The sequence below is a fragment of the Dreissena polymorpha genome, chromosome 4 (assembly GCF_020536995.1).
Source record: "Dreissena polymorpha isolate Duluth1 chromosome 4, UMN_Dpol_1.0, whole genome shotgun sequence".
Lineage (NCBI taxonomy): Eukaryota > Metazoa > Mollusca > Bivalvia > Myida > Dreissenidae > Dreissena > Dreissena polymorpha.
In genome coordinates, this window is record NC_068358.1 from 89,035,895 (window position 1) to 89,107,983 (window position 72,089).

The 72,089-nt window shown below is 33.7% G+C and overlaps 3 protein-coding genes and 1 long non-coding RNA gene across 7 annotated transcripts in view; 3 read left to right on the forward strand and 1 right to left on the reverse strand.

Annotated features, from left to right (window-relative positions):
- The first annotated feature begins 32,324 nt into the window (after window positions 1–32,324).
- On the forward strand, window positions 32,325–41,186 carry LOC127878579 (zwei Ig domain protein zig-8-like). Its single transcript, XM_052425106.1, has 7 exons — window positions 32,325–32,406; window positions 35,535–35,665; window positions 37,374–37,608; window positions 37,962–37,982; window positions 38,885–39,175; window positions 39,442–39,471; window positions 39,647–41,186. Exons 1-7 carry the CDS (start codon window positions 32,325–32,327, stop codon window positions 39,802–39,804), a joined length of 948 nt encoding a protein of 315 aa, XP_052281066.1. The 3' UTR covers window positions 39,805–41,186.
- Window positions 41,187–41,465: 279 nt separating this feature from the next.
- LOC127876855 (uncharacterized) lies at window positions 41,466–52,315 on the forward strand. Of its 3 annotated transcripts, XR_008048113.1 has the most exons (5): window positions 41,466–41,605; window positions 49,037–50,337; window positions 50,680–50,799; window positions 51,027–51,173; window positions 51,484–52,315. XR_008048113.1 is itself a non-coding variant. In XM_052422353.1 (2 exons), the coding sequence occupies exons 1-2, from the start codon at window positions 51,004–51,006 to the stop codon at window positions 51,734–51,736; spliced, it is 423 nt and encodes a 140-aa protein (XP_052278313.1). In that variant the 5' UTR covers window positions 50,378–51,003; the 3' UTR covers window positions 51,737–52,315. The 3 variants fall into 3 exon arrangements, 1 of the variants encoding a protein (XP_052278313.1); XR_008048112.1 differs by having other exon boundaries at window positions 50,680–51,173; XM_052422353.1 differs by lacking the exons at window positions 41,466–41,605; window positions 49,037–50,337 and having other exon boundaries at window positions 50,378–51,173.
- On the reverse strand, window positions 41,617–48,398 carry LOC127876857 (uncharacterized). The gene is made up of 2 exons (XR_008048116.1): window positions 48,254–48,398; window positions 41,617–41,761 (listed from the first exon to the last, which is right to left on the reverse strand). It is a non-coding gene; the product is annotated as an uncharacterized LOC127876857 (long non-coding RNA).
- Window positions 52,316–62,002: 9,687 nt separating the features above from the next.
- The window catches only part of LOC127876852 (neural cell adhesion molecule 1-like), a 207,117-nt gene continuing 197,030 nt past the window's right edge, over window positions 62,003–72,089 (forward strand). The window contains exons 1-2 of one of the 2 annotated variants that reach the window (XM_052422348.1): window positions 62,003–62,181; window positions 64,764–65,010. In XM_052422348.1, coding sequence (XP_052278308.1) covers window positions 64,926–65,010 — 85 coding nt within the window. In that variant the 5' untranslated portion in view covers window positions 62,003–62,181; window positions 64,764–64,925. Of the gene's footprint in view, window positions 62,182–64,117; window positions 64,540–64,763; window positions 65,011–72,089 lie in introns of those variants that run through there. The other variant, XM_052422345.1, reaches the window with a different exon arrangement.

Genomic DNA, 72,089 nt, shown 5'->3' on the forward strand with positions numbered 1-72,089 from the left:
CTACGGGATTATTTCAACAATTGATACAATCTGTATTTTATTAAAAGCATTAAACAGGTATAGAATAAATAATGTTACTACAACTGTAGTAAAAGATTTTGTATAAGAGGCACATCACTTTTTCACATAAACACTCATCATTCTTTTCGAGTTTATTACTGAGCTTATTTTAATCATTATATTAATAAATACTCATTTATTAATTTTAGTGAGATCGAACTTCTTATTTTAAAAATATTTATTTGGAAAATTTCTATTAAGACGAAAACGTCTATGTGCTGTATTGTCGGATTATCAACTAATGCAAAACGTGTTATATATAACTACCTACCGATGCGTTCAGACCGTTCACCATCGCTGGTTAAACGAGGTATTTAAGAGACACTGAATTAGATTATTTATTGCTGTGATTGGAGTACGTGGTGGTATTAATAATGCGTTTAGTAAGAGTGTCGACGGTAAGTAGGCTTGTCGCTATACAAATTTATAATAGACGTTATTGTGGTGAAACAAAGAGGATAGGTTAATATGAACTGGGTTTTAGTGCAGAAAACCGGTTCACATTTACATATGTGTTGAGTTTGTAGTGTTCGAACGCTTTAGAACTAATATGTAGAATCGCGCTTTTATGTTTATTGGAATGTACTCAATAATGTGTGATAAAACACGATTAAATAGATAAACTACAGTGATTACACTGAGATTGTTTGATTTGCTAACGTGAAATCCGTCTGTGTTTGTTTTATATAGTTTATGGTTTTAGAAGAGATTTACGAAATATGAACATTTTCAATATCTCTGAACAGAAAATATACTGGATTTCTTGTGTTGAAAAGCAGGTATAAATTCCTTTAATACAATAAGTTACTAATGTATACCTTTACAGAAGATGTGTACGACAATAACGGTTGCTTACAGAAAATCATATTACTTTCCGAAACCCATACAGTTTCGTAAACTGTATTATGTCAGCGGAAATGTCATAAACATAATTCAGTTTGAAGTTGTATCGAAAATGCATTGATCAACATTTGTAAACTTACTTGTGTTACTTATAATTATATTATTTACTTCCAGATGCTGACTTATTGCAACGATCTGGATTTATGTGAATTCAACATGAGGTTATATCCGTAATCCAGCTTAATGAAACGTTTATACCTTTAGTACGAGAAGTAGTTTTCGAAAGTGCCTTAATACTATTCAAGTCATTGCATCATTCAAGAGATACTAACAATAATGGAAATCAAACGTATGCTCGTCAAACTCCAACACTTTGGAAGGACATGGATGTTTTTTCTGCTAATATTTATGCGACATTCAGGTACGTTTTTACTTCAATTTAATTTAGTTAAAACCTATTTATTTTAGCTAAATGGCATAGAAAGCTCAAGGCTTATTTTAAACGTTATCGAATCCATATACTTTAATTATGGTACTGCTTTGATATTTGAATGAATTATTAACAACCTGACAAATGACAGTTTTGTTTAGATTGATTATTGCTTAATCTCTTTTAAATGACATTCACCATTAAAGATGTCTTATAGTTAATGAACCCTCTACCTAATAAAATATTATTGATTATTTTTTCCTTTAATTGATATTTAATTCGTTGAAATGCATAGCTATAAACATCAAATGATATTGATGGAAATGGTTTACATTTGTCGTAAAAGCACAATTGACTTATCGCATGACAAAAATATAATATCACAATCGTAAATTATGGTTGGACAAAAACCATATGGTTCGTTGTCATTTCATTATATACCGTAGGAAAACCGGTTTGAGATTTGGCAATTTATGAAAAAAGAATCGACACTGCACGTTATAATATTCTTCGAACTAAGTGTGGGGTGCAATGCTCATAAGACGGACAATGGTCAATAAGACAAAATCGAACTGGCACATATTAATGTTACGAAAAGAACACCGGTTGTAGTTTAACTATTTTGGACATGCGTCTTTAGATCTGATACTATTTGTTTGCAGAATTATTCACGGTAACCAACGATATCTTTTAAAAATTATTAGTGAATTACACATTCTGCGAGCATAATTTACTTTGGTCAATTGAAAATCATAGCATTGCCCCTTTTTACATGACATCACATACAAAGGAGTGTCAAGAAAATCCCATGATCCTAAAATAATGTCATTACGAGAACAATGCTTTTGTAATATCGCCACTATCTTCGGTGTGCCTAAAGGCTTAACACACTGTTTTAGTCAATACTATATTTCATACGTCCTACATGTATTTGAATATCAACATTCTGGAGTGTCGATCGTATATGCATACATTATGATAACCTTTGATGTGAATATGAATTAACAAATGTAGATTCGTATGTAAATTAATGCTGATTATTAACAAATGCGCCAATCACCCCTAATTTGGTTGCCAATAAAACAATAAGGCTAATTAACACTTTTCGGGGATAAATGCCAATGTGCAACTTTAAACTGAACTCTTATGAAAGGGTGTGCAACGCGAATATGTGCGGACCGCATGTTTTGTTCGATTAGACATTTATTTCAATTCATAATTCGAGATTAACATGAACAAAGAGTGAACACTTGGGGCCATGTAAAGGGTTAAAATTAATGCGATTTATTTGAATTTACGTTATATAAAAAGCGACTATCTTTAAATGAAAGAAAATTTACATATATGTTTAAAAATGTCGCGAATTTAGCGTAGACATGATTTTGCATTGTCTGTATATAATCTGAATTACATTTAAATAAAGATATTATTGATGCGGAGTTTGGATGATATTTGCCCAATTACAAGTGTTCCTGGTCGCGTAATGGGTTTTTGTTACATGAGCAATTAACCTGATGATTTACTGAATGTATGATGAAGACAATCCACTGAATGTCTACTGTAAACTTTACCATCTGTGTATGTTACATTTCATTCAACAGCATGGTATTTTCAGACGATTGTGGAGTATATATATAAGAAAATGGTGCTTTTGTAATTGGGGTCATCACAATCGTTGTTTATTATAGTCCCAGATAAATGGGTATCACGTGATCTTAGTCTTGCTAAAATTCCTATAGCAAGCTTTATTATATTATCATTTTACCGAAATGCTACTATTTGTTATCATGACAGTTTGCATTTTGATACATTAACCATTGACATAACGTATACTGGAATACAATAACTGTATTTTGTACTGAACTATCAAATGACTTTACATATATTTCTGAAACAAGTTTTTCGAAATTACTTCTGACTTGTAACGTAACACAATTCGACAAGAAAAACCAAACAATGGAACATAAATTAATGTAAGTACATATTAACTTATATAATATTGAAAAACATAACAATTAACAAAAATTAAATAAAATAAAAGAAAGTGTACATAATTGATTATTAATTATTATACTCTCAGCTTGTATGTTTTTCGCTTCATAATATGGAATAGTGTTTATAATTAAACGAACACGCCATCACTTTGACAAATGACACTGACACGCAGATGACTTTTAATTGCTATTTTGAAAATGACGGATTGATGCCGGCATAATTGTATTTACAGATGGTTTCCAAACATCCGTAACACAGGCAGCATTCTTTTGATAAAACATTTCCGTTTTAAATTATTACCACACTAGAAACGAAATACCCTACATTTCAGTTGACTGGTCTCAGCTTTTATTCATCGTGATAATAACTTAAATATTTTATAGCAAAATACTATTTATTTTTTTTTATTCAGAGTAGGTGCCCAATCTAAGTACACGGTGTTTATACCATTCACATCGAGTGCATTGCAATCGGTTTGTCATCTGGGAGCTGTTTTAGAATGGATATTTGTATATGTTGGGCTATACGGCTTGCTCAGTTTGCTTATGTCTTTGCGAAGCATGCTTTTGGTTTCATTTCATGAGGCAATTCACCAACCATGCTTAAAGTTGTATCATCTAATTATCATAATTGTGATTGTGCAAATTGGACTTAATTACAAACGTTGCAAAATTGCATATGTCGATTACTACGGCAAATATAAGTTTTATTCAGTTGTATATCTATAAACACATACTGTACTTCAATAATTATAGTACTATAATACATGTACAAAATTACTCCGCGAGATGCTCCATATCACAACATTCTTTCAATATGAGGAATACACATAGGTATGATGTTTTCAATAAATGAGTGTCAGGCGCTGTCGGGACGGACATGTTGATGAAAGTATGACTCGATGTTTAAGCGATACTGAACGTTTATGCTTTTACTATAATTGATCCTCTATGTGTTCGAGATTGTATCTGCTTAAAAAAATAGTTAAATTTATGATTCGGCAAATGTTTAATTACACACATAACTGTTAACATTTTTACCAGTCAGGATAATCGAAATGTAATTAAGACCTAATAATTAAGATAACGTTTGCGCTAACGCGTATTCATTTTATTTAACACAACGATGTTATTGCTCAGTAAACTATAATTACTTTATAAAGATATATGGAGACAGAACAGCTGAATATGTTGCATTTAAGTTGTCGACCATCGTGCTACAAATCGTTCAGCTTTTTTATGGGATAATTGAGATGCAGCAGACCACATTAATCGAAATTGAAGTGAAGTATGTCGCAGTATAAGCTATTTGTAATGTGAACGAAGGTTACAAGTTTTGGAGAAGATATTTGTTTGTTGATAGCGCAATAGCGACTTGCATTATTTTTGTGAATGTTGAAACAGTCATTCGATTCGATGAATAAAAACGTGCAAGTCATTGTGGTGACACAAAGTAGAGTGGGCTATAAAAGTGTCATGTGGATATATGTGTAGAAAATAATGACATAAGAGTGATCATTTGTTTAAGTTTTAGTTCATTCTGTGTATGAATGCTATATACTTAAATGCATGATTTGCGTACATTATTTCATTGAGTATATGCCCTCGTATTAATACTATTTAGGCATGTAGAAGATTATAAGTCAGAATAATCGAAATGTAATTAAATGTAATTCTCATAATACGCGTGTATTGCGTACATTATTTCATAGAGTATATGCCCTCTTATTTATACTATTTAGGCATTTAGAAGATTATGTCACAACAATTATCGATATATACATAAAGTAACTGCGAGTTCATAATTAATAAAGTATGTGTGGTACACACAGTGTGAACGATAAATAGAATGTTTATACATTAAATATGTGCTATCTAGTAACTTATCAAACGTTAGTATTGTTGAATGGAAATTTTAGGCATCTAAACAAAACACATGCATACATTAACATTTGTTACAGATGCCGTTGATTAAACAAACCTTGTTTGAATCAGAAATGCGAAGAACGAAATGTACAGAGTTCACCAGTTACATAATATCGCACATTTGGAAAGTCAATGGAAGTTATTTAGATATTGATTGCATTAATGTTGATTCAATGTGATGATACTATATCCGGGGTAATTAATAAAACAAAACTAGAAATGTTAGAGATCAATATGTTGTAGATCGTTGTTTTACGAACTGTGCTAACAGTCATCTCAGTTTACGATTGGGTTATTTAATTAAGTGTATCTGCTTTAACAAAGAGTTAGAAAGAAGATAGAACGAAACAATACGAAAGTGCCCCCAATTACAAAAACACCATATAATTAAAATGAAATAATAGGGGCTGTAAGGTGACATTGACTACTAGAGGTAATTATGTACATAATAGAACTAAACAGAAAAATAATAATTTAAACACAGCATGCATTAACTTTAAATAACACAGATACAAAGACCAAGAAGCAAACACGTGGAGACATGTATAGTCTGAAAATTGATTAAAATAATTTCTTTTTCTAAATTGACCATTACAAATACGGTTACATCTATGTTTGGATAGCATTACAAATTAAATGCTCAATTTGATATATATAACTTTTTATTTAATTATGTAAACACATTTATACATTTTAGATTTGTTTCCGAACGAAAAGGTTTTATATCAATACATGCAGATATGTGTACGTGGTATAAATCAAAATGACTCATTCGAAGGCAAAAATAGCCATATGACCAATTTGATAACGACATACAAAGTTGATCTCCAACTTTTACCCAAGTCTTGACCCATCCAATCAATCGACACAAGCATATCGTTTTCATCATAACACGTTTTGACTTACGATTTCCCATCAATAATGATACTTCGTTTTTAATATGTGATTGAGGACGTTGAAATTGTATTGTTTGAAATAAAATAATATGCTTGTTACACTACCTTCTTTCTAAACCCAAAATTCTTTGAAACTGAAACCCAACTTTCGGAATGACAAACGAACTGTATTACACGCCGATTTAATTTCACATACCGTAAATTATTAATCAGTTACAGTTGTATTTTGTGCAAAATTGTTTGATACACATCATAAAAAGTACTAGAGACTGATGAATAATGACATGAATATATGATCATTTTATAATCAATGTTTCAAAAGGTACCGAGTTTTCTCTCTATAAATCAATATAATGTCGTAGGCTCAAACGCTTACATATCAATGTGTGTAGTAGCATCATTTCATCAACAACTACGTATTTAGTCTGAATGACAGCAATCGCTATGATGCAAATATGTTTTCCCTAAAATTACTGTCGGCACGTTGGCTGCATACACTATGTAAATGATTTGAGTATTATAACGATCGTCTATTCATCAGAAACTGGATTGAAACGGGTTTACAATAACAACTAATCATGGGGCATACAAATCATTCAATTGGATTCATGCTTGATGAAATCGACATGACAACAGCATAAAACCTCCAACAATGAATTGATCCTCACCTACTCGTGCCAAAACCACTTCAAGAACAATGATAGTATATACAAACCCAGTAATGTATTGTATTAGATGTGTTGGAATCACTGTAGTATTCGTCCATTACTGTTAGTTGAGACCACATAATGTTCTCATTTAGAAAAACGCTGGATTTGTGGTATGCTAACAATTCTTGAAATATGCAAGTCGTGTCTGATCATTCTCTGTTGTTTGTCTGGAGATAAATTAAACTGCCACGCCCAGTTGTTTATTCAATATTTTTAGATTGAATAAGACATTTTCAAATGCATCAGTTGGATGTATTGCTGAAAGGCGGTACATAGTTGTGCAGCTATATTGTTTTCATTTTGCTGTATTCGCTTCGCGATTTATTTCTAAAAATATTGTTTAATATTCCATAAGAGTAGATAGTGACTTTATTCCAAGATGAAAATTCAAATACATCAACTTGCAACTTAACTTAAATACAAACAATGTATATATGGAATCGGTAAGGATATAGAAAATATAGAAACACAATATTGGGTGCGTGTTTTTATATCGAACAGTGTTGATGTTGAATGTATGAAATACAATTCACGGTACTCTTTTTTAATATTTATACTCATTTTTAATCATTATCAATTATATTTCGAAGCCGTCGTATACTCATGTACTGGCTTCTTATATTTGTATGGGTTTTGCATGGCCAAATTTCAATATATAAATTAAAATACGCGTATCATGACGTTTGTAATTGAACTCTATCAAACTCTTTAACAATTATATAGCATTTGTCTGCATTGCATCGGTGTACGATTGTTTGGAAAATCAATCAAATACACTTTCGTGGAATATATATTCCGAATGGAAACTATATATATATATATATATATATATATATATATATATATATATATATATATATATATATATATATATATATATATATATATATATATATATATATATATATATTCTGAAACAAATACAGTGAATATGTGTCACTAATCGTTTTGTGACGTGTAAGGGTAAACAATAAAAGTAAAACTAGAGTATCATCAACAGGATATCTTAAATTAAGGGTCCTTTAATTGACGCGATTGATTAATGAAACCGATTTGTTTGTTATTTATTTGAGCCTTGTGTACGTTATATAGACATTAGAGTTCTTGATATGTGACACTATTAAATGAAACTTTCGATTAACATAATTGTTTTCTATATTGATTAAATTTATTAAATATGATCTATGAACTACGTACATGTCAAATACATTCATACACACAACAGTTATTCGATTTGCATTACAGCAAACACATGTATTGAAATGGCATTATATAAGATATCAAAACACTTTAATTTAACCATCGTTAAGATTTGTAATCTATCTACCACTCACGATCATGTCAGTGTTTGGAATGTTATAAGCCTTGAATATTGATCTGCCTTTGATATTTTTGATTACAGGCTATATAAAATGCATATGACTTTCAATGAAATTTCGGTCAAGCAAATTATCAACGGAATGTTAGTTGTATTTATTTAGCACTGGTCTTTTAAATAATATTAAAAGCGACACAGTAGTGTTCGAGTCATATAAGTGACAGCTTTAATCTATTAATGCTAAAATATTCGTATAGCATGTGGTTATGTTTACATCAATCAATATATTTTAATCCGCGACATGTGTGATGATTTTTCTCATAAGGCTTCATTTGGCACTTAAAAGTGACGGGCATAACGTTTTTGTAAATGTGCTATGAAGTGAAATTTTTATTAAAGTCTTTTGAAAACATTAGGTTTAGTAAGTGTGAGTTGTATACTTTATAGAGGTTGCTTTCCGATAAAATTTTATTATGAAGCGCGTTATGAAAGTGGTTCAATTTCTCCTCTAATATAATAACGAAAAATATATTTAAAGTCTTTAAAGATTCCTTAACAATTCCTTAAAAATATGACGTTTGGATATATTTTGAAAATTCTGTGTTTTTAATATTAAGAATATAGACTTATGTTATAAAGTTTGGTAGTCCACTTAATTATGGAACACCAATGGAACGCAAACATAACTAAATTGATATGTTTAGACCATCATCTTGGCTATATACGTTTCATCGATAAAGGCATTCGGCATTCATGTCAAATGCTTGCCAATGAATGGGCATTAAGAAATTAACTGTGCAATTGCATTATATGTATAATGTCAGTTCTTCATCATACGTGCTACACATATATTGATCATGTATTGCACGAATTAGAAGCAAATTAAGCAATTATTGAGAAAAGGTGAGGCTTTTCTTGGAACAATAACTAAGATCGTTGAGTCATCGGCAAACATATGCAATTCGTAAATTCTTACATGCCAAATACTAGATACGACGAATAATGCATAATTCTCAATTTGAACTGTGTGTGCGTTTAACTGTAATATAAACATGAATTCAGCATTGCTTGTTGATATTTTGAATTTTGTTTAACTTAAATCATCCCATGATCACCTTTTGTCCGTCGTGCGTCCTCCGTCGTGCGCCGTCAACATTTGCCTTTTTAACTCTCTAGAGGCCACATTTATTGTCCAATCTTCATGAAATTTGGTCAGAATATCGGTCTCAATAATATCTTGGATGAGTGAATGGTAAAGTTTGCTTGAAAAACATGGCTGCCAAAGGGTGGGGCATTTTACAGCAATTCCAAAAATTTAAAATGCACTATTTAGTTTGTGATTGCATCAGTGCATTTAATATAAAGAACTGCGACTTCGAAAATTTTATAGATTATGTGGTGCGTATCTGTGCATCGGCACTTCATTGCCAACCATTTATATTGTTGTTTGCTGAAACCATTGCTAGTTATGCAATAAGAACGTTATCAAACGAATGGCAAAGTATGCATCAACATGTATATTTTTGGTGTATAATTATATTATATTCAAATAATATGCATACACACTTAAATGCACTTAAAGTTCAAGATTACCAAACGGTTCATAAGTAATGCATTCTAATTTACTATGTAATCGTCTGTTCCGATACTGTTTACTCAAGATTTCTGTATATGGTATGGGCTTTATAATCGAAATTGCACGGTAGTAATTTTGGTTTTGTCTGCAACGAAACCTATCACAGCATAATTATCAAAATAACAAATGCTGTGTTCTGTATCATATAAAAGCGGTGCGTAATGTTTACAGTCTGACCAACGAATATAATACAAGCTTTTAAATAGTTCTCATAATCCACATCATTTGTAAACGATTAACCTAAATGCCAAATACATTACCGACCAACTGATAAACGTTATACACCCAATGTGAGTGAATAATAGATCGGCTAATGTTAAAAATATAATCGCGCACATTGTTTTTAGATTTTTTGTGTGCTCGTAGGCTAAATTATTATATTATATCGGATAGCTTAACGGGTTTTGGACATAAACTGTTGATTATTTGAATTCATGCATGTGGGAATTATTTTTTCAACTTATTGATGAAAGGCCCGTGCATAATTCAACATGTACATATACATACATCTGACAGATATAAATAAATTGTACATTTACCGCAATCATTTGTTACGCATGTGTACCATGATTCAGCACTAAATTTTCGCATTGAATTACGACCATTTTATTTAAAAGTCATCAATCTTTAGTAAAATACTTCAGTTATAAACGAACTTAGATGTTACTTTAAGACATTACCATACTCGCGTGTAAAGCATTTTATTTAAGTAATACATTCTCCACTTTCAAATAAAGTATTAAAAAGATGTTACTCGTTCTTGTTAACACCATAATTAGAGATAAGCCATAACGCACAACTTAACAGCAAATATATAATGAGCATCCAAAATGGGACTGGGTTTACCCATTGAACATGTGTATATCGTCATGTCACCTATTTTCGCGACGTTCGCGCATATATTGTTCCATGCAACATTTCCTGGGAATCGTGTACAAGTAAAAAAATAACTCCATGAAATAACTCAAATACCGTTAAGTGTTGTATTAACATTTGCGCAGTGGTCTGAAATGTATGCGCAAGATTAATGAAGAGTACCGAAACAAATGAATGGAATAGGCATACATGTTAATTTTTTCAGTTGAAGTAATATTTTGAAATGCAATATACTATTTTTCCTTATTTTAGTCGTGTCTGTATTTAGTTTCAAGCGTTGTGATGTTAATAAACAAAATAATCGGAGCGCATACATCTGAGGTCATCACGAGAACCGCGTTCGTAATGAAATCAAAGTGATCGAAATTAGGCTATGCTCGAAATCATGGAATCCTACGATAACCCATCCTTCCACAAAGCAGAAGATACTATCATTTGATCTTGACCGCATGTCAGTGCGTCGTCCAAAAAGATGCTATAAACGTATCAAGCCGTTAGTGGAAATATATTTTTTAACAACACTTAAATTATCGACTACTTGCATTTTCATCGCTTTGTAGCATATCTATAACGATAGCCCTGAAATGCATTCGTAGTTAGTTCATATGAGGTGTTTGAGACGTAGAAACTGATAAAACTTATAATGGATGAAACCATTGGGTTTAATTGCAACGGCAAAATAAGAATAGAATTTCTTCAAAAAATAAAGAATACATATAATTGATTGATAAGTTTGATTGATGTTCTGAAGAAACATTAATTGTGTTTTGGAAAAATATTGTTTCCGTTATTTGTTTATACATGTATATCACGACGAAAAACCTTAACTTGATTACTTAGTTGGTAGCTATTAGATGCAACTTAAACATTAAAGTGTGTATGTAAGCAAACATAATACTTTTAAAGCAAGTCGTTTGCAATTCATTACAAAGAAGGATTGCATACCCTATTTGTATTATCTCAGGATACACTGTACTTAGTCGTGAGTTCCTCAACATACGCATGCGAACACCGCGACGATGCTGTAAAGATTGTGTTGACATTTTTCATAACTGCCATGTGTTTATCTTAATACGAATGATAAATTAAAGTTAGTGTTAACAACCTGATGACAAATTCCACGTCCACATTGATGTTATCTATAGAGAATAGCCTTGCTAATCCGTTTAACGTAAATATAAAACAGCGCGTATATCGGTTTACATACCGGGTTACGTTTGAAATAAGATTTCAATAATCTGATTACGATGAATCACGATATATGGGCTATATATTTCCAATAGCTACTATAAATATTTTTTTAAGGGATGTTTGTTATAAATCACAGATTTCAGTTCCACTTTTGGTATCAATATGTTTGCTACATATTTTGTCATTCTGGTAACGTTTTGGCGATGGCGAAAACAAACTAAAAACACACTGATGTACACATTTGTAAAAGTTCACTGTCGTTATTTAGCGCAATTATTAGTGTGATAACGGATGAATGGGGCTATTAACACTTTATGATGTAACATGCCTAATGTTAACACTTTTCCCCTCGATGCTCATGTTTAACAGTTGTTACTAGATTTGGGATTTACTGGACAAATCTTATAAAGGATCTAACTATGTCTCATTGCAAGTTCCAATCCAATGTGCATTCTGTGGAAAAGCGTTATTTAAAAGTACAGTGGAAAATTAAAGTTATTTGCTTAAGACGTCGATATAAGTCATGCGACCGCTAGGGTGTGTCCAGTTTTGAACAAATATGCATGCTTTGAACAATTCGTGTAGATAAAATCATTACCATGGTACAATCCAAGATTCGTTTCCATAGAACGTTATGAAGTCAAACTGGAACAACCCATATTGTGCACACAGACAAGGCAATATTCCGATATAACAACGACCTATAAATACTACCTGTATTTGTGAAGTTTCATGATGAGTAAATGAACTTTTAACGTATTGTTATACGACTTTAATCAGTGGTAAAGTAAATTTGAATTAAAAAAACGGCGTGGGGTGCATGCTAAATTTTGTCGTAATATGTATTTTATTTACATTGCATATATTATTTTTTCAAGATTTTTGCTTCATCTTGTCTGCTAATTTGTAACTTGTCGTACGTAGAGAACCTTGTAGTAATCGTAAGATCAAGTGAGTTTAGCATCGATCAGTTATTAGAACTGTATTATGCAACTTATGTACCACTTACTCAAAACAAAACATGTAACTTCTCAAATGGTACATTATACGCCCAAATGTGTGCCGCCATTGATAGTGGTACGATAAACCAAGGATCTTTACACCCTGGGTGTACTATCATAAGAAAGCACGTTATTAAGTCGCTAGATCTTCAACGAAAGCATTTAAATAGGTTGCCCTTTAACATAGTATCATCATTTATTGACTTTCTACTTATAGGTATTTCGTTAAAGCAAATTAGAGTGGTTAATAATATTTAATGGTTAATAACTGGGGGTCAAATTCCTTTACAGCCTTGGTGATATCGGTTTGACTTTGGCTTGGATTATCCCTTATGCCATATCTATTTTAATATTTTTATAAATAACATGTTTCATTGGTGTTCTTTAAGAAATAATATATTGTTGTCGAATAACCCACAGTAAGGAGTATTGATGCGTAGGAATTAAATCACGAGTGCGAAGCACGAGTGATTTGATAACACGCATCTATACAACTTACTGTGGGTTATTCGACAACAAACCATCATAGAAAAATATTATTTCGATTCTAACACGATTCTAATTGATTTGGTGCAAGTTTTAGGACGTGAACTATAATTTTCAATACCCCGCCCTTCTTAGTACAAAGTTCACTATTTAGTGACGTCATTGAATTGTACAAACATATGACGTCGTTTTCATTTACAAATATTTTGCAAATGACGTCACTTTCATTGAAAACAACAATCGCATTGTGTACACACCGGTCTTACTGACCTGTGTACTAACGCGCAAGGAATTGTGGGTAGGACTTCTTTTACAAGGGAAAAGTAAAAGCGAAAGTAAGTCAAGTAATTGTGCTTCTGAAAATCGCTATCAGTCTTAATAAAGATTTAAAATCGCATTTAAACATATTAAATAACATTTCTTCAAACAACATTCCATTTTAAACACATATTTAACACCGTTTTTCTCATTATAAAAAAATATTCATTCCTATGTGGAACTATTTTGGTGGAAGCACAAATCCCCAAATCAGGGGAATGTGATGCGTCCTAGCATAGAGGTGACAATAACGTAGTGACGTCATCATCTATGTATAGAATGCAACAATCGTAGAAACTTAATGACGTCACGTTTATTGATGCTACTGAAAGCTGACAGGCTATAAATGTTTTCTGAATTACGTTTCCTAACAAATAACATTCTTTGTAGGCGTGGTTATGCCAATAATCACCAAATATACAATTAGTTGTTTCATTACACTTACATACATGCTACATTTATTACATTTCTTTTAGAGCGGGTTTTAGCACGTGCATTTTACTGCAATACTTTCTTTATTTATTCGGAACTATTTTCGAAACATTAAGCTCCGCCCATAAGTAATTGCAGAATAACCCACGCTTGATTTCCTTCTTTGTCTATAGAAAGAATATTTAATACTGTTATGGTGTTGTTGACTGTTCTGACTTACAAAAATACAAAACATGAACACACTGATGATTGCATTAGGTATGTAAATGTGTTGTCATGTACAACATCAACAATGATGAGTATAGATCTTGAAATAAACATATATTTATATGCCCCATGTAAAGATTATCAGCAAAACAGTATTGCATAGAGTTATTCATACATTTAATTCAATGCCAAGCATTTTGTTTTGTTTTTAAATAATTCGTTATATCTCTATTTAAGTAATTGTTTATTATTTATAATATATCATATATTTATGTTCACTTAGTAAATGCATTATTTAGAAGCCGTAGTTATCCATTTAAGTACTACGTAAACAATGCAGATAATTGTTGAGTGCATTCCACGCAATGCCGATCAATCCTCATCCGCCGTCCCCGATTGTACACTGCACTTTTATGCCGTATCCGATGAGGACCCTTAACTAACAGGCCTGACTCGATAAATATTTATCAGTTATCATGTGTGTGATGCCAAAAAACATTCAGTGCACTTTTGTTCTGAAACTCTTTCTAGAATTTTTGCAAAGGTTTCCTTTATATTTTGAAGACATCTCTTCTGTTAGCTTTCGTTTTGATTATATGAAGGCAACATGATGATCGATGTGTTCCCTCTGAACTCCATTCAGGGCATGTTTTGTAATGTTTGCTTTAAAGGGGCCTTTTCACAGATTTTGGCGTTTTTTAACTTATTCATTAAATGCTTTATATCGATAAATGTAAACATTGGATCGTAAAAGCTCCAGTAAAAAATCAAGAATAAAATTAAAAAAAGGAAAAAAACATTGCCCGGACCAGTGACCCCTGGAGTCCTGCCACAGTCCTGAAGTAAAAACGCTTTAACCTACTGAGCTATTCCGCCGAGTATATATATGTGAAGTATTTTATACCTTATATAAGCAATCTTCGTAGTTTCACAAAATTTAACGACAAAAACAGAACTCTCCAAATTATTTAATCGTTTCGCGTTGCAACGCTTTATAATTTTTAGGTTTTAAAATCGTCAAAAGATGCATATAATGGCTATATTAGACCATGGTAAATGTTCAGTATTACTGTTTCCTCACAAATATCATAAATAAAACGAAAATTTGCGAATCTGAAACAACTTTTTTCAATTTTGTCAATTTACCAAAGCGTGAAAAGATCCCTTTAATCATTGTTATGTCAAATAGAACTGCATGTCGCCGTTGACAGTTCAGTTTAAGATTCTATAATGTAACAACAATACATTATATTGCTTTATCTGATGTGATGTAAAATACACATGCACAATACACAATGTTAGACATATAACGTTAATTGCAAAATAAATTGTTATCGTGTATAACAAAATAATGCATTATGCGATGCTCAAACCTTAAAGGGATCTTTTCACGCTTTGGTAAATTGACAAAATTGAAAAAAGTTGTTTCAGATTCGCACATTTTCGTTTTAGTTATGATATTTGTGAGTAAACAGTAATACTGAACATTTACCATGGGCTAATATAGCCATTATATGCATCTTTTGACGATTTTAAAACCTAAAAATTATAAAGCGTTGCAACGCGAAACAATTGAATAATTTGGAGAGTTCTGTTTTTGTCGTTAAATTTTGTGAAACTACGAAGATTGCTTATATAAGGTATAAAATACGTCCAGTATGTGTACTTGGCGGAATAGCTCAGTAGGATAAAGCGTTTTTACTTCAGGACTCTGGCAGGACTCCAGGGGTCACTGGTTCGAATCCTGCTCCGGGCAATGTTCTTTTCCTTTTTTTAATTTTATTCTTGATTTTTTACTGGAGCTTTTACGTTCCAAAGTTTACATTTATCAATATAAAGCATTTAATGAAAAAGTTAAAAAATGCCAAAATCTGTGAAAAGGCCCCTTTAAACAACAAAACCCCATACTCTTTATTCAATATGCGTGTTTAATATTTCAATATAAACGCGCAAGCGTACGAAGTATTGTTATATCTCTGTAATTAAAACCGATACTCGCATGTATACTTAATATTGGTTTATCAGGACGAAAGACAATTTCCGAAGAGTATATCTTTGAATCTGCTCGAACGTAACGTGTATGCGGCTTAATTCTGCGAACGTGTTCTTATCTAGTTAGTCAGTTTTCTACAATCGTAGATTTAGACACACGAATGAAAATTGTACGTAGATAATACACAGAATAATAGGCGGACAGGCATATTAACATACACATAGATAGGGTTAGGTAAATTGGTGATAATGAACAATGACTCGTAGGTACATTGATCGCGATTCCAAAAACATCGCATACACGACTTTATACACGCTTGTGTAGCGATGTCAATAGGTATTGCCAAGCTTTTCATAACCTCATCTTTTGTGTGTCTTTACTTAAAGTATATGTGTAACTAGTTACAAATGTCCTCATATTGATAAAGGTTTATGTTCATAATGTAATATATACATAGAACTACCTACATATTTGATCAAAACCGTGTATACAGAGAACATTCGGAACGAACATATTTTCAAATATATCACACATACCGGGGTATGTGTTCTTCAGAAGTAAAAACATTGGCTAATAAGCACTTTTATAATACATCGATAGTACATCGTCACTTTCTAAGGGGAAACATAATCCAACGAGGATAAATAAAAAAATGTTGGTTTATTAGCCAGCCATTATTTCGTTTCCATGTAAAATTGGATACATTTTCTCATTCCTGAAACCTACCCAATATTCATTGTATCCTGTTGTATACTCAAATCCATTTTCAGAGCGCTTTTGTCAAATAATTAGCATATTATAATAACATTTGTATGACGAGTCTTTAAACAAAATGTCAGATTTGTTTTTTAATTGTACAGGCTTCACACTCTTGGGTATTGCAGAACACTTATGGGTTGGACACATAATTAACATATTTAATAGATTCGCATTTCATGAATAAGTCTTCATCATTCATTTGCGATTACATTAAACCACAATATATCTGAAGGATTATGTCTTTGATAAAAAAGTAGTCGTTGATTAAATGCAATCTAATCCAAGTTCACAGAACGAAATTGTTTACATCTGTTTTATTCTATGTGCATATTAACAAAGCATGATGTGAGCAAGTAAAGGAGACATCAAAGAAAGATTTTTGAGTGCATTGATGGTCTGTAATTTCCAATGAAATGATGTGGATTTATGTCAAATCCTGGGAAATGATATTCTCAATGGTTTTGCTGAAGTAGTGTCCCAGATTATCTGTTTCAGTTTACAAAGGCTAGTCATGGTCGATGCATGTCGCTTAGACTGAATTTGTGTTTAGAGGATTAGCAGAAACGTATATTTAAGTTGTATTAACATAAATGTGGTGCATTGATCGTATATAACTGTCTCAACTGCAATAATGAAATCATACTTCGCCCTTTCCTGCAAATATAACTTGCTATTTGGAAAGAGGTCGCGCATAAATGGTTTAACAATACACACAATGAATAACAACACAGTTTAGTTTTGCTTATCAAAATGGAAACAATTTGTATTGTTTTCCTTAGACGTTCATATTTATAACGGTTGCAGTAAGAAAACTGAAGCCAATACTGCGAATGGATTCCTTTGCTGCTTTGTGCAAACCAATGTCTTTAACATAGTGACCAAAATCTCCATAGCGCACCAGTCAGTCACAGGTTCATAATAAAACAACACGAACGGATACGTATGCTGTGACATCATTATTATCGTAGCTTGATTCGTTTAATTGTCGGCTCTTCAATTGTTCTCGTGCCAAACCTGCTCTCAATTCTACTGACTGGATACAAGCAACCAAACAGTATAATAGTTGCACTGACCATTCAATCTGCATAAATGAGTATGCAACATGACTGTCTATGAAATCATGAGAATAAACAAGTGAACATTTTAACAGCTCAAAAAGTACTTTCTGTTTTGGTGATTTAACACTTCGTTGATAATGTAAAACACAACACGCAACTATGTTGGTATTCGGTAAACGAAGGGGGATTAAGTGCAGGTTTCAAAATAACTGTTGATATCCCTATTGTGTACAATGTGTAAGTATGTTGTCTTTGGTATTAAACTTTAAAAAATAAAACACTTTATTTGTTAGTAACAAAGGTTGATTACCAATGGACTTTCATATATTGTGTTTAAAACGCTTATTTATGAGTTGTCAAAAGACTGTTTAAATACGATTGGTTGTGTTTAACTGCATTTATTACGAGCTTTGTTTTAGCGATAACATTGATGTTGCAATTTGACAATAATTAAACATGTAACACAATTCAATTACAAAACTTATGCTGGTTTGCGTAAACTTCATGATGCGTTTTAGTATCTTTTAAAGTTTTATACCTGTATGGAGTTATACACATATGTAATAATAATCTTTCCCCATAAAACATCATTTTGCTAAAGGAAGCCATTAAGAGCATGTTTTGATAAAAAGGCAATATCTTGTTTTCGTTTATTTCGTTTTGGATAATGATCTTATGCTCTTAATTAAATCTCCAAAACGAAAGTTTACAAAGCTTTACCTGCCGCCAATAGAAAACGACACATTTCAAGTATATTTTGTATGGGCTATGTACAATTCTTAAATGTCTTACGTTTCAACACTTGCAGTAAAAGAAAAGTTTGTTTAATAGTATGCTTTTCTCAACTATTTTCTCAATAAAGGAATTTGACGTACGCACGATAAAACGCTGGAGATTATACTCATACATGTATTTATCTCTCAATATTGGTACGTATAACATTATAAAATTTATTTCATTGAAATGGTAGAATGTGAATGCATCCAGATGATCGCATACCAATAAATACATTCGTAATAAATTATGCACTTAATTGTATGCCTCTTTTATTGAATGTCAAGTACGTATAATAAACACCGTAACACGCATATTCGTCATTGTGTGTGGTTATTATAGCACATGGTTAGCAATAAATATGATTCGTTTCTTTAAAGTATTTCAACCACTATTCTACCTGAGAACATTGCTACTTATTTGCACGCATGATGTTTTGCAAATACAATCACTTAATGTTTCTCTTGCAAAGAACTTTTAAAGAACGTGTAATTGTTTATGAAATAAAAATTCGTGCTTGTCAATACAAGTTACCATCTTAAAGAATGTAATAATCGTTGCATTATTAGGTTGAACCGGGGTATGCAGTCATTACGCTTTTGGCTCTTACCTGATTCTCCACTGATATAACAATTATTATTTAGTTTAAACTGCTTTTTAATCTAGAGTTGGTACCGTGCTGTATTATGTTAACTAATTGAAAAACTTAGTTGTATGTACTGAAGGCACTTATCAATACGTTACAGTAGATAAACGCCATGACCCTATTTTTTATGCAATTAAATTTTGTTCACGCGCTACTTTAAGTCAGTCATTTTATGATATTATGTTTGCGCATTTGAAACATCGAACTTTAACTTAGTTGTATTGTACATCGAATGATTTCATAATACTTTGTATGAGTAATATATTATTAAATCGCGTTTGACAATGAAATAAGTTTTCGTTAAACGATTTAATTACACATGTATAGTATTTTAGAAGAATGCCTTTTACCAGGTTGCAGGATCCACGGAGATCACAGGGGTTTGCACACGGGCCGGACAGAATGTATACACCGTTAAGACCATTATTTTTGAAAATATCTGAAATTTTTGAAATATACAAACAATCTTTAGTGCATAAAAGACAAGTTTTCTTGCAGTGTGGGCCGATATCTTAAGATTTAAGATTAAATCATTAAATATGTCTGAAATTGGTCCCAAAATGTCTCGTTGCGTAATTTTTAAGTAATTTTGAGATATATCACATTGCAACACGCAGCATAAAAACTGTATTGTACGCACTTGTTGAAATTCATAAGAAAAAAGTTTAAACAAGTTATTTGAAGAAAATAACCACATATGGGTGTATTTACATAAATTAACGTTAATTGTCAACCCCACAAGTCACCTGATCCTGCACCTTGATTGCGATCAGCGCTAATAAATAATAAAATATTTAATCTTTGTCGACCTGGCTTCAGGTTTTGTGCAAGGCGTGTATATATCAGTCAACGCTTAGCGAACAGCGCCGAATAGAACATGCATGCAATATTGTCCCAGTATCAAATACCCATTGCATTTTACTGCTTAATACACATGCATCTCATAGAAACAAAGAACATGTATCATAATCTTGTCTCACATCCTTTAGTAACTAGACGCAGTCAATCTAGACGTTGTCTGATTAAAATGAATAATTCTTATCACTATATTAATTCGGCTTGGATTCGTTTTTGTTTAAAAATGTTGTATAAATAATGTTTGTTCCAAAAATGTATTCTTCTGTTATATTTTTAATAACTCACTTTGCAACTGCTGATTCAAAAATAAAACAAAACACTGCACTGAATATCAACCTATACATGAGGAAATATACGATCATGGTTTTGTTTCTCCGCATTGGTTCCGATACTGATGACATATGGCAGCCGCATTGTTTGTGGCACATTCAAATTTAGTGACGAAATGAGCTTTATCATAATTTGGTCATTTACGGACTGTCACGCATTATATTGAGTATATACAATATAAATACCTTGTTCAGAAATAAAAGCGTTGGTGAATAAAAACTATAATAAATGTAAATAAAGTTAAGTTATATGCAATTGCAGTACTGTTTTACTGAACAGCAGAAAAGCTTGCCATTTAAACATGTTAACTCTTTTTAGAAATCCGTATTTGTCACTGCAGATTTGTTTCAAATGACGCATAGGCACAATTTTGTCTTAAACTAATATTATTGCATAAACTCTATCTATAATGCCCTCTGGCGGGGCGCAGAAACTTGGCAAAAGGAGGGCTTGAACGGGAGAAATCGTGTCTTAACAATGCGATTCACGTGCCGTTCAAGCCCTGTTATGTGTTTTTAATATCCATAATCTGGTCCACGCGCAGTTTCTTCCCTTGTCCAGCCTTCGACGACTTTCCAAGCATAAATGGGGAACTGAATAAGCACCAGTTTCCTCATGCATGAAGGGATAATGACTATTTCAATCCATTTTCAAGTTATACCATCTGCACTCTCTTGACAACAGCTTTATTTTGTTTGCAACGTCAATGAAGTTAAGGTTATTTACTCAACACTTTCAAAAGACTATGCTGTAAATGTAAGTGTTTATGTATCTTCAACGTTCCTGCTGTAAATTCCAAAATAATTCCTCATTTCTTACTTTGCGCGGCTGTATTTCAACTTTGCATTAATCCACTGTTTAAACACATTTTAAATCGAAAACTGCCTATCCGAAGGTAAAGCCTCGTCATTTTGGATGATGACCGAGTGAGGCATATGTAAAACACAACCTTGAACTGTATTGAAATAATCGAATTATTTTGTCGATGTCGAATGAACAAAACATATTGTTTTCAATGTTATTTAAAATTATTTTGGTTTGTGTGATTTGTTAATGCAATAATAGCGAAAATACACATTTTCTCGGACATGATCATCAGCGGGCGCTCTCAAAATTGATTTTTCGAGCGCCCGCAGATGATCATGCCCTCGAAAACGTGTATTATCCCTATACGAATAAACGTATTGGTATCGGCGTACATTTAATAGTTTTTAAAATTTCCATAAAGTAAATATTATTTTATTGATGGTACAATATACATATTGGTGTTTGAATTTAAGTAAGATTCGTCGTGCATATTAATATTTTGGTTAACGATTGCGAGAATGAAATGTCGACATTGAAATCGTATATATTGGCATCAAATTAATATAATTCGTACACAACACGCATTAAAGTAAGCTACAAATGAACGGTTTAATGTCTAACTTAATATGATTTGTGTTTCTTAAATCTCATATATTGTTTATATCACCAGAAACTTAAATAAATTCAAAGATTTTGTCCATGATATTAATAGCCAAACTATAGTCCACACTACGCTAATTTCAATCCTTACACAATTGATTTTCAAACCTTTAACTCGGTAAAAGCACAATGACAATTTTTTGCTTTTTTAGACTCCTATAACAATACTTTATTCAAAGAGCAATGGTAGCTAAATGTATGTAAGAATTAAGAAAAATGTATGTTGTTCAATGTGTCAGAAAGAACTCGACACATTTAATCGCTAGACCAAATCCGTACCTACGGTATTGTGTTAAGTACATTTTTACACGAGTTTGTTCTGGAAATAAATCCTAAATACAATACACACTGATTCCCATATGATGTCTGGCATGTATCATTGTATGCAATTACCATACAAACAGTAAGGATTCACTTGCGGCTGCGCGACTAGAATGGACAAGATGGCGCTGTGATATATGTATTTCTTGTGTTCTAGACAGTGCCAATTTATTGAAGATTCACTGTTCAAGATGGCTTACATCTTATTACAGACGTCAATTTAAGGCTTATGTGTTATCATATTAGTATGTTACTTACTGAATATAACGTGCTTAATTGCTTAATTGGAAACTCTATAAAATTGTATTAGTTTATACTACAGATGGCTGCTATTTATTTATATGATAAATACTATACTTATTATATGCCGTATAGCTCAAGGGATTTTTACATATACTTGAGCTAATATTTGACCGAGGTAATTCAATGATATTTCGTTGTTAAAATTACAGTCATAAGACATGTAGTAGATTGAAAGATATTGAAATATAAAAGTTTCGTTTAAAACATTATTTAGGAAAATGCGTGTAATAGAATCGTTAAACTGAATACATAATGTTCTACTTCTATAGATATATATGTTTTTCATTTGCTAGAGATATTTGAAAGCTTTTGATTTTAGTTGATGTCACATTGTGTATTGCCTGACTATGTTTCTTGGTCCGATTTCGTGAACAATCATTCTCCGCAAAACTTGCTATTGTATGTTTTTAGCTTGTTATAAGTACTCGACTCTTATGTGATAACGGAAACGGAATGTCCGGGAAATGAGAAGTTTTGGAGCTAGCAGAATATCGATCTTAAAGATGCTGCTGCTCAGAGATTAAAATAAAGGCTGAGAAATTCAACGCTGACATCCAACAGGATTAACTGAATTTTTCTCGAAAATCCCTGATGCGTGCTTACATTACTTGCTTGTATTATTCAGGAAAGATTATGATCAAAACCGGCTTAAGCCTAAGTGAACAAATCAAGAAGGATATTGAGATGGTATGAGGCCAGAGATGTAACGAGGATAAGAATGACATCAGGATAATTCATAACCTGGAGATCAATTTTCACGTGATTTTAGTAGTTATACTTTGTTCGTATTCTGTAAACGGTTAGTTTCAATTAGTCATATAATATATATTGTGATGATAAATTGGATCGTTTTTCATTCTGAAAGTGCATCTATTAGATGCATGAGTTTTAGAGATATATCGTTGATATATAATGATTATATCTCTAAGCATTGACGTTGACTGACTTGAAGAGATCATGTACATAGTCGCTTGTGGACTACAATATTTAAAAACATACGGAATACCAACTAACTAACATACTGACTAACTAGCTAACTAACTAACTAACAAACAAACTAACTAACTAACTAACTAACTAACTAACTAACTAACTAACTAACTAACTAACTAACTAACTAACTAACTAACTAACTAACTAACTAACTAACTAACTAACTAACTAACTAACTAACTAACTAACTAACTAACTTATTTACGTACCAACTAGCTAAATATCTAACTAACTAACTAACCAACTAACCAATTAACCAATTAACAAACTAACTAACTAACTAACTGACTAACTAACTAACTAACTAACTAACTAACTAACTAATAACTAACTAACTAACTGACACCTCAGTTACTAACAAGCTATATAAAATCTTACATATTAAATATTATCGTTTTGTCTGTATAGCATTCTTTAATTGTTTGGATTTGAACGTGTCTTTTTATGTTTATTTTATATAGTATAACATGAGACATTAAAACGCGTTCGTATACAAAACACACTTAGAGGTTTTAGACAATTTTAGGCAGACCATAATGCACGACCATATAGTATTAATTTATTTGTTTATTTATTTATTCATTTATTTATTTTCTTATTTTTTATTTTGTGTATGTATTTATCTATTTATTTTTGTATTTATAATAACAATAATGATAATAATACTAATAATAATAATATTAATACTAATAATAATAAAAATAATAATAATGAATAATTATAATAATAACAACAATTCTACTACACCTACTACTACTACTACTATAAATACTACAACTACTTCTCTTACTATTACTACTAATAATACAAATACTAATTATTAGTAGTAGTATTTGTTTGAAGTTTCGAAATCGGCCTTGTCAATAGCATTCTTCCCTGTAAATTGCATTTGACATTACGCTAAAGTCACCGCTAGAATGGCATTTACCGATGTTTGTATAAATCACATATTGTAGTATATCATGAATGAATAAATACACACACAAAAAATAAAACAAATGCAATGCTACTGAAGTTTTTGCAGACCATTTTTCATTAACGTGAATATATTAATGCTGATAATAAAATGATATTTTATGTTTTATGTCATAGTAAGAAATATTCCTTGCATATCGATGGTTACAACGTTAATATGAATGTTTCATACGTATTAGCAAGCGCTATGGGTTGTATCATATGCATACGCTTTAAAATGAACGGTTTGACCCATCAAATATATCATCAAAGTGCATATTTGTAAATCACAAGTGTACTGTTGTATTATCGTTCTGTTTGGTTTATTATAGTAGGATGGCAAGACGATTGTGAATTGTATTATGAATGACTATCGGTGCTTTAAGAGTTTACATTTAACATTTTTACCGTACATTGTACCGTCTTTCAAGTGTTTAATGGTTTACATCCTGATAGTTAGTACCAAATAGATCGGCTTGTGCTGACAAGACTATCAACTATTAAGTGCCCATAATAATATAAAACAATCTTAAATAATCGTCCCGTATGGACTACTACATTACAATTCATTGCGGGATTATACTTTTTTGAATGATTGTACGAGTTCTACCATTTACAAGCACATTGTCCGCATATTGTACGGAAGTGTGAACTTGATTATGACACATGTTGGCTCCTCTTTGTTCATAGTTCATTATTCAAACACGTTGATTTGGCTTGTACAACGTATTAATAGCTAAATACACACACACACGCACGCACGCACGCACGCACGCACGCACGCACGCACGCACACACACACACACACACACACACACACACACACACACACACACACACACACACACACACACACACACACACACACACACACACACACACACACACACACACACACACACATGTATATATATATATTGATGACCGTGTCCTAAAACAAATAAATTAATATGGGTTGTTTACCGGTTTTAAAGCGCTGTTTTATTTTAGAAAGCATTCATAATTTTTTGTTTGAGTCATTAAACTTCTTTTGTATTGCTGACTTTTAATAAGTCCGTCAGCTAGTAAATACAGTTGAATACAAATGCATGAACATAATGGTCGATGTTTCGAGAAAACAGGACACAGCTTGCGTGTTTGTTTACTTTTTAAGCTAATTAAATTGATGTGTTAAAGCCATAACGAATTCTATGTCGGAAGAAAGTTGAGATAAAAAGAAGGCTACTCAGCTGCTACACGCAGACGTATTCGGATGTTCGTTCAAAAAACACTAGTTTGATTTGTTGTACTGTTGCGAAATGTAAAACAGAAAGCAATTAAGAACACTATGTCGTTGTTAAAACGATTATATTTGAATTGTTTACATGGTTTACATACAAGATAACATCGATTCTATTTGCAGTCTAATATGCTGTTAGAAGTACTGTTTTTGTTGTTAATAGATATTCGGTTTGCAGCATATTTATATTTGATAATGTTGCATGGTTCCCTTATTCCGAGCTACAATATAATGTTTATTATTGCTGTTTATTGTGGTTTCATGGTTCCTTTATTCCGAGCTACAAAAATTGTATTTGCATTCTGTTAATAATGATCATATGGTTTTCAATTTCAATCGAGATTTAAAAAAACACAAAGTTTGTTAGCTATTCCACCTATACCTATTTTTAATGTGATGATTCTTTATTTAATGTATTTTAGTGCCTTTATGTGTTTTGCCCCAGTCCTATAGTACCAACTTGCGCTTCGAGCTACGATCGATTAACCGTATATATTGCATAGCCTCATTTGCATAATGACGTGACTTAATGCCCGCATATTCAGTTTTCAATAATAGATGACGCATTGGTCTATAAAAACTCCACAATATTTAACGATATAACCATTGCTGCAGATCAGCTCCGATGCTGTTTGAAATGCATCTCTCGACTAATTTAGAAAATAATTCTAGGCAATTAGGCGCTTTTTTTAATAAATCAAATCCGAACGATGTTCCCATTTAAATACACACAGGCGAGACGTTACGAATTCTACAAAAGAAAACCCAATTCATCTTATTCGTTTACATCTAAACATAAAAGCGGAATGAAGATATTGGGACTAAACATTATATATAATGTAGTATGCACTAGGTTATAAATCATCGAAAAACAAATAACACAAGTAAGTAAAAACGCCAATGTCTTGTTACGGTACGTTGCCAAACAATTAGTTTCACAGACCGCCATTGGGGAAAACACAATAACATGTGTTCAAAATCAGTAACTATGAGCATATTGGTACTGGTAATAAATATCTCATGTTATAACACACTTTTAAATATGTTTTCCGATAAGCTTATTTATAAATGTCACTCGTAAACGCCAATAAAGACGAAATGCGCCATAAAAAAATTATATCGTATTATTATGTTATGTTTATTTAAAATGTATTTAATTAAAATGTATTTGATTATAACATTTGTTTCTCACATATCTTAAGGTGCCAATCGACATTTCCCGACTTGAGGAAATTTCTTATTTATATCTGCACTTTTACAATCTGACTATACCATGTAATAATTAATTTTAGTCATCCATATCCTATAACAATAACTAATCAGCACACTAGTGTGCAGTGTAAATTTGTATCGTACTTTAAGGCTACAAATACAACTCTTATGTTCAACGCCTAGTCACATATGTCACTATCTCGCTTTATTGCACCCATTTTTCTCAATTGATAGACACTGAAGGCAATACTTCATTGAGATTGGATTCGACTGTCCATGCTTATTTTCGGCTCTATAAATCTTCACCAAGGTAATAAAGGAATTGATATATAAGTAAAAGTACCTTGCATTGTTAAGAGTATTTTATACCTATTGTTGTGTGTTAGCGCGTGTGTCTGAATTTATGTGCAGTCAACGTTTGCTGGTATAGCTATGTAGAAAATATTTGTGTGTAGGACTCATTTTGTATTTTATTTCTTATGTGTATAAAGCAAATAGAAAATGTACGGCAAAAACCACTTCAATCAAATATCCGCCTAGCCCTTCTGTATAAATGAAAAGTTCCTTGCACAAAATAAAAACTGTGGTATATATAATTTATCAGCAGGTAGTTCTCCACGATTCTCTCCTTTAAGATGGCACTATGATTACTGACACACGCACGTATACAGAAGTAGTTGATGAATGGAATATTGTGCCAAGACAACGAGTAATCAATCATTGGTCAGCTAAGGCACTTGAGTTAAATGAGCCCAAATCAACAATTATCTGTCTGGTAGGGTTAACATCGAAGACTGTGCATATAATGTATCATGCTGATTCAATATGTGTAGTAATTACACATATTTTGTCAATATAACTACACATGGTGGGAATTTAATTTAACATTATACTCTGCGAATTAACATCGCCCACAGACAATTCGTTCTTTCTTGTATAAATATTAAAACTATAATTTTGAACTAAACAAATATATATTTATCATTAACATGGTAATAATGCGTAGGCGAAAAGAAAATGTATGTGCATTAGAGAAGAAATAACAAATATCAACTTGGTGGGTGTATATAACTATTCCCTGTTGCATATATGCTTATTGTTGAATGTTTACACATAAAAGGATTGTCGTATACACACATTGCACTTGTTCGACCAGCGTAATGGCCTACTTGTATTTATATGGAATGTGTCTCGCAACATCATATCGTATACAGATAAGGTTTAAGCAACTCTATTTGTGAAATCATTTAAGTATGCATTTCCTTAAATAAATTACATTCAGTTGCCTCATATAGCTTACAGTAAATATTAGTGAAAGCATAATAGATTAATATTGATAATTAAGACTACCACATTGAAAAGCAGCAACTGTTATCATACAAAACTTTAAGTCGTTTATAAAAAGCGTATCAGCATACATAATCACTGGAGCTTAATTGATTTTCGGGCCAAACCTGAACAATTATAAGAAGTGTTTCTCCTTTATAACACTGTCTCGGAAATGCTATTTAAAATGAGTGCAATTAGAAAAAGCTGGGAATTATTTCCAAAATAGTAAAAGAGGGTCCAATAAAGCTCATTTAATGCACGAATTTCACGAACATATTTGTCGATAGTAATGGCTTTCTTTTGTGTTTACGGGACTACTTCGGAGGAGCGATGAAAGCTTAAATTAGTTTCATTCAATGGCGTGTTCTCACACAATTCGTTGAAATCACCTTATTCAGGAGTGGTATTTATATTTCCATGACCAAAGACAGGGAAAGTGAAAGTTTGTTGTGATGCTTATTGAAATGTTAGAAGCATAAGTCAAAGCCATTGTGAAGTGTGATACGCTTTCCTAGCATTCAGGTTCTTTAAAATAATACTTTATGTACAAGCGTTGTACTGTAATCGCCATGGATATATGTTCTTCTTTCTGTTCGACGATGTAATCCAATAACATTTTAACGTATATGAATTGTTCCTTGTGACATGAAGCCGTGTTTCGGCACTATTGATTAGAACAGATCATAACGTTTGTTTTTTGTTTTCACTGTTCCCTTTGGATGTGTTGCTGGTATATTCTTACAATAATGATCATGCTATATTGCTAACGTGTTGTTTGCAACATATTTGCAACCACCCTGTGTAAGAAAATTTCGTTTGCAATATCGAACGCCTGGATTCTTTCAGTTATGCCTCCTTGTTAACTTTAACATGGAACTTCTATTACATGATTATAACAATAGTTGTATGCATTACAATATGTGATGTCATTGGATTTCGGCATTTATTTAACAAGCTCTACTTTTATGATAAAACATTATGATTATTATTGTTATCACCCGTAAAAAAATAATAATTGAATCCACACACTATAAAAACGATAATTATTCAAGAGATCTCAGTGAGTATTTCTCGTATCTGAATCGTATCTGATACAAACACAACAAATTAAAATGCAAACACATTTTGACCAATCCAAAAACATCCATCTCGTACATTGCATGAATCCAATTACAGGAGCATGTATTCTAGAGCATTCTTTCAGGGACAAGCTCCACAAGCATATAATTTGATATTTTTATGAATAAATCTTCAAAACTTATCGTGGGCAAAAACAAGTGTCACATTAAATGTATAATGTATTATGTGTAATTTCTTGAATTAATACAAATGTCAAAACAACATTGAACGCTTAAGTCAAAAGACCGACACCCACACTAGTGTTGATGGTTTCTCAACACTAGTTTCCCATCTATTAAGATCTAAGTCTGACGTTAATTTACAAACTTCGAAGCCTATTGAACTCGTTGGATCACGGGCGACAACGAGAGCTCTCAAGAACAGACATATCGTTTTGATGGGATGTATAAAGCCCCCAGAGGCCGTTGCACAATAACACATTAAATTGCCGACGCATATATCTAGTAGATTTCTCCACATACACATAAGCGCTTGTTGTAGACTGTCGCTGTAATATGTATATATCAACACGATGGATTGATTGTTGGGTATGTTTGGGATGATATGCAGAATAAAAACACGTATCGTTAGTTTCTTAAGCCTTCGGAAACATGATTGTCTCCTATCAATGTTATATATAAATAAAAATCATAACGAAAGTATATATTTGTTGTTAAATCCCATTTGTACAACGTTATATTATGACAAAAGTTCTGTTATTTTAGTTATCAGTTGCATAATGTGATTTTATTATGTTATAAATAATCAGTTAATTGCATTAATTTCCTATATCATGAGAAGCGATTACTTGAAAACATCGGAATTATTTGCTTATAAACAAGTAAATGTAAATTTCAACATGTGTTTCTTGTATTTGATAAAATACTTTTTGAAATTATCAGTCCGGCTTCAGAAGAGTAAACATCCTTATAACATTTCAATAATTTAATAACTCATTTATTGCTGCTTTTTCAGACCAGAATTAGTAACAATGCACATGTTAATACAATCAATGTATGTAGGTCCTCGATACCACGTGGTTTTGGTCGATTTTGTATTGTTTAAGTAATTGAATGAAATATATGTGATCGATGCAACGATCTAAGACGAAAACCACGCCATTGGAGTGCATCAATACAACATAAAAGTTAAAGATCCTACTTTACAAATTTGAATTCGCATGCTTTCGCAAACCGCTTATGTAAAGTTTATTATTGATATTAGTGATATCTGGAACAGCCAATATTCTAATAACGCTACTCTCGTGGCCAATATAACCATAATTATAAAGTTTACTTACATAAAACTATGTGACGGCAACTATTTTATGGGAATGTGGGAACAACTTGTGTGTGTGCAAAGCTTTTTTTTCTTAAAGGCTTCTATGCTATGAGCCAAGTATAAACAATGTTTGCTTTGTTAATGGATGGCTCGGGTTATATGGTCTTATTAATAAAACGAGATTATATAAATGAACTTCATAGAGTGATGTTGTTTTTAACATTCTATAAAACGACACAAAACATGGTATGTGCGGGACTACTATTAGTCGACGCCTTGATTGATTTCTGATGTATGACGGTAAACATTGATTGCTGGACAAATCAATTTAATAACTTTATTAAAACAAGAACTACTTACATAATTTGTAACGAAAACGAAATTAAAGACTTATATATACTTCTTTCAAATGTCACACTATTTCTTACAAGACATCATACCTTTATGCCACTTCAATTTAATTTCTGACAAGATTTCATACCTTTATGCCTCCTAAATAAAATTGCCAAAGTTTTTTTTTTAAGGTGCGTTATTTGCAAGAAGATTCTTTCATCTGATGTTTATGTTTAAATTGGATTTGGTAACAACCACAAATACAAAATGTTCATCAAGTAATTATTATAAACAGCTGTCATGTTGATGAAATATGGATGCTTTTTTGTTTCATCTATAAAGACACATTAATTTCCTCGCGGATGTAAATATAATGAACAACTTCGAAAATGCATTCATTAGTTTAAGTGTTATTTCCTGATAATCAGTGCTCTATGTCTGTTAGAATTGGCAATTGTACTTATAGCTTTTTATAAACCGGCAAGTGATTTTATACACGTTACGATTTTAAATTAATAAAAAACATGTTCAATTCCTCTGAAATAGAAAACGCCTTATAAAAAACAACAGGGTTGCTGAATATTTGACATGACATTTGTTTCGTAAAATTAAGTTACTTCATGTCAACACATTATACATGTCTTAAACACAGAACACATCATGAACTGGTGCATTTTAATATCACATAACAATATTAAACCGATTAAAATTGTTAAATGTTTCTGACCATTTATAAAACGTTTTCAATTTCAATGCACAGGTTCGTCTGGCATTGCCCCAATATATGCTTTGAGTATCTTTAGATTTACAATCCGTGTGATTTAGATTTAAAATGACAAATTTCTGATAAGTATGGCCGTGCAAGGATGTTGCAAACTTATTTATATCCTCATGTTTGTATTGAAAGCGTCAGTCCATTTTAACCCGACTGTTGCTTACAGAACCATACCACTGGTTTGGCAGGAATATCGTACACTTAAAAAATCATATCATGCCCGATTACCCTTCAACCGATCAATTTAACCGCAGCATCGCGGCTGTCTCTGAAGGCAGCAAAATGTCTCTCGCAGCAAGTACCATCATGCTATAGGCAGTGGGTTTTAACAGCTGCAGTAGACATGGACTTGATGCTGCTACGAATATGTTTTTAAATAGAGAACTAACCACTGTGAAACGCTTGCATAGCAGGATTCTTTCATGAATAAATGCTTTTTGACATTAGACAGACTAAAAATATATACCTTTTCAAGAACACAGATTTGATTTGTTAAAATTGATTAACTTTCTGTTAAGGCTTAAAATTGTAGGAATATCACAAGTATTGTGATATAAATTAAAGTACATCAACTATGTCATCAAATAGAAGACATGTATAAGCGTATTGTGCATTTCTAGACGTTTGTACGGATACTTGTTATTTAAAAGGACTAACAGATGCCCTATGCTACAAAAACACAATTAAAATAACAGCCTAATCAATGTAGGGTTTGACATTGGATCTACGTATTAAAGGAAGTGTGGCAATTCTGAAGAATATAATTAACGCATATTTGAAATGGAATTAACATATATGTTCAATGTGGAAATAGCTTGTATGTTCGTTCTACATTGTGGGTTTGACACAGTCTGCCAAGAAGGTGAGGTTAAGTGTGTAAATGTGTTTTTTATGTCCATGTGTTGGTTAGGTGGCGATATTTAAATAATACTCGCGTGTTCAGTGTTGTTGGGGACTGTGCGTTATTGATTAATAGCAATCGTAACTATAATTCAAGTTCACATCAATATTCACTTATATTAATAATTGTTAATAATAAGAACATTTACCAATACTTAGTTGTTTTTATTTAATAAAAACTCTAATTATAATATTAAATATAATGATAATAATTATAAATATAATAATTATAATTATTAATAATGATGAGAATACATAATAATAAGAAAACGAGTAACCAAGATAATGATGATGATGACGCAATGATGATATATGGTGTTAACGAAGAACGCTAGACTTTCTGTCTAATATCAAGGTAAATTGAGTCAACTGGTCCACGTTTTGCCATATATTAAGTGTCATATGAACATGTCAACCATACAGATGAAATTCGCAATTCTCAGTCATTTAAGTGCATGCGATTTGGACAGAGTATTTCAAATCATTGTTGTCTGTCTGCATACGTGAGCCATAATTGAGGTTATGGTTTCCGATAATTATACAGGCTTATATTTATAGTTTTTTGTTGAAAAAAAACTATATTTGTAATTGATATTGCGTTTGCAAAGTGGACATTTTGTACATTGAAATCAGTTCGTTTTAGCTGCGTGCTACACACTAAAGTTTAAAAATACTATATCCATACAAGGTGCATGTCTTGAATGTATGTGTTGCACATATGTATATAAAACATATAAATTAAGTAACATGACTAAGTCACAAACACGAAATAATGGAATATGGAAACACGACTTTGTAATAGGCGTATAAACTGTCAAATAAATGGCTTCACTGAGGATTAGCATTTAAAGTATGACTCTATAAGTTCAATTATCGATGAATCATTTGTTTTACATCTAAGGTTTCAACATAGCATACGTTTTATTGTAAAAACTATTGCTTTATGTTATTGTTAAAGGATATGTACGCCTCGGTTCATTTTGATATTCTTCATTACTATTTAAAATGTCACTGAACCCATCGCGACCATTTAAATAAAGGACTTAACACAATTACAGGCATTGGTGAATAAATGTTCTCATTACGTACTGATTGATGAGGTACATAATGACTTATAAGCTTATTCCGTTAACAACAAAGAGTAACCGCGTGTTGCCGTTATTAGTAAGTACATTTTAATAAAGTTTCGAAAGCTTGAAAGCATTTTTATAAAACAATATTACACTCACGGAGCATGAAAACGACACAATACATCTTGTTCAATTTTCATTGTATTTGTAAATATATAATGTGTTGGCACGGCGAAGTCTTTCAATATGCGAGCTTGTTGATAGAATCGACCGTTGTACTATTTGCATATGCTATTGTTCATGCCTTTTTTAGTCATTAATCAGTAAATCAAACACAGCCGATTGCTGGATCGGATTAATGAAGTCAAACGCCATATTATAGCTTTTTTTTCATTACAACGTTTTTGCAAACTGTTCTTTTTAATATTTGAAAACGTTGTCTGCAGTACCCTTCGACCATTACATCTTTCAATCTGCCATTTTGTCCGAAACAACAAACATAATGCACAAAAGTGTTCTCTGCGTCGAGCAAGTGTTGCAATGTAGCAGACCGTGGTATGTTCAGACTCCTGACTTCCCGTACATGCATGCATGGTGCAGCCAGAGTACATACGCGCCCGAGTTGTCGAATAACATTTTGTTCGTATTCTCAGACGGGTTATAGCTCTGTCAAGCACAATGCCTTTTGTGTTTTTGTCAGACGGTCAGAGAGGGTTTAGTCTTAAGTGTTCCAGAAAGACTGATCAAATGATATGTCGGTAGAGTTAGGTCACGTTTTGTTCAAAAAACGTATGTCGTTACTTCAAATAATAACGAAATAATTTTGTTCACTAAAAGCATGACATGCACGAGGTGGTCAGTTTTCCTTATGTGGCTCTAATTAAAAGATTTGAACATTCTACAAACCCTATTTACCCACTTAGCGTGAAACTTGAACAGACCATTAAACACGTGTGTTGTTACGATATTTGAGCTGATTTCGAACTTGCGTGTGGGTTATTCAACAACATGGTTGCCAGTTTTCCTTTTAGGTCTTATATCGAAAATTTTCCAAATTACCTACGCACTAAGCTGTTGAGTACCTTTTGAGTTTTTAGGTTTGACCCTTAAAACATTTTGCCCTCCTTATTAAATTGGTGATCGGTATTAATGAATGCAAAATTGCTGCACTGTGTTTAATTGTGATCAAATTTATCTTCTTAAAATATCCTTTATATACTACTTTCAATTGTTGAGCATATATTCTAGCTGTATTAAAGACATAAATAACGATATATTCGTGTTTAGAAAATGATATAACGAAAAAACGTAACCAAGCACTTGTCTGTTTTTCATTTGTCGATTTGCATTTCCTGTGTAATTATCATACTAATAAAGTTCAGTGTAACAAATAATCCCGTGTTTATAATTGAATATTTTCTAAATGTGTATGAATGATGTGTTGTTTGTTCTTCAGATGCTTACGACTACTACAGGAGCAACCCTTCCTCAATTCCAAGATTTCTGCCCGTCCCTACGATCATCACAGTCCACGAGGGTGAGACCGCGCACCTCCGATGTAGAATTCATAATCTCGGCCCGAAATTTGTAAGTGTTACGTTTATATTGCCAAATTGTCGCAAACACCACAGGCTTATACAGAGTATGGGCCGAACCTTCTGATCACTATTCGGGCACAACATTAACTATGCCGGGGTATTTTATTACCCTGTTAAATAATGGTCGACGTCAGCTTTGTCAGTAGGTAAGAAATGTTATAAGCAACGCAACGTCCATGGTTTTGGGCAAGTTATTCATTTTCAACCCAATGCGGTCACAGCACAAACAACAAACACAACTTATGCACACACACTATACGTGTTTTACAATGCTTAAAAATAGCAATTGTTACAGTCTATTCATAAACAGTTTATACCAATGTAATGGGAAGCAACAAGTGTCCATCCTTGCACTCGTAGCTTATGTCTTCAACCCCTCAATAACAGCTGAATATGGCCCATTGTCGCTTTTTCAACTTTTAAGCTAATGTTATAAAGTACTTTTTATGAGTCGCATGGATATAATTCAAACGAGTACGGCTAAACAAAAATCGATGCTCGTACAAGAATACACTTTGGCTGTGATAATATATCTCCAGAATTATGTTAATTTGTCTAATTTTTCAGTTTATAATTGATCAAAAATCAACTGCACATCCCCCGTTATTACGTGCCTTCCAGATAACTGAATACGTCTACTTTGTGTGACAGAAGAATAATCTGAATGTGTGATTGATTGTAAAGGAATGATTTTGTTACAGCTACAAACTTTGGCACAATAATGGCCCTTGATCTATTTCTCAACGAGAAAGCTTTTGTTGTTACTATTTCTGTGCTATGATCATATTTATCAAAATAAACAGCTAAATAACCATAGTGTTTATTAAAGGAAAGAAACTTTTTTTCTGCAAACAACTTTGACAGAATTAAAACGATCGGTTTGTTTCACCCAAGCAAAGCTTTTATGTTCATCTTCTTTTGGTAGGTTGATCTTGCTTCGTGTACACAGCTGCATTATTTTAGAGTGTTGATCAAATAGAAGAAATTTTTGTTGAGACTAGTTTTGTCTAAATTATTGTCTCTTTTCTCTGTAGTAACGGAAATATAGTACGAATCCTTTTATGATCTATTCTTAAACGGTTTCGCGGATTTTGTGTCAAGTTTATCATCAGAATTTTCGTAATTTGTTGATCAGAGAAAATGAAAAATTAAGGCTGCAACAAGTTAGGACATTATTATCGCCTTAATTTTTCAATTTAAAGCATATTTAAGCTCTAAAAAGGTTTGCGACCTTCGGTGACTGCTAACACAGTTGCGCTCAAACTTTCACAAGTACATACTAATCAATTGTTGATGATCGTAAACAAATTTATATTTGCTGTTATAGTTTAATGGCATTTTAGTTCGCTATAGAATGTTTATGGACCTCCATATTGTCTATTCTCAACTCCTTTCAAACTGGCTGTTTGAGATGATGATAGTTAACAAACAAGTGCTGTGTGGACATCATTGTGCAACATGTAATGTTATTTCAGCAATCAGACTTTTATACCAATATTGCGTGTGTATATTCTTCTATATCTTGTTTTGTTAAATACGACGGTTTCGTTGTTCGTAACGACATTATTAAATATATATTGCCCTTTATATTCAAATCATCACTGTAATAAACTTACATGAATGAAGCCAAACCATAAATCACGGAAAATCGATGTGTTGTATTAATTGTTTCACTGTCCCCGTGTCGATGACAACAGGTCTTTTGGCGGAAAGCTGATGAGGAATCACCTCTTACTCTCGGCAAGACGACCTTCACCCCTGACAAAGACATCGAGGTCCAGATTGAAGAAATCAACCCGCAGGATGTCGAGAACGAGGAGAGCAGATACGACCTGATCATCAAGAACGTATCTAAGGACCAAGAAGGCACATACGCGTGTCAAATCAGCGCAACAAATAACTACACGTTCAATATAACATTAAACGTTTTAGGTATGTATTAGTAACCTGCTGAGTTCTAACTGTTGTTTTAAAAACGCGTAAATACGGTTTTAAAAATAATGCAACGGTACTTGTTTGTTTTGAAGACATCTGTGCCCAGCCCAATCTAAAGATTAACTTATAAATACGTATAACGTTTAAGTTAATTAAGTATTATTAATTTATATATATTGACCTGCGCATGGTCAATGAAGATGTACAATAGCATTTACTTCTCAAAGTTGTTTTGCCTTATTTTACATGGGTATAAAATGTGCGGCAACATTATCATTGCTGAATACAAAAAAGTAGTCAATAATTTATGAGCTAAAATTGACCTGTCTCATTTGTAGTTTTTTTTTCAGAGCCGATTAAATATATACAAGGTATGTGTTATTCTTTGTTCTTCTCAGAAATCAAAAATAAGATTATGACATGTTCGTAACAGGGTATTTTTGATATACGATATATGATTAAAAAGTATCCTGATACGTTATTCTGCAAACACTTATCCGAATTCGAATATTTATTATCAAATTATATAAATTTTTGTTCACAGAAACTCAAACTGAACGAGAAATGTCGTTTCTTGAAGTTTAACATTCGGGGATAAGCAAACGCACTAAGTTTGATCAATTCTACTTGTGATGTTGTTCAATACATGCCTGCATGCCTAGCGTATTACATTTCCTTATTTGCATACAATGCAAAGTGCATTTGTGATATTATGGCATAAAAAATGTATTTTTGTTTTCTAAATCCATTGCATGAACAGAGCAGAACAGAACAGAACAGACAGTTTATTAAGACTTATACAAATGTCCATCGTCTAAATAATTGAAATATAATACAAAATATTGACATGTGTCTATATATAACAACGTATGGGTTATAACAAAATGCAATCCTACAATTTGAAACAAAGTATAATTACCAAAGAAGTTCTATATAGTTTAATATCGTTTCACTGACAGTAAGGAAATACTAGTTTTCGTTGAAAATATTATTGTGATAGAATATCTAACGGTTAGAACTTCCTTCATATATTTACACAAATTTATAATTTCAATTTTACAAGTTGATTTCAATAAGGAATCGAACTTAAAAACTGATGGATTCACATAGTAAACAGTTTTTATATAGTTTTGCCTTATTTGACGGAAACATGCATGTAAATATAGTCGTTCTTAAATGTCTTCAAAGCATTTCTTTTCGTTTAGAAATAAGATATTGTTGTTTCGTTCGCACGGTATTTATTGTTCATTTCTATTGTAATCCACGATTGCAGAGCTTGAATTGACTGGGACAGAGTACGTTAGCCTAATGGAAGACATTCGACTAGTCTGCAACGCCACTGGTGCTTTACAAGCCCCGGATGCTGTGGACTGGTTTTTCGATGGGGACCCAATTAGCGAAATAAAGCCCGGGCGCGTACTGCAATTTAACCGGAAACCAATGACTGGAAGGTCATTGATAAGTGAACTGGTGATCAAAAACGTGACCACTGATGACAGAGGGCATTACGTATGTCGGTTGACGAAAACGCTTGCACAGGGGTTTAAAGTCCACGTTCTAAATGGTATTCAAATTATGTATTCAGCCCATTTCATTATTTATCATTTGTATTGATATAAGGGATGTGTTTAAAATTGCATACAATGTGTGCACGCTTGCATACACTTTGTTACGATTTAGACATTCGTACCCATTCGTACACTCCGTTTGCGCAAATCACGTATGATCTTTGGAATATAAATGACTTATTTTAAATAGTGTCTAACAAAACAACGAGCCGTAATTAATAAAGTGAAAGAATTTGTGCACATTATGTTTATTATCTTTCAGACAAAAAGAATCATAAAGATCCAAAACGAGGTACGAAAAGAATGTTATATTCTATCATGTATCTTATATATTACATAAGCATTTAACAATATATTTACGTTAGTAGTTGAGTGTAATGCATTTATCAAACTGTATTAAAAAAAATGAAGTGTACTGTTGTGGTGCATGTGTGAGTATTTCTGTGCAATATGTATTTATTCTTCAGATATGAAAACGAAGAGGTATTCATATAATACAGATCATGTCCCTTCAGACGCGTTGGAATCACATGGTAAAAATGACGCAATTGCAGTTTATTGGAGCACTAGTTTGCAAACGACACTTACGACAGCAACATTATTTTGGACGATAGCCTCATCATAGCAATAGTTTTCCCAGATCTTCATTTAAAAATGAAGATATATGTTAGACCAGAATGCGGATAAATATTGGTATAACTGTGTTCGAAATAGAGAGTTGATGACTCTATGAATAGCGATATTAATTTTTTGTAGGGAACAATTGCTATGATTTACACTTAATATTTAACTAGAGTAGAAACACATGTATGCTAAATAACGGGCAAAAATGAAGGTCTGTTTTACACACACGTCACAGAAATTTACAGGTAATTAGATGGATATATTGAGTTAATTTACAAAAATTTGAACATATATGATTTTGGCGAATGCCTAGCGCAATACAGCCATTTTTCAGCGTGTTTACAATACCTTTTTATATGTTATGTAGCCTTTAATCATTTGTTTCTTAGAACACAAAAATAGAACATGGATGTATATCATCATGTTAACTTAATGTTCACCTTCATATCTGTAAATTTGTTTTAAAAAATGCGCCGTTACCATATGGCAATTTCAATCAACATTTGAGACAATTTATCTGTGACAACAGCCATTAATAAATTTACAATTATTATGTTGTTTTTATGTTGACGATTTACGACCTATTAGTAAAAAGCAATTTCCACAAATTGCTCAAATTTTGTACTGATTTGACATCATTACAATATATTTATTTCATTCATGTTTTTCTAATTTAAAGTTATTGGTCTAAAGGCAACGAATGATTAGTACTAACAAGTAGTTATGCTTAATATAAACCATAATTAAACAGGTACGTCCAATATTAAATTTGTTCTTTCTATTGCTATTAAAAATTCTAAAATAATTGTCGAATTCCGATGTCTTTTATACGTTTTGTTTAAACGAATATGATCACATTTAGTTACTAGTTATTATTGTTTTGTATATTTTTACGATTGTTGTAAATACGGGTTCAGAGTGATACAAACGTAAGTGACTACTGTTGTTAACAAGAATGAAAAGCATACGAATATATCATATATATATATATAGTCACCTCATTATTTATTTTGTTGTTATTTATTAATTTTGTACTGATTTGACATCATTGCAAGATAATTGTTTCATTCATGTTTTTCTAATTAAAAGTTATTGGTCTAAAGGCAACGAATGGTTAGTACTAACTAGTATGTATGCTAAAAATAAACCATAATTAAACTGGTACGTCCAATATTGAATTTGGTCTTTCTATTGCTATTAAAAATTCTAAAATAATTGTCGAATATCGATGTCTTTTGTACGTTTTGTTTAAACGATTATGATCACATTTAGTTATTATTGTTTTGTCTATTTTTTACGAGTTTTGTAAATACGGGTTCAGAGTGATACAAACGTAAGTGACTACTGTTGTAAAGAATTATCAAAAGCATACTAATGTATGATATATATAGTCACATTATTATTTATTTTGTTGTTATTTATTAAAATAAACGTTATAAACTCTACAGGTTGCTGCTATTTATTAAAATTGATTTTGGGTTTGTGAACAGAATTGCGTCGTGAAGTCGCGAAAGAACTTGAATTTAATAACACGCACTTTGTATCTAAAATTGACTTAAACACTAATGTTTGCCGAATTAGTACCAAAAGTCTCAGAACACACCACATATAGATGAGCCGTTTACGACAAAACCTGCATTAGTGACATCAGTGATGACGTTAGGAAAATCCCACTTATTAGGACGTCGTCACATGCGAGTTTACACAGTGCATTTACGCGGAGCTCAAATGATTTGTGATTTACGGAGTGGTTTTAAGTGTTATTTCTGTTTTGTTGGATATAAATGGAGTTGGAGATAGAGGTTAACCTATGAACTTATTAAATAATTTAATTTTTTATAGATCTATTTATAATAACACCGATGTTGATGCAAAATTCGGCGTGACAAAGATCATAACAATGGCGCCCATTTGTATGCAAAATAAAGTGTAGTGAAATAACATTACTACAATGTTATCTATACACATGGGTAGATGAAGATCCCATCGATCATGGTGCCTTCGACAGGATACAAACAGATAAAAGTAACAGTAACAATAATACAACACTTGTTCTTCACAGATCTAGGTAGGCACTCTGGTTCCCAGCGTTCTTTTCGGCTAGGGTACCGATTGTCCGAAACGGTCCCATGACAGTTTGGTCATTTCACCACACTCCTTCCCACTTTATAGTCCTCCATTGATACCTTGGGCTCGATTATACTCAATTTGGGCGGGGAGAGGGCGGTCGGGGACTTAATTGTTCCTTTTCCTCTCCTGGTACATGTTTGGAGCGTCCTAATCCGCTTCCGTGAACAGCGCAATTAATCCCGTTCCCGACATGAACAGATTAGGTCTACACACCATGGCCATGGCCATAGGGCTCATCTTGTTGACCTGCTCGTTGCATGCGACGATGGCCAGGAAGCGTATCACGTGCTTCAGAAGGTCATAATGTTCATTTGGCGGCTTCTTCAGCAGAGGTTTCAGATAAATCACACACGATTTGGGGTCCTTCGGGTCCTTTCATGTATGGCAAAAAACTGGGCGGTCATCCTGACAGGCCCTGAAGAACACCTTGAGCATGCCTGCGATGCCATGATGTCGCCACACTCGTCCAGGCTGGCTTCTACGCGGGAGTCGAACGGGGCCCTCAGATTTTCTATCGTGGCATGACTGCTACTCGGCCGGAATATGTCCTCCGGGTGCATTCCCTGAAGTTGGATATGCAAGCAGATCTTCTTCACAATGAACGGCACACGATTTTCTTACTAACGAGTTACGAATGTTCGGGCACCTTGCAGTGCTGGACGGTACTTCCATCTACAATGCCACATGACAATAAGTTCTCAACCGAAACACTCTTTTAGGCACAGGCGTTACAGGTACTTCTAGCGTTATCTTAGCAACATGTGCCACGCTAAGATATTTGTGCCGGTGTTGTTGTCCGTAACAAGGATCTGTTGGTCACAATGCGGGGTGGGGATTTTAATTGCTTATCCCAGCAACAGCATTCCCGAATCCCATTCTTTACAGCATGAAGTTCAGGGTCCCGGCGTCCTTCGCGTCTCACATGGCAGCGGTGCCGCTTAGCAATAGCGGCAGAGACACAGGCCGCTTCACCAACAGCGGTGCCGCTTAGCAATAGCGACAGAGACACGGGCCGCTTCACCAATAGCGTTACCGCTCAGCAATAGCGGCAGAGACACGGGCCGCTTCACCAACAGCGGTGCCGCGTAGCAATAGCGGCAAGGACACGCGCCGCTTCACCAACATTTTTACTATATTCCTCCCCATGTTATTGTCCTCCCTCCCAAATGAAAGGCTCTGACCTCATGCCCACACATTACCCTTGTTCATGACCCAGCCCTCTTTTGACCTGTTACTTATAAATAAGCAGGAGTCAGGCAGACTCCCATTTATTTTCTTGGAAAATCCCTGGCACGCATTTAAGTGGTTAAACAGACCCCTCACTACAGCATAGACCCAATTTAAATCACTTAACATCATATATCGGGCCGTTTGACTAGATTTAGACTCATAGTTAACCTTTTGCCCAGATTTCCCCATACAGCATAGACCACAGTGCGGGATCCTGTCACCTGTTTTAATGGCTTGACCTTACTCCTTAATCATATTAATGACCAAAAGAACCACAGAATCCCTATGCGTGCCACACCTAGATCCGTGCCGGCCCTGCAACTGACCGCATCTAGCTCAACCTTGAACAATATCGGCCATAAAATTGACCGCACAACCTCGGTAAATATCAGTCGCACAACCGACCACATCTAGTACACCCTCGAACAATATCGGCCATATAATCGACCGCATCTAGCACAACCAAGAGTAATGTCGGCCATAAAATTGACCGCACAACCTCAGTTAATATCAGTCGCACAACCGACCACATCTAGTACAACCTCGAACAATATCGGCCATATACTCGACCGCATCTAGCACAACCATGAATAACGTCGGCCATAAAACCGACCGCATCTATTACAACCTCAAACAATGTCGGCCCTAGAATTGACCGCATCTAGCACACACATGAATAATATTGGCCATAGAATTTACCCCATCTAGCACAACCAAGAGTAATGTCGGCCATAAAATTGACCGCATCTCGCACACCCTAGGTAAATGTCGGTCATAAAACTGACTGCATCACGCACAACCTCAGACAATGCCGACCCTACAACTGACCGTATCTTGCACAACCTCAGACAATGTCGGCCTTACAACTGACCGTATCTTGCACAACCTCAGACATTGTCGGCCTTTCAACTGACCGTATCTTTCACAACCTCAGACAATGTCGGCCTTACTACTGACCGTATCTTGCAAAACCTCAGATAATGCCGGCCTTACAACTGACCGTATCTTGCACAACCTTAGATAATGCCGGCCTTACAGCTGACCGTATCTTGCATTAGTTACATGACGCCCCATCCTATTATGATTCTTAATCACATTGCTCAAGTCAACGTCTTCTACCAGGTCCGGCATCGACCCTGCCACTTGAGTTTATGTAATTGCCTGAGCCCCCACTATTACACCGCTAGCTTGCGCGAGTCAAATAAACCCGTTTCGGACAATCATAAAAGCACAGAAATTACCAGGTGGATCAGTTCCGTGCATGAGCCATTCCTGAATAAATAGAAAATGGCTCTCCGCCTTCACCACAAATCGCCCCAGTGAGCCTCGAAGCATAAACTTTCCCTTTCCTAAACCCCTTTCTTGTGCCATAGAGACCAACTGGCCACTTAAACCCAAGGCGGCCCACACTCGAGCACCTGTTCCCACATCGGAACCTTTTCCGGCAACTGAGCAACTACCCGGTCCGAGGCCAGGGTATTCTCAGCCGCCGTATTTATTACCGCCTGTATTGCAAAGCCGTTCACACTTGCATCGATTTGGGACATTGAGTCTGATTTGATCTGCTCGATTATCACCGCTAGGCCCTTATCGTTTTGGATACACTTTGGACATACTTGAGATAAGTTCCCTATCTCTTTGCAATTGAAACATTGCTGCCTGACTGGAGATGGCGATGGACTTCTGGTGGGCCTTGCCAAAAGCTGGTCAAGCATCCCTATACAGACGTACATCTTCTCATCTAACATGTCCTCCTTTCTCTCCACGGCCACCACCCTTTCTACAAGCCTACTTTCCGATGCCACATTCACACCGGCCACCTTATCTAGCCCTACACACTCCACTTTCTGTACCAATATTGGTTGATACACAAAGCGAGTGTGAAAGACCCACTTCAGCTGGTCAATAGCTTGCTCTATAGACGCGGGCCTCTGATTCATGACTAGTTCACCCGCTCCTTTTACCCTAGCACCCATGCAAAATCTTAATATAAATTCTTGCAACAAATAAGCCTCGGACAAGTCCATATATGGTTCGCTTGCAAGGGTCATTACCCTGTCGGCCCAGTCATCGACTAATTCAATATCTCCTTGCCTAGCACTGGAGAAGGTTACCCTTGCCGTCTCTGGCAAGTCGCGGTACCCAAAACGCCTCTCTAGCTTGTCTATTACCTCCAAATAGCTTAGATCCACCTCGATATACATCACCAAGGAATAGTATTCACTTGCCTTGTCAGTCCTCCCACTCAAAAATAGTGGAGAACTTTTCAAATTTGGTAAGAAAAGCCTGCCAGCTTCCCCGACCATCATAAACAGTGCCTTATGCAGCGATTGCAGCCTAGACTTCTGCTGGCCAGGAGGCAAGGCTCTCTGGCCAAAGGGTGCCGCAACGTTATCGCTTACACCTCGCGTTGCATTGACAACATTCTGCAATACTAGATGAGGGGTTGCCCCGCTACTGTCCACCTGTGGTGCAGGTACCACCGTTGTAGAGGTTACATACCCCGACTGTCCTGATGGAAACATATAAGGGGATTAAGTTTGGTTAACCTGACCACCCACTAACAAATAATGCAGTTGGCCACCTTGAGAAACTGGTACCTGCGTCATGACCTGATACGGCATAGGCTGTGCCCCTTGCGCCATTGCATAATATTGCACCGGGCACGTACCATGTGCCACAGGCACCTGAGTCACCGCCTGGTATTGACCTGACTGCACGCCATGTGTGAGCTGGTACTTAACAGGCTGTGCCTCCTGTGCCATGGTATGGTACTGTACAGGGTACACCCCATGTGCCACAGGCACCTGAGTCACCGCCTGGTATTGACCTGACTGCACGCCATGTGTGAGCTGGTACTTAACAGGCTGTGCCTCCTGTGCCATGGTATGGTACTGTACAGGGTACACCCCATGTGCCACTGGCACCTGAGTAAACGCCTTGTATTGACCTGACTGAGCGCAATGTGTGAGCTGGTAGTGAACAGGCTGTGCCTCCTGCGCCATGGCATGGTACTGTACAGGGTACACCCCATTTGCCATGGGCACCTGAGTCATTGCCTGGTATTGACCCGACTCAATACCATGGGTTACCGACATATGCGCCACCGCCTGATATTGCACAGGCTGCTCATCGACCGGTTCAGCGACTGGTCCACTAGCCTCTCCATACCACTCCCCCTCCTCATTATATCTATGATCGGAATCAGGCCTAGCTGTACTGAACCCAAACATGACTTACATCAAATGTTAAGTAGATATAACCAATGTAAAATTTGGAAATTCCATCCATCATGCACATTGGCTAATATAGTTAAGTTAATGAATTATTAAACAACTAAATTGAATTACAATTACTGCAAACTGCTGGTATAAAGTTAACTCCTTCAGTTGAATTGTATAAGAATTAATTTAATTTATTTGATGGACTACGGTAATATACTGAATGGGTGCGCTCATCAACAAATTTACAGTTTACGGTAATCCAACAACAACCTTTCCGATATATCGTTGGACAGAATATTCGAAACACATTCCAACAAAACCAATCTTAATATTACAGGTATGTGTATTGCTGTAAAAAGTGCACAAGAGACTTATACAAAATTTACAAGCCACAATCTATGAAGCGTGCACACAGAGAACAAAAAAAACAACACACAATTAAATGCCCCTTTAAACTTTAAATTGGCATTAAATACACGTCAAAACCAGAATGAGGTCATATGATTTAATAATCACAACCTCAAAAATTTAATAAAGGAAAACAAGGAAAAGTATGAACCTCACTAGTAATGAAATAGTGATTCAATCACAAACAATGTTTGTAACTGTTAATAGATATGTTATCTATTTGAAAATCAGATATCCACCAGTTATTACTTGGTAACTTATGAAATTGTGATTTGAATCACAAATCAATGTAACAAATCTCGACACTCCCTGTAGAAAAACACTAGAATTTTTAGATGGGAATTGTGTTATTTAACACGAGTCACAGCATCCTATGATAAACAAGGGCAAACTATATTGACTTCAAATTCAGTGAAATAATCAAATGACACTCAATACGAAGAACATTGTACGATTTGAAATGTATTAATACTGAATTAAGTATCAACATCACCAACAATTCTTACCAATAAGAATTAATAATGGTGAAAATGGGAATCTATCACAAATATTATACATTCAGCAGAGAAATACTTTAGTCAAGCGTGAAACTGAATTGATAGCAATGCGGTGATTCCCCTGACTATAGGCAAACCATTCACCATACAAATGTACAGACAGCTAAATATGGATGGCAAATAGGGCAAATATGGGGTAATTATATGGTTCAAATATTGAAATGCCTTTTAAAATTGAAACTGGCATTGAATATGAAAAACACAAAAACACAATGTGGCAATATGATTTAATATTTCAAAAACCATAAAAAATGAGTTATAGATAACAAGTGATAGTATTCAAACTCTCTTGTAGTTAAATCCTGATTAAATTACGAATCGTATAACTCGTAATTGATAAGTTATCTCTTTGATTTTATAAATACTCAAAAGAAATAAACGAGATTCACTCTCTCCCTCACTGAATAAATTGCCATTTTCCACTGCAGAAATTGTGACAAAATCACAATCGAATTGCAGTGAGTAGATACGACAGGGCAATGTAAACAAACACTGCTCTTAATTTAGCCGTGTGACGAATATTGGCACTAGCAATCCCGCACATTCAAAATGGAAAACCTAAAAATAGAAAAACACAGATAAGGCAGTTACACGGTTCACATGACCACAATCGTACGCAATCACCAAAACGTCGAAGTCAACAAATTATATGACAAATACCGACGAAATCGGTTTAATACGATCAATGATACTTAATTGATTGCAATTAAGAAACACTCATTTAATAAAAATGTATGCAGTTTTTAAGGAAACAGACGATGATAATTATTCTTGAACATTTTCAAGATGGCTGACTCGAAATTTGCCGAGGCAAAATATCTGACTTTTTAAAAGTAAAAAATACAACAAGTTCGGAGCTCGCAGCGCCATTTGTAGTGAAATAACATTACTACAATGTGACCTATACACATAGGTAGATGAAGATCCCATCGATCATGGTGCCTTCGACAGGATACAAACAGATAAAAGTAACAGTAACAATAATACAACACTTGTTCTTCACAGATCTAGGTAGGCATTCTTGTTCCCAGCGTTCTTTTCGGCTAGGGTACCGATTGTCCGAAACGGTCCCATGACAGTTTGGTCATTTCACCACAAAAGGTTTAAATCCGATCGCAATTTATGTGACGAATTCTTTACAAAACAAGGTCTCAACAATAATAAACAGCATCAACATGTTTAATATGCAATAATTTAACCACAATTCAATTGTTATTGAACTTATTTATATTGAAAGAAGCTAATTAATCAACATATCACGTTGAACTGCTTGAAACAATTGAACAGTTGACTGTTGTATATTGAAATTTCCTTTTTGATATGTTTGCGGTATTCAATGTTTGCTTCAAAATTAATCATGAATTACATATTTGTTTTTGTAAAATGAACGACAGAGGTTTGAAATATATTATTGTAGTAAAATATTCTAGAAATCAACTTCATTTCTTTATGTTATTGTGAGAGGCGCAATAAAAACGTCAGCATCAATAACTCAGATGGTAAGCCAGAATCGCACCACGCTGAAGACCAGAGTTCGATTCCAGTTTGTTTTTATTTTTTTAGATAATAATTCAAGGCCAAATATTAAATTGAACAAGTATTTAAATAAAATGTAAATTGAAACGATTTTTTTATTTTATGTTTTATGCACATTATAGAATCGATACGTCGTATTTTTTTTCAGGAGCTCGAAAGTATAATTTCTGAGCAGAACACCATTATGTACGCCTGCACAATCTCAAGTACTGTCATCCGATGACGACAATGACCAGGTAGAAGGTGGATGTAGCGCCGTCATGGAAAACCGCATTGGGTCCTTCATTTCTGGGCAGCCTGCGGAATCAAGCAGTGACTTCACTGACGATGATGGAAGTGATGACGTTGATGCGTTTTCGCAGGATGATAGCATTTGACGTTTCCACGAATCTCGCTGTGGATGTGCTAAGAAATCCACGATAAATTTGATGCCTCCCAAATCAGAACGCACATCCTTGATACGCGGGAATAGACGAGGGAAGAAAAGGAAATGTATATTAAAGGCTGTTTGTCCGAAGGCCCCACAAATGACTCTACAAAGCGTAGGAAAAAGAGAGTGAATTAGTGGCAAAAACACATTTCGCGGTAAGGAAATATTTGCAAATACGTTCAGATTGTTATTTGACATAAGACGCTGTGCATTAAAATCAATAAGGCAATCATTGAACAAGACCGGTCCGGACTCACGCCGGCATGGAAATACAGGAAGTAAACCAAAACATGCTCTGGTCTTCACAAATGTCGAGCGTGTGTTCCAATTCATCTACAACTATGCGGAATAATTCGGAATTCCCCAACCTGCAGCTCCGCGTGGGAGAGACGATACGGCATCGATATACCTACACAGCGGTACAACGAAAATGAACATTCATAAGCTGTACAAAGCAAACTGTCAAGAGGCTGGCGTGCGCATCGTCGAAGAAAGCTCATTTCAGTCAATATGGAGTGCCTGCATCCCACATATAAAGGTCGCATCCCCTAGAGACGATGTGTGCGCCACCTGTGAGAAGCTGCGAAAAAAAATATGGATTCGGTATCGGAGGAGGACAAACTAGCTTCCACTGAAGAAATGCATAGTCATATTGTTTTTGACACAAACAGAAATAGACCTTAACAACAGTCTCATTAAAAAAGCAAAAGAAATGTCACATCCAACTGAACGATCAAACCACTTCACATTTGATTTCGCGCAAAGTGTAGGCATACCGCACCATGCACGACAGATGGGGCCATTCTATTTCGCATCTTTAAGAAAAGTCCAAATTTTTGGAATGAGAATTGATGGACAATCACGTCAATTGAATTTTCCCATCGACGAAAATGAGAGCATCGGTGCAGATGGAACTAATGCTCAAGGACCAAACGCTGTCATCTCGATAATAGACTACGTGCTCAAAACCCATGGATGCGCAGATCTCTCGTGCACAATAGAAGCCGTTAATTGTCCGAGTGAGTTAAATTGTCATTGTGATCATTATAAGTTTAGACTGCGTAAAAGCCGTTTAAATCATAATATAACAAACATATTGGAATATTTTATTGGTTATATTCATCGTAATAATAATAACGCGAATCATAAATGATCATAACATATTACAGTGATTTTAAAATGAATGATGATGGAAGTGTGCTGGTTATGACGACGACGACAACGGTGGTGGTAAAAGAAGATGATGATGGTAATAATGGTGATGTTGATTCTGATGACGCTGAAGATGACCATTCAGTAAACGATGACTGATGAATATATGATCGTGATCTCTTGATCAAAGTTATTGGTGTTACTTTCAGGTCAAAACAAAAAACAGTTTGTGCTAAGCACTGCTTGGGTACTTCGCATGGCGAGTCCTGACACGGCGCCACACTTCAATCGAATATATGATGCAGGTTCCGGGTCATTCACGATGTTTGGTAGATAGTGGGCTCGCCGATTTAAAAAAAGCTACACAGATAAGAAACAAAACATTAATAGTTTTACAAGTTTTATTTGCAACATAAATATACAAGATGATAATAAGTAGTATTATTGATGATATCATAATAAATTACACGCCCGGTAAATGGTATCATTACATGTAAGTCCTTAAAACATGGCATACATGGTTTGTTTTACTTATGTTATTGAATATGCGCTTCAGACGCCCGGACTGTGACGCCATTCAGCAGCTAGAGGATATTGTCAACAAGTCGTCTAGTGCAACAGAGGCTGTGCGATATCCGACCTGGCGCTGGCGTGACTGGAAGACTTTCTTGTCTACATCTTTTAAAGCAATACCCGTGATAAGGTAGTGTGCCCAACTTTTGATAAGCTACACATTTTTCACAAGTGTTGTGTAAACATACACACAAATATTTCTAAATGCACACATGTTCCCTACACATATTTGTATGATGCGAGTCACCATAATATTAAAGTGTTTATTAGTGTGTAAGAAGTCACTTGAAATTCGGCATGTCTATGTTTATTTATTAATTGTAAATTATTATATGAGACTCAGTATGTAATTATTATATTTAATAATAAAACACATGCTTTTAAGAAAAACATAGCTAAAAGACATGTCTAAAGATTTGTTTCTGGCTAATGTGTTACAGGAAGTACCAGTACTCCAGATTCGACTCATCGAGGCCCGGCACGGTTTTCGCAACGGAGAAAGCAACGGACCTACCCGAGGAAGAGTTTTTCATCACGAAACACAGGGAACTCCCCTCAGCAGAACCATGCTTAATTAATCAGGCAGGGCTATCAGAGAATCGCGTGAAATATCTTACAAAACTGTCAGACCATTTGTGCGACCGTGTTATCAGGACATTACCTGTCCAACACCCACAGACTGATTGCATGTGATTACATCATGTATTCGAACATCAACCTAAACAGTTATTTTAATCCATGCGCGTGTAAATGAAGAGTTTTCCAACAAGTTGTTTTAATATTTGAATAAGTGTTTGATATTGCGAACTTTTAACATGCTGTTAACGTCATGAATATGTCATTCCGATTGAAAATGACGCGACGTCAACAGCTTTGTTGAGTGACAGGTTGCGTATATAATGTTGTCATAGCAACGCTAAATAGTGGCGTACACATGTAATTTATACATCATTGGATTCGTGGATGAACGTACAATATAGAAACTGAAAAAAAACCCACTAAACATTGATTTATTTTGTCATTAATACAGGTTTTGTCGTGGAACGGCTCATATATATTTATCATTTTTCGTTGTTCAAGAAAGTGTTTAACCTTCTGTACATGGTATAAATGCGTCGGAAAGATTGGAAACGATGGAATGATTCGTCAGAGTTCTTCTCGTACAGTAAGAGTAACGTTCGTACCAACATACTTAAGAACTCTTTCGTTATGTACACATTTTATTATATTAGCACACAAAATTGAATATACTTAACACAAGATCCATGGATAAACCGCGTGTGGTCTTTTCATTTGAGACAATTTCGTAAAAACATCACACTCTGTGATGAAACAATGAATTAGCCATTATATAATATTAGGCGAAATTAATCTAAATTCCATTCAAAAGATGAGAGCGTGAGAGCGTGAAATTGTGCAGTTCGACACAAAACACATCTTTTGGCAATAACCATCATGCATAGAGTATGATAACATTATTTTATTTAAATTGTTCTCTGGAGCGTCATTCAATATTCACCAAAACATTTTTCATATCGTTTGACGTAGTATTTTTCCCTAAATGCATATAACTTATGATAATCGTTTCCTATGCATATTGTGTGTTCATGGTTCTGACTATCACGACATCGTCTTCTATGCATCACGAACATGAATATGCGGGTAGGCTTCTCGGAAAGGTATTACTTATTAAATACGATGTACAAATGCCCCATTCGTAGTTTATAACTTAAAAATATTGGTATCATGACGGTCCAATGAATATGTTTTAGGTCGTAAAAGCATATAATATGATATCGGTAGTTTCGTTCTGTACGTACTGATATTCAATAAACTGAATTCAGTGCAGATAATAAGCATACATTTCAAGTACATAATTATAACATTGAATTGTTTGAATTTTGTCTGATATTCATTGACAGTCGTATAATTACGTTCAAATGTTATTCAAGTGCCCTAAGACGTGTGACCTCTAATAAATATTTATACCAATATGCTCATAAACCCAGATCCACTCGAGTACAACTACAGCAAGGAGAAGTCAGTCATATTACCAAACATATTGTTTATGAGGCAATTTGCCTGTTTGATTTAAACTACGTACAAGACAAGAGATGAAACGCTGATTTTTTTTGGTTCATGACTTTACCAAAACAGTATTCTTTTAATAATTTTTCATCATAAATTGACACATTTGGTCTAGGAAATGTTCGACCAAAAAAATTGTATTTATTATCACTGAATGTCCTTGTTCCGCGCCTTGTTTTGGCGGCGACTATGATATAAATTGTAAACCGGAGAGAAAAATCATTTAGATAATTTTCCGGGAAAAAAACAACAACAATAATTGATTATTTCTTAATAATGTAAAATTGCAACTTGTATTTTAACAATAAATTATATATATATATGTATACATATATATATATATATTTATATATATATATATATATATATATATATATATATATATATATATATATATATATATATATATATATATATATATATATATATATATATATTATATATATATATATTTATATATATATATATATTGTGTGTGTCACATCATATTTTATATTTTTTGCTGTTCAGCTGTTCATCTTGTTTGTTGCAAAAGAAAAAAAACTTTATCATATACGACATCTATGAAATTATCTCGGTCACACAATGTTTTGTTAGGGTTCTAAGTTCTTAGAATAAAATAGAGCGGTCTGTATAAAATGTCACGGCTGAATGGAGCGTAAAATGACCTTCTTATAACTTTGTGTAGACTTTACTTCAAGATAACGTCAGAATATAAGCAAACTTTGTTAGAAATGTAAAAAAAATAATCAGGAATTACAATTATGTTTTTTTTCTATATTAAGGGTTTGAAACTGAAAACGCAGAAAAAGTACACATAAAAGCTCTTATCGAATCGGATAACAACAGATTTTACTTTTTGTAGAGTGCTTAAAGGCCCGGTCTCACTATGATGCCGGTTCATGATCCGGGATCCACCGGGATGAACCGTGGCTCTACCGAGCTGAACCGGGGCTCCACCGGGGACAACCAGAGCTCCACCGGGAAAGTATTAAAATGTTTAATACATCCGGGATGAACCGACCGGCGTGGCACCGGAATCAACCGGGACGGTAACGGGAACACAACCGGTGCACCGTAGCTCCATAACGCCCAGGTTTTTTCGCCGGTGGTTCCCGGGTGGAGCCCCGTGAATGCCGGCAGAGTTCCGGTATATCTACGGTATATTGGTCAAATCCGCCCTCTTCCAGGACGCCACCTGCATTCACCGGGGCTCTGCCGGGGCATTACCTGCGACGGCCGTGGATAAACCGGGGCGTTGCCGTAGCTCTGCCTGCGTCTGATGCCGGTAATGTCCCGGTGAGTGCCGTCGGAGTTACATTATACCGGGGCTCTGCCGGGACGCTGCCGGCTTTCACCGGAGCTCCATTAGGGGCATTACCGGTGACAACAGGGGCCCTACCGGGGCTTCACCGGGATAAACCGTAACTTGTCTGGAGTTGACCGGGACTCTGCCGGCTTGTTGACCGGCTTCAACCGGGGCGGAAATAGTGCAAAAGAATTCTACGAATCATCCCGGTTCTCGCGGATCGACCGGCGTTAGCAAACCGGGATGGGGCGGGACACTACCGGCAATAGTGAGACTTGGGCTTAACGTAGCGCTCATATGGGTGAGTAAGTGTTTTAATGGTTATATATGTGTGTATGCGGCTAATTTAGTACCAGGTGAAACAACATACCGATGTGCATTACGTACACCAGTGAATGACATCACTTGAGTATAATAGTTTGCTTCAATAACTTTTTTATTTTTAAATAAGTTGGTGTTATCATACAGCTTTTCACGACTCTCGTCATTTGATGCTTAGCTTGTTTATAATGAGGCTTATAAAGACTTATACTTCTGCCACGAAATAGTTTCCGCCGTTTCTTACGCTTTTTCGCATCCTGATATTCGCTGATTGCAAAAAACGCTTCGGCCTTCTTTCCATGTCGTCAAACGTGTCCAGCTGTTGTAATGACCATACGGGCAAGTCGTATTATAAACAGAGAAACTAATGGTTCTGAATGGATATACAACACAGATAGAAAAAAGATCTATTAAATCAAAATGAACTACACGGTAACAATTCGACATACATCGGAAAACTGGTAAAATCACACACAATGTGCGGGAACAAAAACTATCAGGTGACCACAAATACGAACGACCACGGCTATTTTGCGGACAAAACGTCAATCGAAGGCATGTTTTCTTATATTTTTTCTGTTTTAGCAGAACACATGTAACAATGTGTTGGCGCACCGTACGCAGTGCGAATTCTTCTTTTTCATGTGCGGGAACAAAAACTTTCACGTGACCACAAGGCGAACGACCACGGCTATTTTGCGGACAAAACGTCAATTGAAGGTATGTTTTCTTATAATTTCTCTGTTTTAGCAGAGCACATGTAACAATTTCTTGGCGCACCGTACGCAGAGCGAATTTTTCTTTTCATTGGTGTATTGCTTATATTTTAAGGTATAATACTTTTTTAGAACATTCAAAGACAAATATCGAACTCGACGATGCAGACGACCACACCTTTTTTTATCAATACCTGTGTTTGTTGTTAAATCGATTAAAACAAAGGTTTTATTACCGTCCGTATGCGTAATGTTTTCATATAATACCAAATATTAGTTTTATTATTTTATATTTTTTTTCCAAAAGATTATGCATTTATCTTTCCAATGATGTATGATGATATAGTGGGTATGCGCTTGATCATGGTAAAAATTTATATCGAACTTCAACTATTTTATATGTAATATAGAAGGAAATTAATTGCGCATGCGTAACCTCTATGCATAGAATGTGGTTCCCGATCTAATTTACTCCTCAGTCAGAACGGTATCATTTCATTTTGGTCCACGATAATTGCCGATGTTGACACAACGGGCTCCCCGCTGCATTGTTGAGAATCGATATACGTATACATATTCGATTAAACCCGAATCAACTAACTTCAAGCATTTAATTTTTGCTATCAGTTCATCTCTTGTGTGGCACTATGGAAAAACCTTTTTCATTGAAGCACTTTTTAAATGGCAGCTGAAATACACATATAATAAACATGTTTTGTGGGCCAAGCTTAGAAGATTTTGATCGTGGCTGTACAGTGTGCGCTTAACAGTGGCGTGACGGAAAAGAGATTAATGACTGCCTATAAGCCAAGGGCAAAAATAAACAAAATAACTTTTAAATACATTATGTAAAACAAAAGTGATTGCTCTGTTGTGTACAAGAATGCTTGTTATAGCGATTTAACACTACATATACAATTTATTATTAATGGTGATTCTTTTAACATAAATACTCCTTAAAATTATCGGATTTTTATTTTTACTCATCAATTAAAAATATCATGAGTGAAATACCCCTCGGCTGAAAAAATGTTATCTGGAGCTCTGGATATACCTGCTACGATTAAGTGTACTTCAGCAAGGCGAATCTGATTTGAGGTTCAAAGATTTAGTACGAGTAGTGCAGCCGTGATATTTATCTTACCTTCTTGGCACAACTGTATTTAGTTTACATCAAAAGAGCTTATCGATGTGCTTGTGTTGACGTTATATATTTTACATTGAATAAAGCGAGAGACGTTGGCTATTTGTGTGCACATTAAGATGAAAGCTCATTTAAGTTTATATTTGTCATTTGTCATTCCTTGTCAAAGGCTTATTTTAAGCATATTTGATCTTCGTTTAACTAATTGCTTTCAATTAACGTTATATAAATAATTTCATTTCGATTCGAAAAAAAATTCCTTTAAGTAAACCAATCAACAAAATTAAGTTGTTAATCGAAGGCGTTAAAAACGCATATTGCTTCATTACCTGCTATAAAACTTGTGTAGATATTCCAAAATATTTTCACGACGTAACTTTGGAAAATTAATGATTTTGTTATTCAAACATCATACTTAACATTTCAGTCTGTTTGCAAATACCACATGTATTATCCAAATTATTGAATACAAATCGAAACAACCGACTCATTGCGTGACGATTATCAATTAAGTGTACACTATTTTGGTATTTTATTCATAGTCAGAAAGTTATTTTATACGTCTTTTTTTCTGGAATAAGTCGGCATTTCATTAATTTATTTACGATCGCTTGTTAAAGGCTGATGTTTCCTCAGCGTGTTAGACTGACAATTCAAACTTTTACGCAGTTTCACATTAAAAAACTTTTTTTATCAGGCCCCAAATGTTATTATTTTGTTAATTACAATAAATTATGGTATATTTAGCCCAATTCCTGATTGTCAAACGATAACATTTTGGCGAATATATCATTGCAGTAAAATCAGAATGTTTAACCAATGGTTTATTTGTGATGACTATGAGATGTCTGTCATTATTTGTGTAATAAAAATAGTAAAATATTAAGTGTATGAGTCTATCACAGCCTAATATAACGTACCATGCGCTTTGCCTATTTATATTATTGATTTATATGAATATATATTTAGTGCTACCGTAACAAAGAATTATGTAAAAAATTATATTATTTAAAATGTTTATTCACATGTTCTTAAGTCATATTACTATGAACAAAAAAGCAATTAATCCGTGCCACATGACTAAAATGTTAACGTACAATTAAACTCACCGTGTTAAAATAAAGAATAAAAAAAACATTGCAAATTGAAGTTGTTTAAGGATCTGCACAGAATAATATCCATCACTAAAATATACCTTATAAAAACTTGACACAAAAATCCATAATGTATCAAATTTACCACATGGCGAAGTTTTTCGCTTTGGTTTTAGTGTTTTTAATGATGGCACATATACAAGTATGTCCGAAATCATCGCGTGAAAATAGTATACCAAAACGTAAATTACAGAAACATACTAATGAGAGAATGTCTTCGCCACCAATTTATAATAGTCATCTTTATATGTGCGACCATGATGTCACACAGTGATTACAATCGTTAGCGATCTTGCAGAGATAATAAGTATTTATATTTTTACATAAAGTTAAAACAACATGTTTCAATAATGATAACACTACTTATCAAATATCATATTAAATACAGGTGATTTTTGAATGCATGCTATGATGCTATGTTCTGAAATACTGTCAACACGAAGGAATTTTACTGATATTTACCGCCTCAGAAAGTTGTAATTATGTTGTTCCGCCGCACAATATACCTATTGATTATTACAATCGCAATTAAATCAAATTTCTTTTCTTAATTTATTAGCATGTTTTGAGGTAATGTTGAGCGTGCTGCGCCTTTAAAGTCGGCGACTCCTCCGTAAATCATGTGTATGGTTCATGTTGTTTTGTATATCTTTTACATTAGTCTTAATTACTAACATCAGTTCTTTCCGCTTCAGCGCGGCCACGCTTTGGAATTCTCTACCGCAAAACTTCAGAGACCAATCGAACTACAATTGCTTCCGAAGTTTGGTCAGCGCATGAAGTGGAGAGAGTTGCGCTTGTTCTTGCTGTTCCCCAGTTACATAGCCATATTTATGTAGGTGTACTTTTATTGTTTGCATTTAGTTTCATTTGTACTGGTCTTTATTTATATTTGCTTGCACGTCCCTTGTTTTCGTCTGTTTGTTTTGTTTTTATGTGTAGTTATCATCCCTTTTCCCGATTCTATTGCCATAAGAGCGTGAGTTTTGTTTTTGCATAATTTGTGTGCACGTAATTGCTGCTTTTCATTTTTTAACTATGAAATATATTCCAATTGTGTAATGCACTTGTACGGTAGTAACTTATCAGTTCTTTGCCTATCTGATTAAGGGGGATATATTTTTTAGACTTTTCTTACTTGTCGCACTTTTGTGCTTATTTTCCTTTTTCAGTTTTCAATGTATTTCGTTGTATTGCAGTTTTTAGACCAAGTTCAAGATCAGCAACTTCCACTCAAATTTAAATTTAATTTATAATGTCTTCCTATTATATTTGTGATGTTTGTAGTCTGTCAGTTCTTTCTTTCAATTATGTCTCTGTATTAATATATTTGTTTTTAAATACCTCATGTCTAAATAGTCTATAGGATTTATTATGTATCATTAAATGCTGCTGTTTTGTTTTAAATATTCATGTTATTATTGTCATTATTATAAATGTCGGTTAATATCTATACACAGCTAATGTTTCTTTGTTACACATGTACCGACTTAAAATAAAATTTGACTTGATTTTGATTTGAAATTTGATTTATTAAACTCAAGCTCTTACACTTTGGTTCTAATTACAAAAAATGAACTTCTATATAAGCATGAACGAAATGCGCCAAAAATATTTGTTTTAAAGAGAGTGGCATACTAACCGCTTACAAGTATACAATATATAAATTAAACCGTGACACATGCGCACTGGAACCTCACTTTCCATAAAGGCTTTACTACATAAGTACATTTCATAAGGGTCAGTAAGATATGTTACACGCAATTTTTCAAAACAAATCAGTGCATATGTTCACTTTACATTTCCTTATTTTTCAACAATCATTAAAAGCGCCCTCGTTCTAGAAAAATAAAGGGCACACAATACTACTCGACTATTGGTATGCATAACTAACAATAAAAGGTTAGAACTTAATAACATACAACCGCCATACGTATTGTATTGCCGTATGTTTTACAGTTGTTTTTCTTCGTACTGTGTCACATATGTAACTGAATTGTCAATGCTGTGTGGTATGCATCGACAGCCGTATCATTATGTAAACACATTATTCAAGTGCCTTAAGAAGTGTGGCCTCTTATGAATATTTATATCAATATGCTCATCAAGATAGATCCACTTTAGTACAAATACAAAAAAGAGAAGATATTACCATACATGTCTCTTCTTTATGAGATCAATCGCCTGTTTGATCACAAGTACATTGGAGATAAGAGATGAACCGCTGGATTTGTTTTGAGTTTATGACTTTACCAAGTCATAGTAAACAATTCTTTATTATAAAAGGACAAATTTGGTCTAGGGCATGTTCGGCCAACCAAATTATATGTTTTGTTGTAATGGAATATCGTTGTTCCGCGCTTTATATTGGCGGCGACTACGATTTAAAGTGCAAACCGGCGCGAAACAGCATAACTATAATATTTCTGGACAACAAACAGTACCAATTGATGATTTAAAAATACTGTTAATTTGCAACTTGTACTCAAGAAATTAATTTTTAATATATATATTTTTTAACATAATACTTGGGTGTAAACATTTAATTGTTTATGCTGTTCAGATGTACATTATCTTTGCTGCAGAGGAAAAGCTTTATCATATACGACATCTATACGATTATCTTTTCCTGAAATTTTCTGTGGCATGATACCGAGTTCTTAAAATAAAAAACATCTTTCTATTTTTAATTTGTATGTGGTATGATACCAAGTTCTAACAATACAATACATTGGTCTGTTTTAAATGTCACAGCAGAATAAAGCGTCAAATGACAGTTGTATCAATTAGTGTAGACTTTTCCGCACATAAAATCATAATATAAGCAAACTTTGGTTGAAATCTAAACAAAATATATGGAGTTACACTCATGTTGTTTTGCAATTTGTAGTGTTTTAAACTGAAATCATAGAAACTGTCAACACAAATAAAGCTCTAATCGAATCGGATAACGACAAAGGAAGTTTCGAACGGTTTAATGTGAGTAATTGTGGTAACTTTTTTATAAATGAATGTATGCGGCTATACTCTTTGTATTTCGTACATCAGTGAATAACATCACTCGAGTATTGAAGAATAATTCAATTACCTTTTATTGATCTTCAAATAAGTGGGTACGTTTACACCGTTTGATGAATCTCTTCATTTGATGCTAAGCCTTTTAAAAATTAAGATCATAAACTTAAGGCTTATTAAGCAGGGAAATAATCATGAATCTAAGTAATATAGTATGATAAATCCAACAAAAACACATATTTTTCTTTCCTTTTTTATCAACGTTTCGGCTTACCCCTTCATCAGGATAATACAAATAATAACGGAAAGCGGATGTTACGTCATTGACTTCACGTACATTAAAATGCGGGAAAATGTACGTCAATAAAATGAACGTTAAATAAATTAAGCTTTACTTTCGGATTCAAGAATACACACTTTCCTATAAAATTATATATAAAAATACTAAAAGGAAAACACAAAAGTAAGCTTAATTAAATTGAAGAGCTAGTCTTTTATGTTAAAAAGAACTTTGTTATTCATACCATTAGGGTGTAATGTTTTAAGTCTATGGATCCAGTAAGTTTTTTTTACACAGACGATTTATGTTGTTACTAACAACATCAATTGGCATAAAGGAAAAGCCATTTGCGCTGTGGTGATCTTCATTAAAATGTGATGCGACCAAAGTTGAAAATTTAGGGTTAGCAAAGTTTCTTATGTCAAATCGATGACTGTTCATTCTTTTTGACACCGGTTGCATGGTTTGTCCAACGTACTGCTTCTTACACTGTTTACATGTAATAAGGTATATTACATCTTAAGATGCACAATTCATATTCTTCTGTAAATTAAATTGCTCGCCTGGTATTGCTTTTTGAATCTTAGTAAGTGATTTGTAAATTAATAGGATGTCATTATTTTGGTAATTGTTTAAAAATAGCACAGTAATAAGATTTTAAGTTGTTTGAGCGTTTGTCAGCCGTAACATAACATAATGATTGTATCGTCATATAATGCCAACATATTTGTTTTTGCAATATTTCTTTGGGTCATCAACCAATAGTGATATTAAAACCACAAACAAAAAACTACATTGTAAGTAGCCCGCAGTTTTATTGCAGAAGATAACATTCCAAAAAGATATTAAGGAGAGATGACATATGTAATTTATAAGGGTGTATTATAGTTTATCAAACAACACATTTACATGGAGTAAATAATTCATGGATATCCGATGAAGTTTATGGTTTAATGACAGTCGACATGAAAAATGGTGATAATCATTGTTATTTGTTTTTGTTTTTGTTTATTTATGAATGTGTGTAATATTCATTGCATACGTGATTGACATCTCTCATGGACTAATAAAAGACGGCGTTGTACGTGTTGTACGTAATACAGAATACTAAGTAAGTGTAGAGACAATTTAAATTACGGAGGCTTAACAAACCTTAATCACAAGCATTGGCGAGTTGTTCAGGGTGTCTTGTCAAGCAAACAATAAACAACTTAAATTAACTTACGCTTACCTGCTACACTATTATGTTTCAGGTGTTTGCTGTCTATATTTTGATAGTTATGATCGTAATTGTCTAAACCAAATGTCTGGAAACAACATTAAAACTTCAAATGACGACCTGAAAATATATTCAATTATATCATATTTATGAACGTGTTACGTGTTAAACAACATTCAATTTATTGGACAAACAATATATTTTTAAGTTGTTTGTTCAGTTAGAAATCACAAACGACAAAAACAGTAGTTCAGCTATGTTTAAAATACATTTTCATTGACAATGGCGTATCATATCTTTTTTGACATTCCGAAGAAACACATTTATATAAAATTTTTATGTTTTATGACCTCTTAAAACATGTGATAATTACGTGTTTTTGCCAGCGTAATGTGTCATGTTGTATTTATCAGGAACTCTCCTTTATCCATTGCCCGGAAAACGTATGTTTTTAATGAATGTTTGCAAATATATAAGTTAAATATTAACGCAGATGGACATTATCTGATCATTTTATTTTACACCATAGACGACATTACCTGTCAAATTGTGGTGTATAACTTTTTTAATGGACTTCTGTATATTGAAAAAAATGAAGTTGCATTTACCCAGTGGTAGGACATTTACCTGCGGCACTGGAAGTCGACAGCTTTATTTCGCACTAGCTGTTCTTTTAATAAAGACGGAAAGTTGCGCAATCTAAGAAAACCGATTGCTTCCACTTATACTCGATCGGAATATCAGACACAATCGAGAATAACGATGGCCATTAAATATGCTTCTTATCGCTCAATGACCCTTTCTATCAAATGGAGACACAATACTCAAACAATTGTCAATATGATATGCGAATTGCCGTTTGAGCAGTAAGGTTTGTTTCATAAGTCAAATGTTTATTTGTCTTTTGAAGAGTAATTCTTTTCATGTTTATTTTAATATATAGTTGCTTAATATAAAGTCTTATTCCATAGTTCCCTGTTTAAATGTTAATTAAGAGTAGGTATTATGAAATTAAGGAGGACACGTATGATGTTTATAAACTATTGTCTTTGATTTTCTTCCAATTTGCCTGTGTATGCTTATTGCTTATTTACCAAAGGGTGAACATCATAACAAAATAATAAGGTTATAAATAATTGCAAAAACTGATGAATGTGTATGAAAAAACATGATTTAATTGCTTTTGTATGAATGTTATAATTAAACTTTGATTATTAAAACATACCATGCGCATTGTTTGTTTTATAAACACAACTTGTTGCAATTCGCTTAAAGATATTCACATCTGTAATCATAGTTTATTGACAGTAACTGTTGTTACTGCTCTTACTCTTTTTAAGTCCCATTGGTACGTAATTATATGCAAACATTACCAGACTTAACCGATGTTGAAGTGAAACTAATGATCTAAACATTTGCATCTGCATAAGTAACAAATACGTGTGTTCGAGTATCAGCTTGAAGCAACAACGTATTTAAAGGACACAGAAAGTTGTATATAACTGTAGTAAGATTATTTTTTATTAAACCCATTACTTTTTGTCACTAACACTCATGATGATCGTCGAGTCCATAATTGAGCTTATGTAAATCATTATATTTATAAATAATCAGTTTTTAATTTCAGTGAGATTGAACTTCTTATTTTGAAAACATATATTTGGAAAATAACTATGAAGACGTAAACGTCTATGCGTAGTATTATCGGATTATCAACTAATGCAAAACGTGATATATATATCTACCTACGGATGCGTTCAGACCGTTCAACATCGCTGGTTAAATGAGGTATTTAAGAGGCACTGAACGACATTATTTATTGCAGTGATCGGAGTACGTCGTGGTTTCATTAATGCGTTTAGTTTCAATAACAGTGTCGATTGTAAGAAGGATTGTCGCGATAAAATAAGTTATTGTGGTGAAACAAAGAAGAGTGGTTTGTTAATAAAATCAACTGTGTTTTAGTGCAGGAAATAATCTAACGGGTTAACATTTACAAATGTGTTGAGTTTGTAGTGTTCGAACGGTTTAGAACTAATATGTAGATTTGCGCTTTTATGTTTATTGGAATGTACTCAATAATGTGTGATAAAACACGATTACATTATTTGTGATTCTTTGATTTGCTAACGTTAAATCCGTCTGTGCTTGTTTGATATATTTTATAGTTTTAGAAGAGATTAACGAAATATGAACATTTCCAATTAATCTGATAAAAAAATGTACTGGATATTTTGTGTTCGAAAGAAGGTATAATTTCCTTTAATAAAATAAGTTACTGTTACAATCCTTTACAGAAGATATGCACTACACGAACGGTTACTTACTTTTGGAAACCCATAAAATTTTAGTAAACTGTATTATGCCAGTGGAATTGTCATAAAGCTACTTCAGTTTATAGTTGTAATGGAAATGCATTGATCAACATTTGTTAACTTCAAAATGTTACTTATACTTAAATTATTTATTTTCAGATGCCGAATTATTGCAACGATCTAGATTAACGAGAATTCGAAATGAGGTTATATCCGTAGTCCAGATTAACGAAACGTGTATACCTTAAGTAAGAGATGTAGTTTTCTAAAGTGGCTGAATACTATTAAAGTCAGTGCATCGTTCAAGAGATACTCACAATAATGGAAATAAAACGTATGCTGGTCAAACTCCTAGACTTTAAAAGGACATGGATGCTATTCCTGCTTATATTTCTGAGACATTCAGGTACGTTTTTACTTAAGTTTAGTTTAGTTTAAACCTATTTATTTTAGCTCAATTGCATAGCACGCTAAAGGATTATTTTAAACGCTGTCGAATCCATCTACTTTAATTATGGTACTGTTTTGTTATTTGAATGAATTATTAACAGCCTGAGAAATGGTAGTTATGTATAGATTGATTATTGCTAAAGCTCTTAATAATGGCAATAACCTTAAAACATGTCTTATATTTAATAAACCCTCTATCGATACAAATATTCGTGATTATGTTATCTTTTAATTATCACTAATTCGTTTTAATGCATTTCTTTAAACATTTAATGATATCGATGGAAATGGTTGGCATTTGTCGTAAACGCAAAATTGACTTATCACATGACAAACATGTGATATCACAATCGTAAACTATGGTTGGACGATAACCATATGGTTCGTTGTCATTACAATATATACCGTAACGAAACCTGTTTTAGATTTGGCAATTTATGACCAATTAATCGACACTGCACGTTATGATATTCTATCCAATTTTCAACGCGACATTGACGGTATAACACCTTATGGAATATACTAGCCTGTATTCAACACTGTGGGATATACCTGTCACGTGCCCTGTCACGTGCCCTGTCACGTGCACAGGGCACGTGCACGAACTACTTTTTACTATACCACTGAATGATTATTCATAATTAATAATGTCGAGAAAACTTTAGCTTCAAAATTATACGACCTTCAACCTTTAAATCTAGTCATATGACATAATTTTTTGCCATCCGTATAATGAATCAGCTGATTGATGGCGTCATAAAATGACACTTATTGCGTCATTTTCCAAAAAAAAATTGACGATTTATTATAAAAGCGAATTATTTCACATGTACATATACTTTATATCGACATACGGTATTTGAATTGTCAAATAATCACATTTTTCTTATTTCGTGTAATGTGCATTGTTTATAATCCATGCATATACTTTTGACATTTAAGAATGTACAACAAGCCATACAAATATCGCACAATTCATAATAATCTGCAATATTTGCTTTCCGATTTAATTCACGTTAAGCATAGAGCTGTGTAAAGTATAAGATGGTAAAAATAGCACCACACTGGAATTCGGAACGTCCCATTTTGTACACGGGTATTATCTACTGATTTATCTGTTGTGTAACGGAATGTTTTCCATTCTTTGTGTATTTATATATTGAATTATTTTCTTGTACACAATAAGGGCATTTATCATAGACACATAACAGTGTGAAAGTTTAAACATAATTATGTTTGTATGCAGAGATCTGTAAATGCATCCGAGTTTACCAACGGCTATTATTTGATAAACTGCTCCGGTTCATTTTGACAGCAGTAATGTTCATAGAGTACATGACGTAGCGTGTGACGAATAAGAAAGTTTAACGAATTCATTTGAAAATAGTTATAGGATGGCATAAGGGTCTTTATTAAACTATGCTAAAATAATTATTAAAGACCCTAGATGCAAAATCGCCAATTATTGTGTTAAATGGATTATTGGATGGATTGTAAAGGATAATTAAAGGTAAGATACTAGTTCGAACGTGTTTTGGGTTTTGTTTGTACTTTTGTCGTTCCCTGTTCTCGGGGAAATGATTTTAACATGGGGGCCATTGATGCATTGGATCACACACGGCGTACCCATAACATTATATATAAAAAAAACACGTTCTGCGCGTCCTTAAATTTGTCGTCCGAAGTCGAAAAACGTATTGCCCTGCATATTAAGTCAAATTAAGTGTCAGTCGCTGCAATTGTCTGTTTACTCGTCGATAGTGTACATGTAGAATCTATGTTGACATCGACATAATTTGTCAGGTGCAATCGCCGCCATATTGCATTTTGATCATTTTCTTTCGAAAATAAAATGAATTATAGTAAAGTAAAATCTTCATTTCGCGGTCGTAATGTGTTATAATTCGCATGCTGCGTAAAATTGAATTGAGGCATATGGTGATATTTTTACTAGTTTTACAGTTTGTGTGTGAATTTTTTAAGACTATTTTGCGTACCAGAACAAATACATTTATATCACTACGCATGGTTACTTCGTTAGATTTTAAGCGATTTTTATGAATGAATTAAACTTATTGTTAGGCTAAGGTTAGTTAAATGTCACGTTGAAAAAAATCAAATGGGATAAATAGAATAGTAGGATTAGCGTTGAATACAGAGAAGTTTATGTTGCTCGGCTCGAACACCGAAAGCGCTCGCCAAGGCTCGCGCTCCTGGCGTTCTAAGCCTCGCAACATAAACTTCTCTGTATTCAACGCTAACCTAGTATTCTCTATCTTCGTATTGAGTGTGGGGAGCAATGCTCATCTGACCGGCAATGGGTAATAAGACAAAATCGAACTGTCACATATTAATATTAGGAGAAGAACACCGGTTGTATTTTAACTATTTTGGCCTCGCATCGTTAGATTTGCTAATATGGTTTTCGCAGAATAATACACGGTAACCAATGATATCTTTCAAAAAGTATTCGTGAGTTAGAAATTCTGCTAGCCTAATTTACATTGGTCAATTGAAAAGCATAACATCGCGCCTTTTTAGACGACATCACATACAAAGGAGTGTCATGAAAATCCCATGTTCCTAAAATAATTTCATTATGAAAACGATGCTTTTGTAATATTGCCACTAACTACGTTGCGACAAAAGGCTTTTTAGTTAAAACTATATTTTTAACGTCCTAAATTTATTTGAATATCAACATTCTGGAGTGTCGATCATATGTGCATACATTAAGATTATCTTTGCTGTGAATATGAATTTACAAATGTAGATGCGTATGTAAATAAATGATTACTATTAACAAATGAGCCAATCAGCACTATTTTGGTTGCAAATAAAATACTAAGGCTAATTAACACTGTTCGGGGATAAATGCCAATGTGCGACTTAAAACTGAACACTTATGAAAGGGTGTGAAACGCAAATATCTGCGGACCGCAAGTTTTGTTCGATTAGAGATTTATTTCAATTAACAATTCGATATTAACATAGACAAAGAAGGAAAACTTGGGAACATGTAAAGGGTTAAATAATTTCGATTGATTTAAAATTACCTTGTTTAAAAAGCGACTATCTTTAAATGAAATAAATTATACATATTTTTTTTTAAAGTTGCGAATATAGCGTAGATATGATTTTGAATTGTATTTATATATCTGACTTATATTTAAATAAAGGTATTGTTGATGCGGAGTTTGGATAATGATATTTGCCCGAAGACAATCTACTGAATGTCTACAGTAAACTTTACCACATGTGTATGTTACATTTCAATCAACACCACAATCGTTGTTTATTTTAGTCCCGGATAAATGGGTATCACGTGATCTTAGTCTTGCTTAAATTCCGAAAGCAAGCTTTATTATATTATCATTTTACCGAAATACTATTTTTTGTAATCATGGCAGTTTGCATTTTGATATGTAACTTTTTGGCATAACATATACTGGAATACAATAACTGTATTTTGTACTGAACTATCAAAAGACTTTACATATATTTCTGAAAATATTATTTCGAAATTACTTCTGACTTGTTACATAACACAATTCGACTAGAGGAACCAAACAATCGAACAGAAGTTAATGTAAGTAGAAATAAACTAATATAATATTGAAAAACATAAACATTAACAAAATTTATAATAAAAAAAAATAAGTGTAACTAATTGATTATTATGCTCTCAGCTTGTAGGGATTTTCGCTTGGTAATATTTTTGATAATTAAACGAACATGCCATCACTTTGACAAATGACAGTAAAACGCAGATGACTTTAAAGTGCTAATGCGATTTCGAAATTGACGAATTGATGCCGTATAATTGTATTTACAGATGGTTTCCCTACATCCGTAACAAGAGCATTATGCTTTTGAAAAAGCACTTCCGTTTAAAAGTATTACCACACTTGAAACTTAATACCCACCATTTCAGTTGACTGGTCTAAGCTTTTATTCATCATAATAATAACTTAAATATTTTATAGCATAATAATATTTTTATTATTTTTAAGTGCCCAATCTACTTACACGGTGTGTATACCTTTCACATCGAGTATATTGCAATCGGTTTTTCCTGTGTGAGCTTTCTAAGAATGGATATTTATATATGTTGGGCTATGCATGCTTTAATAAACGCGCTGTGATTTGCTCAGTTTGCTAATACATGCTTTTGGGATTCATTTCAGGAGGCAATTCTCCAACCATGCTTTAAGTTGTATCATCTTATTTACATAATTGTGATTTCGCACATGAACCTTAGTTCCAACGTTGCATAATCGCATATTTCAATTACTACGGCAAATATACGTTTTATTCAGTTATATATGTTTTCTTGTTAGATTGAAAACACAACAACATTGTATAGGATCCTTGTAAGTCTAATAACATAGAAAGCACATACTGTACTATAATAATTATAGTACTATAATACAACATTTCTCCGCGAGATGCACCATATCACAACATTATTTCAATATAAGAAATACAAATGAGTATGATGTTTTCAATAAATGAGTTTAAGAGAAACAACTCAGGCGCTGTCGGGGCGGACATGTTGATGAAAGTATGACTCGACGTTTAAGCGATACTGCACGTTTATGCCTTTACTATAATTTATTAGCAATGTTTTCGAGATTGTATCTGCTTGAAAAAACGATTAAATTTATGATTCGGCAAATTTTTAATCACACACTTAACTGTTTAGAATTTTACCAGTCAAGAAAATCAAAATGTAATTAATACCAAATAATTAATATAACGTTTGCGCTAATGCGCATTCATTTTATTTAACGTTGTATGGAGACAGAACAGCTGAACGTATTTTCCATCAAAGTTGTCGAACGTCGTGCTACAAATCGTTCATTTGTTTTATGGGATAACTGAGATGCAGCAGACCACATTAATTGAGATTGAAGAATGTCGTATTGTATTTGTTCAGCAAGGTGAACGATAGCTACCAGTTTTGATGAATATATTTGTTTTTGATAACGCAATAGCGAATGTCAACATTTTTGTGAATGATGAAGCAGTCATTCGATGATTCAAAACGTGCAAGTCATGACACAAAGTAGAGTGGGCTATAAAAGTGTCAAGTGGATTTACGTGTAGAAAATAATGTCATAAGAGTGCTACCTTTTTAAGTTTTAGTTCATTCTGTGTACGCGTGCTTTATGCATAAAATGAATGTGAAGGTGAACGATAGCTACCAGTTTTGATGAATATATTTGTTTTTGATAACGCAATAGCGAATGTCAACATTTTTGTGAATGATGAAGCAGTCATTCGATGATTCAAAACGTGCAAGGCATGACACAAAGTAGAGTGGGCTATAAAAGTGTCAAGTGGATTTACGTGTAGAAAATAATGTCATAAGAGTGCTAACTTTTTAAGTTTTAGTTCATTCTGTGTACGCGTGCTTTATGCATAAAATGAATGTTTTGCGTACATTATTTCATTGAGTTTATGTCCTCTTATGTATACTATTTAAGCATGTAGAAGTATATGTCAACATAATTATCAATATATACCTTAGGTAACTCCGAGCTGATGATAAATACCGTATGTAATGTACACAAAGTGTAAACGATAAAAATGATGATTAATTAAATCGCATAATTTGGAAAGTCAATAGAATTTCTGTTAGATATTGATTGCATTAGCGTTAATTCAAACGGATGATGTTATATCCGGGGTACTTAACAAAAACCTAGACATTTTAAAGATTAATATGTTGTAGAATGTGTTTTTTACGAACTGTGCCGCCAACAGTCATCTCATTTTACGGTTGGGTTATTCGACAAACCACAAAGAAGAAAGTGAACCGACAAGCGAATATGCTTTAACAAAGATTTAGAAAAAATGATAGCACGGAACAATACGCAAGTGTCCCCTATTACAAAAGCACCTTATACTGAACATGAAGTAATAGTAAATGTAATGTGATATTGACTTCTAGAGGTAATAATGCACATAATAAAATTAAACAGAAAAATAATAATTCAAACACAGCATGTATGAACTTGAAATAACACAGATAAAAAGACCAAGAAGCAAAATCATGAAAAAATGTGTAATCTGAACACTGATTAAAATAATTTCTTTTTCTAAATGGACCTTTAACAACACGGTCACATGTATATTTGGATAGCATTAGAAATTAAATGCTCGATTTTATATCAAACTTTTTTATTTAATTATGTAAACATTTAAAATTTATACAATTCTGATTTTTTTTAACGAAGATGGATTATATAAATACGTGCAGATATTTGTACCTGGTATAAATCAAAATCACTCATTCGAAAGCCTCAATAGCCATATGACCAAGTGTGATTACGACATACTAAGTCAATCTCCAACTTCGCCTCGACATACTAAGTCAATCTCCAACTTCGCCAGTCTCGACCCATCCAATCAATTGACACTTGCATATCGTTTACGGCATAACACGTTATCTTACGATTTCCCATTAATAAAGATACTTATTTCTTAAAATGTGATTGAGGACGTTGAAATGTAATTGTTTGAAATACAGCACTATGCTTGTAACAATACTTACTTTCTAAACTCAAAATTGCTTGAAACTGAAACCCAACTTTCGTTTATGTTGGTTAGTATTGTGCTGTATTGTGCTGTTTTGTACTGTTTGGGCAATCGGTCACTTGCCTTAAATAAAGGACCAACTAATTGTTTTTAATGAAAATTCAATACTGCTCCAGCAGCTGGAGTTTCACTTCTTTATATGACAAACGAACTTTTAACGCCGTTTTAATGATTATTCAAATACCGCAAATTAATAATCAGTATCCATTGTATTTTGTGCAAGATTGTTGAATACACATTAATATTGGCCTGATTCTATGATCATATTATAATCAATATGTTTCGATAGTTACCGAGTTTTCTCTCTATATATCAAGATAATGTGTAGTAGCACCATTTTATCAACAACTACGTGTTAAGTCTGAAAGACAGCAATCGCCGTTATTCAAATATGTTTTCCCAGAAATTACGGTCGGCACGTTGGTTGCATAC

Coding starts and splice junctions, on each gene's coding strand:
- LOC127878579 (XM_052425106.1), top strand. CDS start 32,325: ATGCCCGATTACCCTTCAACCGATCAATTTAACCGCAGCATCGCGGCT. Junction 35,666..37,373: donor ATAATCTCGGCCCGAAATTT/GTAAGTGTTACG, acceptor CGATGACAACAG/GTCTTTTGGCGGAAAGCTGA. Junction 37,983..38,884: donor GCCGATTAAATATATACAAG/GTATGTGTTATT, acceptor CCACGATTGCAG/AGCTTGAATTGACTGGGACA.
- LOC127876855 (XM_052422353.1), top strand. CDS start 51,004: ATGTTATTGAATATGCGCTTCAGACGCCCGGACTGTGACGCCATTCAG. Junction 51,174..51,483: donor AAAGCAATACCCGTGATAAG/GTAGTGTGCCCA, acceptor AATGTGTTACAG/GAAGTACCAGTACTCCAGAT.